This window comes from Micromesistius poutassou (assembly GCF_964030765.1).
Source record: "Micromesistius poutassou genome assembly, chromosome: 3".
Classification (NCBI taxonomy): Eukaryota; Metazoa; Chordata; class Actinopteri; order Gadiformes; family Gadidae; genus Micromesistius; species Micromesistius poutassou.
In genome coordinates, this window is record NC_140273.1 from 598826 (window position 1) to 670914 (window position 72089).

General features: G+C 45.4%; 4 protein-coding genes and 1 non-coding gene across 9 annotated transcripts in view; 4 read left to right on the forward strand and 1 right to left on the reverse strand.

Moving 5' to 3' along the window:
• Positions 1-4654, forward strand: part of LOC311340703 (multidrug and toxin extrusion protein 1-like) — an 11601-nt gene extending 6947 nt beyond the window's left edge. For both annotated transcript variants that reach the window (XM_084465580.1, XM_084465579.1), the window contains 6 exons: positions 351-426; positions 2358-2427; positions 3084-3216; positions 3340-3434; positions 3690-3753; positions 3904-4654. In XM_084465580.1, coding sequence (XP_084321706.1) covers positions 351-426; positions 2358-2427; positions 3084-3216; positions 3340-3434; positions 3690-3753; positions 3904-4124 — 659 coding nt within the window. In that variant the 3' untranslated portion in view covers positions 4125-4654. The remainder of the gene's footprint in view (positions 1-350; positions 427-2357; positions 2428-3083; positions 3217-3339; positions 3435-3689; positions 3754-3903) is intronic.
• An 8403-nt stretch (positions 4655-13057) lies between these two features.
• LOC311340601 (high affinity choline transporter 1-like) lies at positions 13058-46741 on the forward strand. Of its 3 annotated transcripts, none has more exons than XM_084465461.1 (9): positions 13058-13209; positions 32860-33051; positions 33455-33568; positions 34798-34953; positions 38701-38849; positions 41927-42070; positions 42297-42450; positions 44584-44801; positions 46149-46741. In XM_084465461.1, exons 2-9 carry the CDS (start codon positions 32868-32870, stop codon positions 46689-46691), a joined length of 1662 nt encoding a protein of 553 aa, XP_084321587.1. In that variant the 5' UTR covers positions 13058-13209; positions 32860-32867; the 3' UTR covers positions 46692-46741. The 3 variants fall into 3 exon arrangements, with proteins under 3 accessions (XP_084321587.1, XP_084321585.1, XP_084321586.1); XM_084465459.1 differs by lacking the exon at positions 13058-13209 and adding an exon at positions 27725-27997; XM_084465460.1 differs by lacking the exon at positions 13058-13209 and adding an exon at positions 32014-32159.
• Positions 46742-57096: 10355 nt separating this feature from the next.
• On the forward strand, positions 57097-57168 carry AC3HAE_011273 (transfer RNA glutamine (anticodon CUG)). The gene has a single exon. It is a non-coding gene; the product is annotated as a tRNA-Gln (tRNA).
• A 657-nt stretch (positions 57169-57825) lies between these two features.
• exosc9 (exosome component 9) lies at positions 57826-62547 on the reverse strand. Its single transcript, XM_084465153.1, has 11 exons — positions 62364-62547; positions 62109-62203; positions 61733-61852; positions 60988-61090; positions 60620-60757; positions 60355-60437; positions 59879-60011; positions 58972-59060; positions 58523-58672; positions 58141-58337; positions 57826-58033 (listed from the first exon to the last, which is right to left on the reverse strand). The coding sequence occupies exons 1-11, from the start codon at positions 62427-62429 to the stop codon at positions 57966-57968; spliced, it is 1242 nt and encodes a 413-aa protein (XP_084321279.1). The 5' UTR covers positions 62430-62547; the 3' UTR covers positions 57826-57965.
• Positions 62548-62793: 246 nt separating this feature from the next.
• Positions 62794-72089, forward strand: part of clgn (calmegin) — a 14343-nt gene continuing 5047 nt past the window's right edge. The window contains exons 1-11 of one of the 2 annotated variants that reach the window (XM_084465017.1): positions 62794-63086; positions 64171-64452; positions 65071-65144; positions 65324-65382; positions 65757-65898; positions 66050-66131; positions 66456-66648; positions 69648-69837; positions 70596-70709; positions 71030-71186; positions 71692-71907. In XM_084465017.1, the coding sequence (XP_084321143.1) occupies positions 64171-64452; positions 65071-65144; positions 65324-65382; positions 65757-65898; positions 66050-66131; positions 66456-66648; positions 69648-69837; positions 70596-70709; positions 71030-71186; positions 71692-71907 (1509 nt within the window). In that variant the 5' untranslated portion in view covers positions 62794-63086. Of the gene's footprint in view, positions 63087-63148; positions 63470-64170; positions 64453-65070; positions 65145-65323; positions 65383-65756; positions 65899-66049; positions 66132-66455; positions 66649-69647; positions 69838-70595; positions 70710-71029; positions 71187-71691; positions 71908-72089 lie in introns of those variants that run through there. The other variant, XM_084465018.1, reaches the window with a different exon arrangement.

Here is a 72089-nt window from a genome sequence, read left to right on the forward strand (position 1 = left end):
CACAGGGAATTTGTAGTTGACGGGTCCACAGTATACACAAAATGAACCCCAGACCGCAAAAACAAACCCAGGGTTTAATGTTAATATGTCTCGATTTTCATTGGATTACATTTTATGTGTTTATTTTAAATGTCAATGTTAACTTCCAAATTGTAAGATAGTGTTTACACAATATAACTGCTTTAACCAGACTCTTAACCATAACCCTTATAACTTCTCCCTTCGTTCAAAAGGGTCTCATAACATGTTATTTTAACAAATGTAAAACATTTATGAAAGCTACTGTATGTCATATTGATTTGAAATCCAATTCTTTCATAGCTTAGCCAACGTGTGTTTTTTTGCTACAGTCATAGTCTCCGTTTTCGTTGGAGCTACTCTTGGAATCCTTAAAGATTACGTTGCCTACATTTTCACCAAGGAACAGTAAGTACAAGGAACATTGTGTGTACTGTGTGTACTTTGAACTGTGTGTTCAAAGCTTCTAGGTGATGGCTCCTTATGGCTGGTTCAGACTACACGATTCTCAGATATTCCTCCACGATTTAACATGTCACACTATGCGATCACAGCGCCAGGAAATCAGGCTTTGTCTCGTCGGAAGATTCGAGGGTGCGCTGCTCTAGATAATCTTTACTTTGTATCGTTCACGATACACGCAGCAACAAAGTGTCAATGCAATGGATCCTGAGTTCCTATACTACGGTCTAGGCATTATGATGGCGGTCAGGGTTAGGGTTAGGGCGTAGTACAGTGAAGTCTAGAGAGATGCGTGTTGCGCGTCCCGACAAAAGCCTGTCGGCACGCTAAAATGTCCAATCACTATGAAACGTCCCCTGTTGTCAGCGATTACATAGCCAACGTGGTCTTATTATAGCCCGATCATTAACTAAAAGCCACATGGAAAGAATAAAGCATCCAGCATATGATTTCAACAATGTGTGAGGGCATAGGCAACAGCTGGTCGCACAGTGCAATGCTGATGGAAACCAGCGGACGAGTGCAACCGCAACCTGCCCCACAATTCATCCAAGTAGATATTACTTACTTACTTTTTTTCCACCCAATCCAACCAACCCGCGGATTATCCGCGGTGTCGATATGATACGATACGATATCGTATCATATCAAACTTTTCGTTGTGGGGTTTTCGAACGTTGCAGACAAAAGAAAATCGCAGATCGCAAGCATGTCACATTACAAGGCCTCGTCTCGTCGCCGACTATTCAAAATCGTGTACGACTCACAAATTTCTCTGCGACAAACGAATCAAGGCAAAATCGGGCTGAAATCGAGTAGTCTGAACCAGCCATTACACCTGCTTCTACCTTCCAATGTACCATAATTGTAGGGCTGATGCAAACAGGTGTTGGACTCAAAAGCACGACTTGTTTCGACAGGCAGGTAGAATCAGAAAGAGTAATCTTTACTGTAGGCAATGGTTGTTCTGCCGGCAATTTGTATTCACCCTGCAGCAGGGTCTACATTTCTTTCTGCTTCCGATACGCTTCCGATACGGGAGCCAATCACCAAGCTGGCTTTTCCCCCTGGCGCGCTATTGGCTGGTTTAACACAATGACGACAGGTAAGTGACGGCAAGCAGCCAATTGCGCACAGAGTCGTTTGAACCATCACGGCTTGATCACGCCTCTTGTGCTGAAGAAAATGACAGCAGCCTCCCCAGACCAACGTGCAATCTACGACTGAGCTCGGTCTTGCAATAGCCAGGCTAGTAGGCAGTAGTAATCAGGGCAAAGGTACAAAAACGTTGAGGCGACAGAAGAGTCGAGGGGTCGATGCGGTTCATAGGATATTTAATAGATCACTGGTCACTCGACACAGACTGGCACAGAAGGAGGGAAACACGTTAAATTCACTAGGAGGGGAGAGGTAATGAGGGACAGGTGAAAATAATTAACGCGAAGGGGAACACGCACGTGCAAGAAACACAGGGGCACGAAGTGACGTAACTACGGAGCAGGGCGGGACGGGACAACAATGCTACACACTCTTTACTCAATGACAACCATTGACTCAATGACAAACTCCAATACATATGGTTCACTATGATAAGGTCCAAACTCTCCGTTTTGACCTTATCATAGTATTGCATTGATACCAATATCGGTATTGGAAGTTGACTAAATGACAAAATGACCAATACGTATGGTTCACTATGACTTATCATAGTGAACCATGACTTATCATAGTGAACCATATGTATTGGAGTTTGTCATTTAGTCAACCTCCAATACCGATATTGGTATCAATGCACCTTTACTCCATACATTTCTACTGTGTGTCTGCATTGTCCCCACCAGCACAGCTAACATAACGCTCTTTGCTTGTATCCATAGAGACATTGTCCAAAGGGTTTCTGACGTCATGATCATATACAGTTTCTTCCACCTGATCGACTGCATAGCGGTGAGGAACAAACTCGCTGAACACAGGGACTACAAGCCTCAGCCAATCGGTCATGTGTCCTTACACTTACATTCAGGGCGTTTAGCAGACGCTTTTATCCAAAGTGACTCACAATAAGTACATTTGTCAGAAGAAAGAGAGACAATATATCGCTGTCGGTACAGTAAGGATGTTCATAGAAACTTGTTAGTGCCAAGCACTAACAATTGCTAGGTTAACCCATTCCCCGTATACAACAAAGGTAACTAGGATAAGATGCTACACGATGCTAAGTACTATTTTTTGTAGTGGAAGGACGTACACTATACAATAAGTGTGTACATTAAGTGCCAGGACGTACACCATACAATAAGTGTGTACATTAAGTGCCAGGACTTACAACATACAATAAGTGTGTACATTAAGTGCCAGGACTTACACCATACAATAAGTGTGTACATTAAGTGCCAGGGCTTACAACATACAATAAGTGTGTACATTAAGTGCCAGGACGTACACCATACAATAAGTGTGTACATTAAGTGCCAGGGCTTACAACATACAATAAGTGTGTACATTAAGTGCCAGGACGTACACCATACAATGAGTGTGTGGGGGGGTAAGGCGTCCTGTGTACAGTACGATGACGGTGTGCGTTTGTGTTGTGTTCTCCACAGGGTGTGATGGGTGGCGTCATCAGGGGGGCGGGGAAGCAGGGCATAGGGGCCCTCTGTAACTTTGTGGGCTACTACCTGGTGGGCTTCCCCATCGGGGTGTCCCTGATGTTTGCAGCCGGCATGGGCATCATGGGTAAGGGAGAAATAAACCGCAACACACCTGCCGAAGCGATCGTCCAATCAGTGATTCAATACACGATAACACAACATAACATTCTCTTGATGTTTTTGTTTGCCGTTTCCTCCTTCCTTTCAGGGTTGTGGACGGGTCTGTTATTTTGTGTATCGATACAGGCCGCGTTCTTCCTGGTTTTCCTGTCTAAACTGAACTGGCAGAGGGCCAGCGATGAGGTACGGTTGTAGAGCTGGACTCCGAATGCTACCGGCCCCAAGAACACTACTGACGTGTACAGTGAAACAGCTGTTCCTAGCTACATGGTGAACCCGCTGTTGTTACATGATGGGTTAAACCACTGTTCTTACTGCATGGTTAACCCGGGGTTCTTAAATGATTGGTGAAACGGCTGTTCTTACATGCAGACATACCCGGTGAGACCGCCCTTGTGACATTCATGGTGAAACGCTGTTCTTGATGTCTATGAACAGGCACTCGTGAGGGCTGGAGTCCAGAGGGTCCAAATAAAAGACGGGATCGAGATGGACAATGAAGGTAAGTAAAGACGTCTTGTTTGTTTTGTCTCGCTGACTCGTCAGTAGAAGCTGATTATACACGACAACACACAACTCGTTTCCTTCGTTTGTTTTTTTTTCTAACGATGCCGTTCAAATTTGGCGACCGTTCGTGGCGTTCATCGTCCAGCCGGAGTCCCGGACGCCCCCCAGCTCGGTGTGGGCCCGGAGGCGGCGGGGGAGGCGGCGGTCCCGACCCCGGACATCCAGATGGGCGGGGCCACCACGGTGGGCGTGGTGCTGTCCTGCAGACAGCTGACGCTACGCCGCGGTCTCGCCGTGCTGCTCTCGGTCTCCTCCATGGTGGTCGCCGTCCTCCTGAAGAATCTATTTGTTTCCCTGCTCCAATAACATGACAACCACCACAGCAACCACTTTGTGTGTGTGTGTGTGTGTGTGTGTGTGTGTGTGTGTGTGTGTGTGTGTGTGTGTGTGTGTGTGTGTGTGGGGGGGGCGTAAATGCCATACCCAAATAAAACATCACAATTCCAGCTGTCTATCCTATCTCCGGTTGAGGCGATGCCTCTATACTGTATGTGGCTCATTTGTGACGGTATGGAAACGCCCTGGACTGTGTCTCACCAGACAGCCCCTAGATGGTGCTAGAGCACAAGGTAAATGCAATTCGCCGGTGAGTGAAGACCATGACGTGAAACGCAATTCCTCAATTCATATTTAAGGTAAAGTCAGTTAACACAATTTGTTAACACAATATGTTCCAAGTCTGCTGGGCTTCTTGTTGCACATGTTTGAGGTAGCCTAGTCACTTGATCGAAGGTTCAAATTATAATTGTTTCTCTCTTGCACTTTGTTATACATGTCACGATGTTCTACACTTTGTCATACATTTCACGTTTCAATTCAGTTGACAGTTACCTTCAATTTGCATTTACCGTTTCACAGCAGCGGAGGGAAATGTGTGGTTTCTCTCATGAGTTTGTGATCGTGTTGGTGATCTTTTAATCTCTTAATAAAATATATAAATCTACCAACCATGTGTTCTTATTCCTATAGCGAATCTGCCCGCTGTCCAGCTGTCTTTTAGAAATGCAGCACTGCAGCATTGTTGTAGTTGCTCCGATATTGAGTTTTCCCAGACTGACCTGTAACTTAAGTCAGATAAAAGCACCTGCTGAATGATGTAATTGTTAATCAAATTTTTTAAATGTATTATTTAATCAAATGAAGTAGGCAAATTGGCATCTCTCTCATGATGCATATAAATTATATAATTCAGCAAACAATGCTTCCTTCTCAGACAGAGGGGAGGAGAGAGTGAGAGGTCACGCGTTCAAATATATTTAATGTGACCGGCTCTATCGGAAATATACTCAGCATTATTTTTGCATGGTGCTAGCTGTAAGTATTAAATACGTTCACGTGTAGTATACTAAACCTGTGTAGTACTCTCTAGAGCGGGTGCTGAGCCATGTAGATGCCACCCTACAGTATATGCACTGTTCTATATGAGCCAGGTAAACGGATCATTAGCTTGCGATGAAGAGCCACGAACATAACACGAACGACAGATAATGTTATGTTAATGTTATCTAGTGTTATGTTAATGTTATGAAATGATTGTATCAAACACTGTTATGATGGAAGTGTTTGTTACAATCATCCCAGAAATGATCAGGACAGAAGGCTGTGGGATCCATTGATGACGTGGGAAATTATCGGCATAGCTCAGGAGGTAGAGCAGGTTGACTTGTAACCGGGAGGTTGCTAGTTCGATCCCCGGCTCCTCCTAGTGTCAATGTGTCCATGAGCGAGATACTTAACCCTAACTGCTCCCGACGAGCTGGCTGTCGCCTTGTATGGTTGACTCCGCCGTCGGTGTGTGTTAACGGTTGTAAGTCGCTTTGGATAAAGCTTCTGCTAAATGTAAATGTAAAGTATACATTTCTAACAGATAGGGAAAATCGAACTGATAGGAACGTTTATTTTCTGCCGTGGGCGGGTCAAGGGCCTCAGCGGTGGGGCCACTCCCTGACCCAGACTCGGTCAACTGGGCACCCACTGTCACCATAAGCTTGTCTGTGCAGCACCACATTTGTTTGTTGGAATACCAAAGATTGAGTTGTCATGACAGACAGCGGTGATATGGTCTATGTCACAGTCATGCCTTGTGGTTTGTGTGTGGAGAATAATATGTGGTGACACAATCTGGGTCACCGGCGGTCCTTAGGGATCGCAGCAGCGGTGTAAACAGATGCTGTATTCAGCTGACAGTCATTCAAGAGCTACAAGAGGATGCTTGTAGTGTGCATCAGACGCCACTAGAGGTCAGGCTAGTGATGATAAGGATGGGCCAGGCCAGCGAACTGAGAGTAACTACATTTATGTTAAAAGAAAATAAGTCCAAACCACCTTTGAGATCTTTTTTTGGATTGATGAGTGAGAGATATATAGATAATTTAAATTAATATATTATAAATATTGTTCTATTAAGATAGTTAGATAGAAGATAGTTTTATGGCTTGTTATTATTCCAAAAAGTCTCTCTTTGTGCAGTCCATTATGTCGCCATTGTAAGGTTTTCCATTGAAGCCCTTCTTGCAGCAACAATTGTGTACAAAGGGTGCGATGGCATTCCCTGCTCAGCCACCGCCTGTGAAGGACTTTTAATGAATGCATTACCCTTTGCATATGATGTGGTCCGCGTTAAAGGTCTTGAAGACGACAGCGATGATTAAGGGGCACGCCTCAAGCAAGGTCGGGACCCCCTCATGTTCTAGCTCCGTGCCCAGACACCAGTCACGTCCCCAGGGCTACGTCATGCACCGGTTGGGTGCCTCTCTCTGGGCGCCTTGCAAATCAACATCTTAACCTGATACCACTCATGAATGAGAGATCAACAGATTTATTATTATAATACAGTGATTGTTTACTTTACTCTATTACACTACACTACACTATTGTAGATCATTCCTTTATCGTACACATATTTGATGCAATGCAAGAGAACTTGTGGATATACTATTGAAATAAGCCCCCTGGTTATTGTGTGTGTTACAACCGCCCCCCCCCCCCCCCCCCCCCCAAACAGCCTAACCCGTGATATCTATTTTATCTGTCGTCCAATCCTGATCAATCAGTCAGCACGTCCTAAAAACAATTTAGTCAGGGCCACACAACACACAAACCAAATTCCAAATGTTTATCATTGTCAGCTCGCCTGCAACGCTGCAACAAGGACAGGAGCTATGTTTGGTGGTGACACGGCGGCACTCTTACCCCCTGTACCATGGCGTCTTGCCATCGGCAACTCTACACCAAGCACACAGAGGGGAGACGCAAATAGGGTGGCAGCCTGGGTGGTTAACAGATAGCTTGAACAGCTCGAATGTGAGGGAACCGATTTCGAACTGTGGCAGTGTGTGACTCCGTGACCGAAGGCCCACTGTGAACCAGTGAGTTGTAGCAGAAGAACCTGACACCAGCTAAGTAACCCAATGTGTGGTCGTAAACATATAGAAATAGAACCCCTGCTGAGAGAAGTGGGTTACAATGTGGGCCATGTTTAAAGCCATTCAACACAGTTTAATACACTGGATCTCTGGATGACACTGTTAGTAGCTTAACATGGTATTACAAATACTGTAATACCATTAACGTAAAGCATGTTATAGCAAGTAGCTTCACAACGTTATTCTTCAGCACCGGGTGTCTAATGTTGGAGGGTATGTCATGTCATGTATAAAACAAGAAGCTAGATAGAGCTTTCTAGTGTGACCTAGTGGTAAGTTGGTCACTCAATATGAACAAGGAATGAAGGAATAGAATGTACTAGGACACGGTTTTCACAAAGGCAGTGCCAACAAAGTGTGTGTGTGTGTGTGTGTGTGTGTGTGTGTGTGTGTGTGTGTGTGTGCATAAATAATAAACTTGACATTTGAGAATGTGGATTCAAGGAACAGTCAAATGAACAGTCAAACAAAATGAATGGTTAACTCAATAACATTTTAATTATATTTATTTTGGTTTGGTTTATTGTTTTGGACCGGAATAAAGTCAGAGTGAACTATCTGGTAGCAAGATGAATTGATGAATGCTTTTGCCTGACTGACTAAATATTTAAAGCTCATATCCTATAGGAGTGGTACAAACATAGGGTTAGTATAATGGTATTTGGTCCAGACACAATTACTGGAGCTGCTACCTCAGTGGCTCCAGGAGCCTATCTTTGCAGCATAGCCTTCATTTTGCCATGCTATATGATTCCAAACAGTTGTCGGATAAGGATAAGCTATCACTTGATAAGGAAAACAAGATAGGCACATACATATAATCGAATAATACGCATATAAGTAATATATGTCATAAAGATAAAGTATAATAAAGATATGATCATTTTGGATAAGCGGATGAGGATGATCATTTTGTGACATTTTGTACTCAAATTAGTTTACTATAGCCTTTAGTGTATGAAACAGCATGTTTTCTTTTAAATTATTTTATTTATTATTTATTGTTTGATTCATAAAAGACTACCCCGTTCCAGCAATTCTTCATTAATATTTATTAATATATATTGAAATATTAACAATTTGTCCAAAACGTCGTTTTACCAATAAACAAGTGTTTCTCAAATAACACATTCAAGCCCATCGTGTGTTCTCTCGGGTTATGAATCCCATACGATAAGCGTCCTTAAGGTGTGTTCACACCGCACTTCGCCCCGCGACACGTTTCAATGTTAAGTGAACGTAGAGACGCGTATAGGGCGAAACTTTTTGTCGCCGGGACCCGCGACAAGATTTGATTGACGGGGCGACAGTTTTCCCCAAGACGGGCGGGCGCGTTCACGTGGATTTTGTCGCGCAAATGAGCGACAGATGTCGCAGAAGTTGAAATATTTCAACTTTTCCGCGGCATTCGCGTTGAAACAGCCAATCAGCGTTCACTGCCTGTGGGTAACGTGGGTGAAGTAACGTAAAACAGCCAATCAGCGTTCACTCCCTGGGTGACGTCAAGTAACAGCCAATCAGTTCACTCCCTGGGTGAAGTAACGTAAAACAGCCAATCACCGTTCAACCGTTCAGTGAACCGCAGCTTGGAGGAGAAAGTGATTGTTGCCGTTTGTGACTCCCGGAGCGCTATATCTATATATAATATATAAATATCTATATAATATAATATATACGATATATATAATATCATGGCACAAAGCGGTGTGCGCCTCCGGATTATATTATTAACCCATAAACGACGGGCTCTCCCTCTTCCACAACAGGTACAGACACACATCTCGGCCATGGTTGATGAGAATGAATTGGCATGAATGACCGTTGGCAGGCAAAACGCTCCGCGACAAAATTCGCCCCGCGACACGTTAAGTGCACACCAATAAGCACACATTAAGCACAGCGACAGATTTCTCTGTGTCGCGCTACAACATTCGCTGAGTCGCGCTACACGGCGACATTTGTGTCTTTTGGTGTGAACGCACAGTCAGAATAAAATCTATTTAACATTATATTAGAGCCTTTTGATACTTTACCGTTCACCGTGGAGGCTGCGCGCGCACAGCTGCGCGGGCACGTCTTCAGGTGTCCGTGATGGAAGAAGACCAGCGGCAGCCATGTTGGTTGTAGTCCACAATTATTGCGGTGAACCTGTGTGAAATATAACGGTAAGATTGACCCGCCACAATATAGCAATCTCAAAGAAAATATATTTGAATATATATTGATACATATACATGGTCCCTATATTTATATTAGGGACCATATATTGTCCTTCAAAAGCGGTTACGGGTCTAAAGTTAAACCCGTCGCCTGACGTCTAACCGTCTAACCTAGCGTAGGCTACTAGCCGCCATTTAGGCATCTTTTAATTATGAATAAATGACAGCTGTTTATATAGCGTCTAAGTTGAATCACGGCGGGCTGTTAATTAACGGCTTGGCCGAGACGTCATATATTTGAATGACTACAAAATTACCGTCCGTTACGAAGGAAGTGGCGACGGGACTCGGGTGCGGCGGTGCGCCACTGCGCCTGCGCCAGAAGGCACGACGCGATCATCCCGCCATGCGCTTGTACATCTTGACGTCACTGCGCAATGATCGCCGCTGTTTCCGAAGTACGGCAGCGTAGGAATGACATTTGGTTGTTGTTTTTGTTTTGGTCAATGTTCAGTTAAATAATCGTGAAATTTGTAGATATATTTGAACTATATGAATGCAGTGAAACTACCACTGTATTATTTACACGAGCACTTGGCAAAACAAAGTTTTGATTTGCCTACGTTACGGTATATTTAAGCAATATGATATGATATGAAAACTTTATTTCAGACTCAATAGATCACGACAGGCTGTGGTATGTTGTCATTATACCACAGGTGGTATATAATGTGGTATAATGAGAACATTTCACTGACTGAAGTGATCTATTGCTTTTATAGAACGGTTACGTAAGTATGGTGAAATGAAAGTCATAGACACCCTCAATTTTGAAAAAGCGAGAAAGCTGGAAATGCATTTTTTTTTAACGAATACAAAAAAGTAGTCCCTCCTGGCTGCCTGCAAAGTGCGCGGCGGTGGCTATGCTACACACTGTAGCGTCCTTCAGAGAGAAGGCTAGGCTAGAGACGGTAGCCCGGTTCGCCGGCAATTTAGCCTACTATCGAGTTCACTCACCGTGTGCCTATTGCTGTACAACATTTCCACCCTCTCCAGCAATCAACATATTTTTAGGCTTCAGTTTCGCTATTGCTATTGCTTACATAAACAACAGTTCAAGTTAGGCGTGGAGTGATACTGAACTCTGTAAACTGAACGGGCGTCATAGCTGTGTGTACGCCAGGGTTGCCAACTGTTACACATCTGGCGTGACACTCACGCTTTCAGCATCAATCTCACGCACACGCAACAAATGTCACGCAAAAAAAACAAAAAACTGTTAGATTTCTTGTTGCTTCGGACGAGCGCTAAATTGCGTCTGATCGCAATCCAACACTCAATTTCCCCTCCCCCCCCTCCCCTCCCCAAACAATTCCATCCGCGGACCCTGTTATAATGTAAGCATTATAAGATTCTACAGTCTCACTCCGGCCAAAAACCCAAAGTTGTCAACCCTGATACGCTCAATATACAACAGTTGGGAACCAATCAGATCGCTTGATTTAAGCCACCCGTTTTATAATTACGTTTATTTTGGAGTTAACGTTACCTCAAGTCTCTCTGGAGTCATCTGGTGGAATATCGCCAACAAAAAAATCCCACAATGCATTATGTTGTAAAAGCCCTAAGGACGGATTTGACCCACTGCCAGTCTATTCATTAAAGGTCTACGTGCAAATCATATCAATTCAAAATAAGCAATAAATTACAAAGCTCACACCATACGTTTATACCTGTGCTTACCAACCTTGGGATCAGGAGCTACTTTAAGAAGCCTAGCTTGTGTGGTGGTATGCGCACACAATCATTGGGACATTAATGTAACCGGAAGATGCTTGGTGTAAATTGGGGTGGATTTTCAGACCAAGGGACCACTGCCATATGGGGTCATCATATATTCCCTGTGTGGCTAGTCGTAATGTAAATACATTTTACCTACAGGAAAATTATCAAATGAATAGTGTATATCAACAACAACATACGCTTCTTATTAGATGTATTTTTATTTCTAGAAGCAGGTTACTTGCATCGCGTTTCAAAAACATTAAGTCTTTGAACTTCAAAAACTTCAAAAACAGATTGTGAACTTGTGAGTTCCGGATGGTTTCTCCAGGCTATTGGATTGCTGAAGTCATACGAAAACGCATTGTTTTACTTGATTCACTTTGGTCAATATAATGCATGTTGAAATGGCAAAAGTTACTTTTTACGTCATTTTAACCCAATCTGGCTAAAAGTTGATGAGCCTGATGGGCCAGCACCACGTCAATAACATTCTGGTACACTGCTTTAGATTCCTAGTAATATGATGTAACTCATGGAAATAATATTGTCGTTTAACTGTGTGATCGGGTTGGATCGCGGCCAATCACATTCTAGTTGTCTGAACTCTAGTTACCGTCCTTTATGTGGTAGACAATGATTTGCAGCAGTCACAAGAAACTGGTTTGACATCATACAAGTTCTAATTTCACAATCAACATGGTTCATTATCTCCTGAACCAAGATATCCTGAACCATCTATATGTAATGTTGTCACAACACACTTGTTTGAAAAGAGATACAGTAAGCCTTATGAAATGGCTGACATTTTTAAGGCAAGATCTACATGATAATTTGCAGGCATTTCAGTGGTTGGGATAGATGCATGTTACTGTTTAGTATTGTCATTATGTGTTTAGTTAGACCATGTTTTCAAATTAAATTCTTATTTTTTTAATTGCTGTTTACGAACTTCGGGATGATTGCTCAACATATTGCCAACACCTACTTTAATCTAGTGGTTGAACTAGATTAATGTCACACCAACATTTAAACTCTATAAAGAAAAGAGATCAGGAAATTAATGAGAATACAGGAACATATACTGTATGCACACAGGAATTCTCCTCTCCAGCAGAATGAGGAGATATTCATATAATGATCATACTTCCTTTATGTGTATAGTATGTATTAACTATATTTATTTTAACGTAAAGTACATTTCTCCCATAGTGTGTGTGTGTGTGCGCGCATGTGCGCGTGCATGCATGTGTGTGTGTGTGTGTGTGTGTGTGTGTGTGTGTGTGTGTGCAGTAGCTCACACTGATAGAGATGGGGCTGCTGCCCCTCAAGGTGAATTGTTTACCTGTCCATCCAACATTCTAATCCAAATATGGTCATGGTGAAATGCATCTCATATTGCCTCTGTCCTGTCAGAGATTGGCCAGATATTCCTACTCAGATGTATACAATCCATACTTTAGAACGTAACTAGCACACTGCAGGTCTGCTACTCCCTCTTTGCAACACACACGCACGCACGCACGCACGCACGCACGCACGCACGCACGCACGCACGCACGCACGCACGCACGCACGCACGCACGCACGCACGCACGCACGCACACACACACACACACACACACACACACACACACACACACACACACACACACACACACACACACACACACACACACACACACACACACACACACACACACACACACACACACCATCCATATCCACATATGTTTTAAGTAAATAGGTACTTTGGAAATGAGATGTTAAACTACTGTTTGCTGCTGTGAAATGACATTCTTAACTCCTCGTGTGGCCTTCTTTTTTTAGACCATGTAAATAAAAACTGCATCGGCAGTCTGTGGCATCTTGAAGCTGAAGCAGGGAGGCCCCCGAGTCCATCAAAACAATACGGCAATTAATGAACCAATCAGACGCTCCGGAACACCAGCACTCACAACAACATCTCGGCTGACCAAAGACAAAGAGGGCCTTTGAGGAGGGGACGACCAAGCAGAGAAGGAGGTAGGCATTTCACAGAGAGGTCAAGAAAGAGGTTTTTGTCATATTCGAATGCATGGGTGTATTGGTATGGAACACACATTATACGGGATTGGCGTGAAACAGAAGACAGTATGTGCCCGTACATGTCCCTTTCGATCTTGCCGTCCTGAATTCCTGCGTAAGATGAGCATGTGAACTTGGGCTTTCATGCCGTGTTTGGTGTCTTTTTCTTTCCCTTGCTACTGTTAGAAGTAATACATTAGTGGGAATGGAGTCATAGTGATCCTAGAGTTTTCTATGAAAACACTATAAATCTTGCTTAGCTCCTACACTGGTTTCAGTCACTGGTTAACAACCTCCTTATTTAGAGACTGCACCCAGGTGAGCGCTATCTGATATCTTGTTTAGAGATCTCATTCAACCGTAGTAGGTTTAATTCTTCTCTCATGATCAGGGTCCTAATTGCTTTGAGACTCCTTCGTAGTGTTACTATTTCATGCCCAATATTATTAAGTTAGTATTAAGTTTCAGTATTAAGACAAGTTTCATCCCTATGGCAAGGATGAGTTAGTTGTTATTTTACATTTCTAAGTCGGGTTGGGTATGTCTTCTTTCTTGGAAGAAATTAGAAGAGAAACCACTCCCTATAAACACATATTTTCTATAACTCGCACACACTCCCTTTTCCCGACTCCTTTCCATGCCCTTATCGCTCATCACGTGAATGAACATTTAAATGTTCTATCTTACTCCTCAATACATTCCTATTGGTTGTCAGGTCATTTACAGCTAAATTACTGATAGCCAGGGCCGGAGTGGGACCCATTCTCAGCCGGGGAGTTTCAGGCTCATACCAGCCCACTTTTTTCAGGGGTGGAAGAATTTGAATAAATGAAGAGCGCAAAACTCTTACTTTCCCCTTTTATTGTATATTGGATCAACGTTTGGCATATGAAAAATCCACCTCAAGGATCAGTTTATAAGAAAAAACTTACTTTAACTATCAATTATATATAAAACATACAATGTTAACCCATTACATACACAACTTCCACCAGTGTCCTTCTTTTTTTTTAATCTGGCCTTTTCGGCTCCTTTTTCCTGCCCTCCACAATCAACGACACTGGACGCGTCTATTCTAGTGATGGGTCGTTCGCGAACGACCAGTGAATGATGGGAGTCGGCTCCCGAACGCGAGCCGTTGTCTTTGTTGTTCTTCCGCGCTACGGGCTGCTACATTCATTCTACGCGTGCTATGCATGTCACGGCGCATGCATGGCAGCCAGCAACCAATCAAGAGAACAAGCAGCAAGGGGCGGGGGATTTCGATGCGCGATACACGTTGTCTGTGACTGACAGGAGGAAAAGAGGAGAGAGACGAGTGCGAGCGTGTGAGTACAAGACGAATGAGACAAGGAAAAGAAGCAGCATTTGGATGCATTTTGATCAGTGTGAGAACACAAAGGTCAACACGCGTGCACGTGTCAAAATGAGCATTGGAATTACGGCATGGCACCATTATAAAAGGTATACAGTAAGAGCCAGCTCTTGTTGGTGAGCCGTTCCAAGAGATCCGGCTCACTAAAAAGAGCCAAAATTCCCATCACTAGTCTGTTCTCTACTTCTCTTCTGTTACCGCTCAAGAAAAGATGCAACATGGGCCGTACATTGTATAATTAAGCAATAGATCACGACAGGCTGTGGTATACGGTCATTATACCACAGTTAAGGGGCGTTGTCCATCCCGAAAGTGATCTATTGCTTTTATAAAATGGTTACGTAAGTATGGTGAAATGAAAGTCATAGACACCCTCAATTTTGAAAAAGCTAGAAAGTCTGAAAAGCATTTTTTTTAACGAATACAAAAAAGTAGTCCCTCCTGACTGCCTGCAAAGTGTACGGCGGTTGCTATGCAACACACTGTAGCGTCCTTCAGAGAGAAGGCTAGGCTAAAGACGGTAGCTCGGTTTGCCGGCAATTTAGCCTACTATCAAGTTCACTCACCGTGTGCCTATTGCTTTACAACATTTCCACCCTCTCCATCAATCAACATGTTTTTTAGGCTTCAGTGAACTATGCTATTGCTTTTATATATAAATAAACAACAGTTCAAGTTAGGAGCGGAGTGATACTGAACTCTGTAAACTGAACGGGCGTCATAACTGTGTGTATCAGATCGCTTGATTTAAGCCACCCGTTTTATAATCCATATTATATATACTGCGATGCTGGGGCTGAAATGTCAGATGATTGAAGAACGTTAGGAGAAGATAAAATAATGGTCAAAGTATTTTTTTTCCCACCCAAGTGGCCCAAAATACATTTGAAAGTAGACCGGCCCAACGGGAAACCTCCTGAACGTCCCGATGGCCACCCAGGCCTGCCACCTGCTGATAGCTATTTGCATAAAGTTGAGCTGTTTTCAACTCTCATTTACAGCTTTACAGCTTTACGCTTTTTATCGCTCAAGCCTTTTTTTTTTTTTTTATCGCTCAAGCCTTTTATCGCTCCTATCGCTTTATTGCCCACGTCTAGTAGAAAGTGAATGGGCATTTATTGCTCATATCGCTTCACAGCTTTTGGTCTGAACGTACAGTTAGGCTGAAACAAATAATTTCTATAAATAGAATAAGAAGAAAAAGACTACAATGTTTTGGAAAATGAATTAAATATTCCTACAAAGACTAAACACATTCTTTCTTTGTGCTGAAGACACAGACAGATATTATAAGTCACCTTTTGTCTGTTAATTGGAAGGGTGTCCCCATATCGAGTCCCCCTTCATTTGAACTCCCATTCACCTCCAGTACTTTTCCACTACTCACGCGGGGGGTATCAGTGTGTCAGGAAATCAGCCACTAGCCCCGCCCCTTCTAGGGCTGGTTCTACCGCTGGCATGCATGTTCCCTTGGTGGTTACTGCACAAGCTCTCCGTTTGTCATAAGAAATTGTCAACATGTATCAGTTGTCAAGGCTAATAAGGGTATGATAGACGATGTATGATATATGATATATTAAACCTGCACTTTACAACTTTTGTACCTTTTTGATTGCAACACCAGGATTTTTGTTCACACGTGTTACAAAAAAATGATCTCTGGTGCAACAGTTTGACATGGTGAAGGGGATATAATTGTGCGTAATTTCAAATGACAACATATTCAGGATGAACTGGGATTCAATGTAGAACTACTTCCTCACACAACCAAATATTACACAAATGGTTTGCAAGTGAAAGTTCATTTAAATGTTAATTTATTTATACTGTCTCTACATCGTTTTTTAAGCACGCTTTGCATTGCCAATTCCTGAATCTACATATGGGTTGTTTATATAAGTGTTCCAAGATTGCATGCATCAGCATCATGTGTATGTGTCTGTCAGTGTGTCAGATTTGTGCTTTAGGAAATATTATGTATATGCCTGTACATGTCATAAAACATATTTGGTGGTGAAAGGCTAGAGGGACACGATGTGTATCAACTTGTCACAGTGAAGCAGTCTTCCACTGAGCCTTATCCAGTGCAGTGTTCTGGGAGAGGCTGCAGACGCCAACGTTTTTTTACAAACATCTTCGTCATCGCAGCGTCTGCCAATAATCTCAAAGACAGTAGCCAGTATAAGTCCTCTCTGAAAGCTGTTGTTGTAAGGATGGTGACAAACAGTGTGTCATGCTGTCATTGTTCAAGGCTAAAGAGCTTCCTTTTGAAGTTTGGGTTGGTTGTCAAGTTTTTGTTTTATTTTTCTATTGTTTTGTATGAGCTACATTTTGTATTCAGAAATCAAATGAATAGCACTTATGAAGAAGTTTTGCAACAGACTGGTTTAAAGTTTTGTTTTGAATTCATTAACATAACTGGTATGTCGGATGTTGGATCTTGTTTGATTAAAACATGCTTGAGGAGGAACCTTCAAAGTGGGATGTTTGGATAGCTGTACAAAGGAAGGTTATTATTCCTCTTGTCACGATTAAGTCAGTCTATGTTGCAACAGATTCTCGGAAATAGCACTCCCTTTCAGTCCCAACAACATTGGTATCAAAGTTATTTTGAAGTGTTTCTTTGCTGAGATATTAACTTCAATAACCACCAAATTGTTACAACCTAACTATTGTACAACAACAATACAACAACAACTATTGTGCACAAATAACTAACAATATAATACCAGTGTATAGGGCACTTATAGAAAGTGGTGTAACACTAGCTAATTTATTAGGTTGCCATGGCCTCCTTAAATGGCACCAATTGTGTATTTCTAGTGTTTGTAACGTTGCTGCTATGGAGATGGAATGTTGTTAGACTGCTGCAAATGGAAGAGCCTATGTTTCTTTAGAATTATATCAAGAGACCACTTAACTATTCCAAACTATTGTCTAGTGTGGTTAGTACCTTTGTCTTGCGTTGCATTGATGTCATTGATTGTTTGTTAGAAACTAGTCAAATGTCTCCTCAGAGAGGCAAAGCTGTACCCACATACGTTGACATATGACCTACTGCCATGCAACTTTGGAATTTGATCAGCTATTTATCCAGCCAACCCAGTATACTTAAAGAGCCACTTCACACAAATCATTGATCTTAAATATTACCTACAGTACCTTAAACAGCAATAAGCCTAGCTCTCTTCACAGCAATCTTACCTAGGTTTATGATTTCTCAACCTGCTTCGTGAAACAGAAGGGGATTCAATAATGTGGGATGTTGGCTTTTGGTTTGATAGTTTATCTATGAAGATGTATGCAATATTAAGAATAAATTTAAAATGGTATCGTCTATTTTTAGGCTTCTATCATCTAAACACCATTTTTTATTTCAATAATTGGTGAAAATTATGTTACATTAACTGTTAACTGAATCCATGATTCTTGCTGAGGAATAATGGTGCTATCCAGTTGTATGGTACGCCGGTACGTCCTAGTCGTAAGGTGTAAATCTCCCAGCTTTCTTGCGGCATTTCACGGAGCATTTCACGGACCCCTTTTGGTCGGTCCTACTCACTATTCTAAAAGTAGTGCGATTTCAGTGAGGCAGACCGTACAATTTGACAACAAAAATGGCTGCGCCCCAGAATTATTTTCTTTGTATTTGTATCACGTTGGTAATTTTAATGTAGATTTTAAATGCACTTACACACTTGATTACATTGCTACTTTATTCCGGTCGCCAAATTACGTATTGCACGGTTTTGCTGTGCGTGCAATACAATGTAAAGTTGTGTTGTTTGTTTTCGAGCTGGTCTGCTAAAGGGGCTAAAGTAGCTAACAATAACAATGACTAGCCAATGAGAAATGGGAAAGCTGAAGTACTGCAAGCCAGAAACCACTTCACATTCTCGCTAGAGCAGGTCGGACGTACTAACCCTAACCCTAACCATACAAACTGGATAGCACTATAAGGCAGATACCTTGTGATGATCACATGATGCGCCTGATTTCAGGACATGTGATCATTTGGGAAAATTCCACGTTCACTTGCTTCCTCTTGCTGAGACAAGTTTCTGTGTTTGCAGCAATCGTACACCGCCACCGGGAACTAACACCTTCTGACTTCTGAACTCTTCAGCCAGTGACGAGCCCGCCCAAGCTCAGGGCCGGATTATCCATAAGGGCACTTGAGCCCGTGCCCAGGGGCGCCAACCATTTTTCATAAATTGTTATATTATTCACTTGAAATTGTTGAAAATTGATACATTACTCGTTTATGAATATTAATTTCACAAAAATAACAATAATGATAAATAAATCAAAATGACCGCTATCACTCCCCCTCCCCAATCTGTCAGAATTGGGTTGGTCCACAAGTGCGCGCAAATGCACAACTTGATAGTTGCGCAACTCAACTTGATAAATTGGAGACGCGATTATGACAAATATTTGGGATAGCAGACTAACCAGGTTTAAGGCCACTATTGAGACTTTTCAAACGCATGACATAACTTTAGACAATGCAGAACGTCTTTTGGAGTCACTGCATTCTTATGTGGCATCGCAGAAGGATCAGTGTGAGAAGTACAAAAATTTACCCTTCAGATATTGAAAGAGTTACCTGCCTATAGCAGGAGACCAAAAGGGTAAAAAAAACGAAAATTGATTTTGACATTTTGTGCTGTGCTTTTTTCCATTTTGTATGTAGTACATGTACATGTATGTAGTGGGACAAGTTAGTAAATTACATTTGAGAAATCCCATTGCTTACGTCAGATATTTTGGCAGGGGGACAGCAAGTGTTGGGGTTGGATGAGGCTTTGAGGTATAGTGCCCAGGGGTAGCACAGTGTGTTAGTACGGGCCTGCCCAAGCCTGCCTGCTGATCAGTTAACTGGTCATTTCCTTTTGTTATGACCCATCTGGAACCAAACGGTTTTCAAAGAGATAGAAGATGATAATTGACAGAATAAAATAGATAAAACGGAAATAAAATAGGGAATAGTTTGGGGGTGGGGCGCTTATGGAGGTGGATGACACCTGAATAGACCTCTGAAGAATAAGTCCCGCCTCCGAGGCTCCCGGTTCCCTCGGTCAAATGTCTACGGGAAATAACATGGGGTTTATGAATGTAGGTGGCGAAGAAGTAAAAGCTGCATCACATTTTGAACTACACACAATTTCCATCTAGTTTTGATCATTCAAAAACCCCATGTTATTTCCCATAGACATTTGACCAAGGGAACCGGAGACTCGGAGGCGGGACTTATTCTTCAGAGGTCTATGGCAGCAGGGTGTGGCCGCTCAGGGGAAGAAGCTGTCAAACCTCTCAAAAAACCCTGTTGACAACCGCCACAGAGTCACCACACCCCTTGACAAACAGCACATAGTTAATGGTAGAGCAACACTGCACGATTCCAATCTCCGAAGCTCGTGCAAGTGCGAGGAGAGTAGGTCTTTGTGGCTAAAGGTCATGTAAAATATTAGAAAAGTGATCCTAGAATCTTGACCGCAAGTGCCCTTGGACAGCTCTACACTCTCGATTTAACCATGTGTTGTACTGTACCTCACCTAAGCTATATCTCTGGTCATCCGACCCTTTCTCTCTCTGGACAGCTTGGACAGCTCTGTCTTTGCTCCTGGTTTCAATTCCCTATTAAAGTAACAGCTGGTCCTAACTCACCTCCCCCTCTCGCTATAGCATACTCTTGGGCTCAAAGTTAACCCCTTCTGAGGTCTGGCCTGTTTAACACTGTCAAAATCAAAGCCAGCAATAAACATTTGTCCAGCCCTATGAGGGGTCGTATTTCGAAGAATATTATATCCAATCCCATAAAATAGGAAATAATATGATTCACATATTTTAAATGATATGCTGAGCTCTGATGGATTGTTGGGCTAGGACTTGAACTTTTTTGGATTGTTGTGGAAATTCTTGAATAAAAAGTATAAACTTGGGTTTCCTTTGTTACAGTTGCAATGTGCTAACTATAAAGGAATTTGGGTAATACTGTAATTGTAATTGGGTTAACACGTCCTGCGATTGAGATGGGGATATTTGACGATCAGTCCCAATCATGTTTGGTGCGCTCAAGTAAGGGTTTGACATTGTATCTTAAGAGTTAGCAAAATATGTATTTCCAGATATGTATTCCTCAGATCTAAAGGCGATAGCCGCATTATCAGTAAGAAAGGGAGAGGTATGTAGGTTAAAGTAGTCAGATGTTACGCCATTTGTATGTTGCACTGAGGCCTTAGGGGCCTCAGTGCAACTGAGGCCTTAGGGGCCTCAGTGCAAGGCCTTAGGGGCCTCAGCGCAAATAAGTACAGCTAATAAGTACAGCTAATAAGTACCCCCACTCAATCCTGTCAAATGCCTCTCAGGCTCTCTAGTGGGTAGAGAACATCACATTGAGTACACATTAAGTCGAAACATACTGAAGAAAGATTGTTGTCCTGGAATGAAACTGGTTTGGTCGTGATTTATGATTGTATCTGCCAGGCGACGCAAAATAGCTTTAGTGAGAATGATATAGTGACAAGAGGGAAGACTGATTGGCCGATATGACAGGCCAATGGGTTCTTACTTTTTTTCAATAATACAGAGACCGTGGCTTGAGAGGGAGTCTCACAGGCGACAGTTTGTCAGCAAACACTTTATAGAACTCTAAGGGAAACCCATTTGGCCCAGGAGCCCTACCCTTACTCTGCATAGCCTTGATCGTGTGTGGGATCTCAACACTTAGTAACCGGCTATCAAGGGAAGCCTGGACATCAGGACCAAGGGTGGGAATGTCTAGTTTGTCCCAGGATCTCGGATACATCCACAAAAGAATCAGAGCGATATATAGCTAAATTGATACAGTGTATGTCTAAATTGATAATTTATGACCTGTGGATTGTATGAGATAGAATTGGGGCCAGTACTAATCTCAGGTATTCTGTATTGTGGACACGTGCGTTGCAATGGTGTATTGTCTAGGAAGTTCAGATTGATCTGGATTGGACAAGTGATCCGAAAACAACTATGGTGTGTGGGGTGGGATTTTCCAGTCAAGTCAATCATAACTGTCTAAACTGGGTAGAATAAAGATTCAAACTGAACTTATAACAATTATGGTCATATATTTGGTTAATAACAGTACAGTGACATACAACAAACAATACAACAAACTAACAATAATCCATAAAACAAACAATGATCCTATCATAGGTAGGATGATACCATACCTACCAAAGGCCTATCATGGGAAATCAAACCGTGTCTCTCCAATCAAACCGTGTCTCTCCGTGTCCATACAGCCTTTGAAACCATCCCCTGAAAGGTGTCACGAAAACAGGCCCATTCCAACAGATACAGAGACACAGGATGAGTGTGTGTATTGACAGTTGGAGGGGAAGGGCAGTTATCTCTTGTCTGGTCATGTTTTGGATCTAACCCGCTCTCACACGCGCACTCACACTAGGCCATCTGTACCGTGCCCGAGTATGTTTGCCCCCTAAAGTCTAGACCGTTTGGCTAGTGTGAGCACGCCATCCGCACTCAAGTACAGTTCAATTCCGTGGCCTCAGTACACTTCGGAGAGGTGTGCTCAGGCCACAGTACATATGCTAATGAGCCGACACGCGCACACACACGGATACACAAAAGAATTGTTAAAAAGGCAAAATTCTGGTTAAATGCTGCTTATCAACAGGCTTGAACCCTCTCCCAAATAGCATTGGTTATTCAGGGTAGCCTGAATGTGTAATGTCTGTCTGAGCATGTCAACCTGGAACTGGTTTCTTATGCCGCGTTTCCACCAGCGGGTGCGCTTTGGCCCAGCACGCCTTGGCCCAGTAGTGAGGGTGCGCTTTGGCCCAGCACGCCTTGGCCCAGTAGTGAAGGTGCGGTTTGGCCCAGCTCAGTTACGGCTCGCGTCGTGAGCATCGTGAACTCATAGCAGCCTGACACAGTGTAGCCTGCTAATAATCCAAGGAAAAAGAAGAACGCGACACAATGAACAAAAAGCAACAATGTAGGACGTCCAAGAAGGTCGTCAAACCTTTGCGCAACATTTTCTTCAATAAACAAAGATGTCTCAATAGATGTGGGGTATTGAGATGTCTCAATACCCCAACGGAGGAGTACTGAGAGATGAGTACAGCTCATCACGGCTCAGTCCGGACCCCGCCCACTTTTGGTGGTGGAAATGCGAACCGTGCCACAGCTTTGCATACCGAACCGACCCTCACTCGTCAGTGGAAACACGCCATTAGTAATACCTTGAACTGAATGAACATGTTGTTTTACATGCAAATACTGTGTTACACATCAAAGCATGTATTTACATACATGCATTTATTAATTAAGAGTCAAGGGGGTGCAGGCTTTGCAGTGACTTGCTTAATTAGTGGCTTTAGGGGGTGTGTGTCACCTAGCGACAAACTTTTGCGTAACATTTTCTTCAATAAACAAAGCTTTCGCCGCACACACACGGATACACAACCTATATGTACAAGAGGCAACCGCACTTAGGCCCAGTTGAGATGCCTAGTGTGAGCACAGGCCAGCGGCACAGTGGGGGGAGGGGGTTGGGGCAATCGTACTTGAGTACGGTACCAGTAGAGTAGGCAACTTTCCCTAGTGTGAGTGTGCCCTAAGTGACAATTTTTAAATGCATTTTGTTCTAATCGTCGCCATGAATCCCCAGGATGGGGAGCATTTGCTCAGAAGATGCTGTTGTGTGCAGTGGTTGGTAGGGTCCCTTCCCCCGAGAAGTCCACCGTGCTTGTCTTCGTTCTCTGACAACAGTTCTCCTGGCTGGGTGGAATGTAGAGATCATATTTAAAATGGGTAATTGATGATTGTTCAAAAAACAAATATAAAAAAAAAGCAACCAAAAACAACCCAAGGGTGGACAGAACCCTAACAACCTCGTTTGGCCAGGGATCCCCCTGGGTGCCAGGTTGTGAGGATTTAAGTAAGTAAAATAAGATGTCTTAGACTTTTATGAGTCTAGGTCAATATGATTTTTAGATCAATATTACGACACATAATGTTAATATTTCCATTACAACTTCTCTCCCATGACTGGAACCAAGAGGAGGTGAGAGGGGATACCAACGGAGTGAGGTCTCACAGAACAGGACAATGGGAAGTAACCAAATGCACCAGCACGGACTTCTGAGTCCGTGCTGGTGCTCCACGGAGTACCAAGTACCACCATATTGAAGCCAAGACTTGGTTCATTTCTGTTCAGTGAGTGTGTCACGCACGACTGGAGCAACTGCTCGGAAGCTGCATGTGAAAAGCCGCACATTGTCTCTCATGACGTCAAACTATGTCCACATGTACCGAACAACCATCTTTTGGTACACCTTCTCTGTGGTGACGACCAGCGTGTGACGAATGACCAGCATTAGCCAATACCGGACAGGTTACCTAATGTTATTTTTTTTGAAAGTTTTTTTCCAGTCACACTATGTCACATTATCAAACTTGAAAGTATTCCTCTTGCAACTTCCTCTTCGTACTAAATGGTATTCAGGTCTACAACTACTACTTCACAATTCCATGTGTTTATTGAATGTAAGAAATGAAGGTCAATGTCAAGAATTGTTAAAAAGGCAAAATTCTGGTTAAATGCTGCTTATCAACAGGCTTGAACCCTCTCCCAAATAGCATTGGTTATTCAGGGTAGCCTGAATGTGTAATGTCTGTCTGAGCATGTCAACCTGGAACTGGTTTCTTATGCCACGTTTCCACCAGCGGGTGCGCTTTGGCCCAGCACGCCTTGGCCCAGTAGTGAGGGTGCGCTTTGGCCCAGCACGCCTTGGCCCAGTAGTGAGGGTGCGCTTTGGCCCAGCACGCCTTGGCCCAGTAGTGAAGGTGCGGTTTGGCCCAGCTCAGTTACGGCTCGCGTCGTGAGCATCGTGAACTCATAGCAGCCTGACACAGTGTAGCCTGCTAATAATCCAAGGAAAAAGAAGAACGCGACACAATGAACAAAAAGCAACAATGTAGGACGTCCAAGAAGGTCGTCAAACCTTTGCGCAACATTTTCTTCAATAAACAAAGATGTCTCAATAGATGTGGGGTATTGAGATGTCTCAATACCCCAACGGAGGAGTACTGAGAGATGAGTACAGCTCATCACGGCTCAGTCCGGACCCCGCCCACTTTTGGTGGTGGAAATGCGAACCGTGCCACACCTTTGCATACCGAACCGACCCTCACTCGTCAGTGGAAACACGCCATTAGTAATACCTTGAACTGAATGAACATGTTGTTTTACATGCAAATACTGTGTTACACATCAAAGCATGTATTTACATACATGCATTTATTAATTAAGAGTCAAGGGGATGCAGGCTTTGCAGTGACTTGCTTAATTAGTGGCTTTAGGGGGTGTGTGTCACCTAGCGAGAACCCCTTGAGCGGATCCAGGCCAGGTTTCTGCTTTGATCTCATCAGTGGTTCTGGAACACAGCAGAAGAGCTCTGGCTTGTGATGCCATGTGTGCCACAGCAGGAGATGCAGAAAGGTTAAAGGTTGTGTTCTGTGAGCGTACAAAGAAGCCACCTTCATGCAACATCAACCCAGGGCGAAACCAAAGGGAGGAGAAGGAAAGAGTAGAAAGAACAAGAAGAACAAGAAGAGGGGCAAAGAGAGCTCCACTTTGTGTGTCATGCACTCTTCTCCTTACCTTTAACCCAGCATGAAGTGGACAGCAGACCACCACACACACACACACACACACACATAAGCACACACACATAAACATACAGCCCTGGCTTTGTCTCTGGACAGGAAGGGGACTCTTAAAGGGCCAGAGTTGTATTAACACTGCACAGCTGGGCACTGTTGCACCGATGAAAAGCAAGGGAAAATATTGATTTTGATGGCCTTTGGCCTTTGCCTCACTTCTGTGTCTGCTAATACGGGAACATACATTAATCTGCTGCGAATGAGCAGATGTCGGGTTATGATACGACAACAGCTCAGCCCTTGGTACATGCAGTTCACCGACGACTGTAAGGAGAAAGCACTAATGTGTAACCAATGCTCGACATACCTGTAAACCCCAAACATTACTACTTCAGTGAAACACTCTGGTGGCCACATATCCACGAAGATAAGTAGTGATACTATGTGTAGCTGGAGAAACATAGCCCTATGTTTAGATAGAGCCCCCTGATGTAACGAACCAATCCCTCTGATAAAGCTTGTGATTACATTAAGACTTGTCTGTGTTGGCAAAGATAAAAAGGGTGGGCAGCCTAGGCTGGTTGATGGCTTTAATAGATATAGGTTGCTTAAGAACTCACGCATTTATAGCGTTTTATGGGAATCCCTATTGCATCAACTTGTCCATGCCCTTCCTCTATTTCAATCCGGAGAGACTAGTATTTAATGTCAACCACCACATTTATTGACTTCCAATTTGGAGATTGAATATACACAGAAGGGGATTTTCGTCTTTCTGATTTAACTTTTTGCTTTAGTTACATTAATCAACCTGTGTCTCTCCAAGAGAGCATGCAGGCTGAAGTCTGACGCATTGAAGAACGCGACGACTTTAACAAAGCCCTTTGTTAACCACCTATCGATTGAAGGTCCTCTAGGTGTAATATATACCGGCCCATATCAGTTGGAGTCATGGTCTGTCCCTTCTTCCCCAGGTGGTCAAATTCAGCCTTTGAAACCATCCCCTGAAAGGTGTCACGAAAACAGGATGAGAAAAAAAAATTCATAGTGTGTGTGTGAGTATTGACAGTTGGAGGGGAAGAGCAGTTATCTCTTGTCTGGTCATGTTTTGGATCTAACCCGCTCTCACACGCGCACTCACACTAGGCCATCTGTACTGTGCCCGAGTACGTTTGCCCCCTAAAGTCTAGACCGTTTGGCTAGTGTGAGCACGCCATCCGCACTCAAGTACAGTTCAATTCCGTGGCCTCAGTACACTTCGGAGAGGTGTGCTCAGCTCCACGGTACAGATGCTAATGAGCCGACACGCGCACACACACGCATACACAACCTATATGTACAAGAGGCAACCGCACTTAGGCCCAGTTGAGATTGCCTAGTGTGAGCACAGGCCAGCGGCACAGTGGGGGGAGGGGGTTGGGGCAATCGTACTTGAGTACGTTACCGGGCTACTTTCCCTAGTGTGAGTGCGCCCTAAGTGACAATTTTTAAATGCATTTTGTTCTAATCGGAGCCATGAATCCCCAGGACGGGGAGCATTTGCTCAGATGACTTCCAATTTGGAGATTGAATATACACAGAAGGGGATTTTCGTCTTTCTGATTTACCTTTTTGCTTTAGTTACATTAATGTGGGCACAAACAGTAATGCTGTTAACGTGAAGTCAAATTGAATTGTTGTACCACATTGAGAGAGCCTGGAAAAGTGCACCCCAACACACACACACACACACACACACACACACACACACACACACACACACACACATACATATATATTCATCAGCACTGGCCTCTCCCCAGCCGCCTTAACTGCCTCAGGGTCTTAAGTACACTCGATACGCACTGATGTGCTCAAGCAAAACAGACTGTGGCTTTGTTGCAGCACAAGATAAGGAGGCAGATCACAGGCACATGTGAATGCAAACTCTCTCTCTTTCCATATCTGCCTCTGTCTCTCTGTCTCTCTGTCTCTCTCTCTGTCTCTGCCGCTCTCTCTCTTGCTCTCTCTCTCTTTCCGCCTCTCTCTCTCTCTCTCTCTCTCACACTCACACTCTCACACACACACACACCCACCCAAACAAACACAGACCCGCCCCTCTCACAGGAGCTAAAGAAAAATGCGGGCAAGAGGTCTGGCAAATGATGTTATGTTGTGAGTTTAGTGCCTTAAATGATCTGAGCTAATCCCCCGTATATACCATTAGCATGCCACTGGTAGTCGAGTGGTGTTAAAAAAGGATACGAGGAATGTGAAAAAGGAGTTGAGATGGCCATGTGCTGGGCACTAATTGGCTCCCGCAAACACAAACAGGCTATTGGCAGCCTCCAGCCACCCGTGTCATATGACACAGCACCCCACCCCTCCCCTGACTTATATCTAGCGGCAAGGCAGATCACTCATTCTAGAGGCTTCCATCACTCCTGGCACATGGTTCCTGCCTAGCTTCCAGAACCCCCCCGAGCTTTATTTTTTAAGGAGACACGTTTTGTTTTCTCTCGTATTATTCTCCTTGGACCCACGACATTCACAGCTGTTATAACCATTACATTCTTCCATTGCGTTGCAGACGCCACCTCTGTGGTTATTATCTCTCACTCTCACAGTGCATCTACATCCTGAACTTGAATTGAATAATCCGTGGGGAGCCACGCCACTTCCTCATCCTCCTCCACATCTTTGTTGAAACACTAGGTATGTATTTTTTGACGCTATATTTCTTTCTGTGCGTTGTTACATTTTAATTCACGTGATTATGTTTATGTATGGGTTCCTGCCAGTGCTCTGAAGCGATAGTGCCTGCTTGTCCTAGAAATAGCCTTTAGAGGGGACCCTTGTGCCTAGTTTAGCACACAAACCTTACGAAGCTCGCTCTCTCTTGGTGAAGGGGTCACCTATTAGTAAAGTATGTGAGTAAAGTAACTGCGCTGTACCTAGGTCCTATACGTTTTTTAAGCTTTACCTTTCCACAGCTCGCTCTCTCTCTTTCTGAGAAAAAGAGAAACCTTTTTTTTTTTTTACAATTAAACAAATTCAGCAGGTGTTAAGAAAGTGATGTTGAGATAATGCCTTGATGAAATGACGCATGAATATTTCTGATACAAGGTTGCATACTTTTTCTTTTTTACTTTACTTTACTCTCTGCTTCTAAAGTTGTTGTTGTTGTTGTTGTTGCTGATGTGATGCTCTTGTTATGGTTGGTGTAAGGGCAGCCCTGTGAGGACAAATATAGCGTCGCTCCCATGTGCTAGATGAATCCACATGCACTCAGCGTCTTGTTTTTTCTTTGGTAATCATGTCAGGGATTATAACTGTGACCCAGAAAACAAACCATAATTTGGCTGAGTTCATGATCGCTGCAACATGTAAAGCAGACAACAGTGGCTGTGGGGCTTATTGTGGCGATGTTTTAATCACTCACCACTCACCCTTGATGATTTTACTCTTACGTGTTTTTGTTTTACTGGCGAGATGGACGATTTGCATCCCACGAGTGAGTGTTAAAAAGAATCATCATGGGACAACGTTCCTTGGGGGGGGGGGGGTAGAAAAAAAGTCATGGAGAAGAAGCAGTGACATGTTAGTGTCGCTGCCGTCGACCTTTAAGGACAGACAGCAGGCACGGACGGAGGGCTCGCAGTGGGTTGAACTTCAAGTGTGGGGTTTTTCCACTCTATCTCTCTGCTCTTGTCAGCTCTGTCTTTCATACTCTGCCTGGTGCTCTGCGAGAGATAACGCTGTTTCTGTCTGGAACAGAGTGAGGTCACTTTTCACAGGCCCCCTTGGACAGAGCTCCCTGTGTGCGTAGTCTGCGACTGTGTGTGTGTGTGTGTGTGTGTGTGTGTGTGTGTGTGTCTGTCGTTGCGCGTGTGTATGTGGATCTGTGTGCTCTTTGGGAGATCACCCAAGTCACGATAACATTACATCTTTGAACCTGACAAACAATGCAGCCTAGCCTGAAGCCTCCTCTGAAGGAGTGGAGAATGGGAGGGGACGGAACACGCTGTAAGCGAATAACAGACCTAGCGGAAAAGTACTGAGCTCAAAAGTGAGAGAGAGAGAGAGAGAGAGGGAGGGAGGGAGTAGAGTGAGTCATTCCTGGATAGGTTTGAGGTTGAGGACTGCAGAGAGAGATTACCTCACCTGCTATAAGTTAAATGGACCTCGTGTTCCAAGAAACTCCGGCACATACCTTGGGGGCTGGGCCATTTTGTTTGGCTGTGATGCCTCCTCAAACAACCAGTCAGTCAAAACTGCCAAAACACACAGACACACACACCCTCTGTCTCTTTCTCTCTCACTCAGTCACTCACTCGCTCGCTCGCTCACCCAACTCACTCGCAGATCAGGAGATGCATGTGACATTGCAACCCAGCTGTACGACTGTGTTGCAATGACAACTACATGTTCCACGACGTCTCCACACAGACACGTTTGGCCGGGTACGGGTATCTGAAACGCGGGCTGTTTAAACATTGTCATATATTCTGTGTCGGCTCGTACTCGTGCTGAAAAAATGGAGCCACACAGAAGCATCGACTGCAGTACACCGCACCATATTAGCGGAATGTTCCAGACCCCCATTTGGGCTAAACCTGACGTCTGTAAGCCAAGCCAGCCCGCTAACTACCCCCCAAATTCTATTTGCAGTGAGTCCGTAGAGTTTATAGCGCACACCCCACTCTATGATTCTTGTCAAATACCAACAGCCCCTGTCGGCTGTAACCAGCCTGCCAGGGCACCGTTCCCGGGTATGTGACCAAATTGTGGCGTGTGGTCGCTGGTGGGCTCCTGCAGGGTGGGGTCCTGGGGGCCCTGCTGGATTGGCTGGCTGCTGGTGCGTTTGGGGCCGCAGAGCCCAACGCAGAGCGACGCTAGGGCCTTGGGAGGACTGTGGCAGTCTCTCAGCCCCTCTGCGCCTCAGCCCATCGGCCCAGAGAGAGAGAGAGAGAGAGGATTAAAAAGACAGACAGGAATGGGGGGTGGGTGGAGTGTAGAGTGCGCAACACTAGGAGGCAGAGAGTGGAGTGGAGAGAGGAGGACTTAGCTCCTGTTGCGCAGCGTTATTTCTGAGACCATTTAAAGTTGACTTTGCATATCTGTGGAGAGAAATGTGGTTGAAAATTTGTTTTGATGGTTTTGTCATTAAGTTGATATGTGACCGAGATCTGATTGAGTTGAGTGACTCCAGGCCTTGATCACTCTATCTCTCTCTATCTGTCTCTGTCTCTGTCTCTGTCTCTCTCTCTCTTGTCTCTCTCTCTCACTGAGCATGTGTATCTGCATGCTAGTCATTACACAATATCTCACATGGAATCACATAGTTGTCAGTGGTTAGCTCAAAACGGGAGGAAATGAGAGACCGACTCACAGTCGTAAGCGATTAGGCCAGAGACAGATAAGTGAAACAAAAACACATATCATTATCCAATGGCCCTGAAAAGATGTACTTTGTTGCAGATTTAATAACAATTATAATAATAATAGACTATACTTCTGGGAGCTTAGGAACACAGTGTTCCTCATGATTGCCCTCTGAATGTTTTTTTTTCTTTTTTTTTCCAAGTGGACGACGAGTCCACTTGAAACACCACCGTACTACCGCGGAGAATTCCTCTCCTGAGCACAGCGCCCCATAAACTCTTTACGGTGTCTGGAACTCCTCCAGATCTCTAGTCTTGCCTCTGACTGATGGATGAATCCTGACTTGGATTCCGATGTAAACCATGGATGTTGTTTTTGTTTTATTATTATGGTAATAAAAATGAATGACAAGCAAAATAAATATACATGGAATGATGCAGAGTTCAGACTGTACAGTACATACATCAAAAAACTAACTTTGCTCTTAGTGGAGGTCAACGCTAAGCCCTTTAACCCTGTGAAAGGTCATTGAGATGAGGGAAAGGTCACGGCGTTCCGTCATTAACGTCTAAGCTAAGAAATAGGGACTGTTAAAGTAAATGTATCGTTAAATTCAAACAGGCTGGCTCTTTCCGTTTGAAGCTTATCCTGTGGCAGTGAAAAGGTGACACTGGGGTGAGGGTAATGAGATCCCAGGCATTGGTTTTCATTTGGCGCTCTCTCTTGATGATCTGGGCTCAAGAGGGATCCTTTTTCTCTCGCGATTTACAGTCTGAGCCCCGGCCCTTTCCAATTATTTGTGGTTTCCACTTGGTGGAGAATGGAATGTTTTTGTGGCAATAAAACCAAAATGCTATTGTGTGTTGGGAATAATGACTGTTTACCTGTGATATGTGCTGACTTCAGTATCAATAAACAAACGTCGAATTTGAATGAAACTGCCTTTTTGCAACACTTTTTGCAAGAAAATCAATCAACTGGTAAACATGGAGAAACCAGCTTTTCTTGTGCGAAACATGACAAAACTAAACTTGCCTACTTTACGGTATAGTGACATTGATTTAAGATTTCACAATACTATAAATCTCTTGACAGTCGACTACACACACTAAACGACAAGTTTGGCTACTACATCCACACAGACACACGCACGCACACCCACCCACACACGCTCTAGCAAGCACACACATACACACACACACATACACACACGTACACACACACACATACTCGCACACACACACACACACACACATTTACACACACCCACCCACCCTCCCACACACGCACAAACACACACACACACACACACACACACACACACACACACACACACACACACCCACCCACCCACACACGCACACACACACTAACATGGCTCTCTGAGTTGTGCTCGCTCCCCGAGGTGGGGGTCTAGCCCCCGGGCCCACCAGCCGCCGGAGAGGTGGGGACCACTTGGGTTCACCATCTTGTCGGCTCTGCAGAGCGTATGGTGAGACCACCACCCAATACCCCCACCCCCATACCAAGCCCCCCTTCATGCACTCTTCATGGCCTCCTCCCCCTCCTCCACCTCCTCCTCCTCCTCCTCTCCTCCCCCACCTCCTCTTCTTCCAGGCTTCCTTCACTCTAACCCTCTGCCAGCCATTATTACGAAAGGAACAGAGACAAGACTCAGAGAGCGGAGAGAGAATGCTTTTTTCTCTCCCGATGAGTTTTGTTAACCACTCGTAGGAGAAGGCCGACGTCTGAGCCTCCCTCCGCTCCTCGTTCACTAGAGTACCTGCTGTCGATTTCCTGCCAGCGCTGTTCGTTCAGCATTTGTGCTTCCTTCTTGTCACGGACGCATCTCTTCTTTGTGTGTCAAAGCATTTTGTTTGTCCGCTTTGTCGTGCTCACCCTTCTCCTCTGCCCCGAAAGATTACGCAACATTTGTGTAGCCACATCTGTGCTGAACTAAATGTAGTGTGTGTGTGTGTGTGTGTGTGTTTGTGTGTGTATTTCTGTTTGTGTGTGTGTTTGTGTTTGTGTTTGTGTGTGTGTGTGTGTGTGGTGGGGGGTCCTGCAGGGGCTTTGAATCCCATTTCAAATCATTAGAAGGGTCTAGCTTAAGAAAACACAAAAATATATTTTTTTCAATCTAACTGACCAATCCTCCTCCTCCTCCTCCTCCTCCTCCTCCCGGGCAACAGACACCGCCATGGTGCTGAACGTGCCGGGCCTGGTGGTCATGGGGCTCTTCTACGTGCTCATCCTGGGCACAGGCATCTGGGCGTCCATGCGCTCCAAGAAGGAAGAGAAGAAGTGTAATGGAGACGGCATGGAGATCACCCTCCTGGCAGGACGCAACATCAACCTGCTGGTCGGCATCTTCACCCTCACTGGTAGGACAGGCGCCGGGGTGTCAAAGTGTTGTCTGATCCAACCTTCATTTAATCTGGCCACTCATCGAGATCAAACTCTTATTCAAAATGGCCGCCTGGCTTGGCCCCCTACCACAGGAAGGCGGGGGGGGGGGGGGGGGGGGCCAACGAATGCCGAGCATTTTGGTGTGTGTGTGTGTGTGTGTGTGTGTGTGCAGCGTGTGTGAGTGTGTGTATGTGCGCGTGCGTTTGACAGTGTGTGTGTGTGTTTTAGCGTGTATCAGAGTGAGTGTGTGTGTGTGTGTGTGTGTGTGTGTGTGAGTGTGCAATGTGATCATGCGATTATCCAAGCCTGTCCTGATGAGCGTGTTTGATTCACCCCCCCCCCCCCCACGCTGTGTGTTCGCTCTGTATCTCTCTCCAGCTACTTGGGTCGGCGGGGGCTTCATCCTGGGCATCGCCGAGGCCGTCTACAACCCCACGCTGGGCCTGGTCTGGGCGCTCATGCCCGTCCCCTACATCCTGACCTTCTTCCTCGGTGAGCCAAACAACCCTCCCCCCACCACTCTCCCCCTATCTCTCCCTCCCTTGACCCCTTGCGTTGTTCAGGGATTTAAACACAAACACGGCCCCCCCCCCCCTCCCCCAGGCTGCGCTGAAACACCCGAGGCCATCACTCGCGGCTCCGGTGCGAGGCGGCAGCTGTTGCCCCACGTTGCGTAAGACAACGGACGCACAGACGCATAATGAGGCCGCGAGTAGGGGCCCTAGCCTCGCAGTTTTGTCTGCTCTTATATTTCAGCCGTCCGGAAATAGAACAGCGTTCTGCATTCGCTTTGAACGACGTACCTCGATCAAATCACGTCGGCCGAGCCGGAAGCCACGCGCGCGCGCGCACGCACCGCCAGTCCAGGGCCTCGTATCGACTCCCCCACCGACTGAGATGGGAACGCCAACGAGAAGTTCATAAAAATACCCAGCTGTTCCCGGGATCACCGTTTCACTTTGGCCAGTCGGCGGCGGTGAGCACAGTGAGCACAGAGTATCCCATCCCCCGTGTCGCCGCAACATCTTTTTTAAATGCATGCAACAGATGTCGGCGTTCACCCTCAAGGCAAAACAATCCCCACTTTGTCCTGAGCAGTTTCCTCACACTTCCAGGGGGCAGTTAGCCCGCATGCAACAGTCCTTATCGTGTGCCTGCATGGCTCGTCCAAACCCGGGACCCGTCTTATTCGTTTGACCTTACGCAGCAGTAATAAATTCAATTTCAGGAAACAGGTGTTTCACTCTGCGCCTTCCCCCCACCCGCAGAGCCTCGTGCCACAATCGTTGGCCCACGGGCGAATGGAAAGCGACACTCTAGCACACATCCCGTCAGGAACTCAGACCGCGTGAGCTTCCCCCACTTCCCCTTGTTATGTGTCGTGTGAGCGCGAGCGGAACCACAAAACCACAGGGGGGGAGCTCAACCCGGCGGTGTCACGTTATCACCGCACAACACTTGTTTTCCCTCTCCCCGATGTGACGTGACGTCACTAATCCCCCCCCGCCGCCGTATCCTTGCTCCTCGAGGTCGGATCGTCTTCGTCCAGATTATTTTTTTTGCATTTTTATGTTTTATGATAGAGTGGGGATAGACAGGAGGAAGGTATGGGAGATAAGAGGGGAAGGACTGTGCCCCAATGGCACGTGCTCCACCGGGGCGCGTCCATCCTCCAGTTCCACTGACCTCCATGCCCCTCCCCACCCCCACCCCCCTTCCAGGTGGCTTCTTCTTCGCCAAGCCAATGAGGGAGAACAAGTACCTGACCATGATGGACCCCTTCCAGATCAAGTACGGCGACATCCTCAGCAGCGCCCTCATCCTCCCTGCACTGGTGGCCGACGTCCTCTGGGTGGCGCGCACCCTTGTCAGCCTAGGTAAGAACCCCTCACCCTGAGCTCCCACGGGCAGTAGTCACGGCGGCCGTAGCATATGCTAGCCTACCACCGGTAACGCTGGTAGCGGCTGGCCCCGTGGAGGCAGCTGCGCTGTCACAGCAGTGCCTGCACTCACTCCTTAGCCTGGCCTTGGGTCCGGGGTTGGCCTGTTTGTTTTCTTGTTGCCATTGCAACCGAGGTTTCGCCCCCCCCCCGTGAGGGCATACAGATATAAGTCCTTATCTTCTTATCATCTCGCATGCGTGTGTAGTCACAGACACAGAGGCACTCACACACACGCACTTACACTCACACGCACTTATGATGACCCAGAACGGCCCACGGCACAGCGCAGAGGCCCTTTGGCCAATGGCCCAGTGTCTAGGCACAAGAGCAAACACGCATGCTGAATACCCTACCAGCCACAGGAACATCCAATCTCCTATTAGTTCTCAGACCTAATACAGAACCTAGGTGCAGGTTTTAATTACAAACACAAAGGATCGCGTCTGTACAAAATGAAGCCTATTGACTGACACTAACCTGATATTCTAGATGTAATGTGTCCGTGTGCGTGTGCGCGTGCGTGTGCGTGTGAGATAAGCCGACGTGCATGCACTCTGATGTGTGCGTTGGCACCGAGAGTGCTCTTTTATGGCTTGATGTTGGCGTGTGAAAATGGCAGGAGGATGTGAATGCGTGTGAATGCGTGTGCGTGCGTGCAGGTGCGCCGGTGCGCCTGGTGAGTGCGCCTGGTGAGTGCGCCTGTGCCATGTTTCCCCTGTGTGTGTGTTAACACTCTGTTCTTTTCCAGTGTTTTTTCAAAAGAGGGCTTAAACAACGAGCAGCCTGTTGATTGTGAAAGGTGATCAATTATTTAAACCACGGTTCTCTTGTCACTACAGTTCTTTCCTATCACCATGCCAAGGTTCTGACCCCATGAACGCGGGCGGAGGATAAGTCTCTACACTGTTTATTTATGTATGTCTCCAAGTATATCTATATATATATATATATATATATATGTGCACAATGACAAGGACAGAGGAGAGGCCGCAGTACAAAGGTGCCGCGTCTGAGACACCCGGGCCGTGTCGATTCACCAAAGCTAACATGCAAAGCTGTGTTGATGCTCCGCAGAAAGTGCTTGTACGGCACAGAGGAATGCCATGACAGCTTTTTATGTTCAAATCTAATTTAACCTCCAAAAGCCAGTCAAGGCCCATGAGCTCTCTCTGTTTATGGTCTGGAATTGTCTGCCGTGAGTGTCATATTCAAAACCACTCCGAACCCAAGCACACACACACACGCACGCACACATGCTCACACGGACACACACGAGAATTCTGCAACGAGCCTTGGCACGTTAAGTCGAAGTAGGCGTCGCAGAAATGTCCTCCTATACAGGCACTTACACACACACGCACACACACACACACACACACACACACACACGCACACACACACGCGCGCACATACAGGCACAGAGTCAACATTGTGTGAGCTTGCCATCAGAGGGCCATTAAACAAAATCATCTCTGATCGAATATCTGATGAGACGTGCAGAGAAGTGGAAAGGGCTGGTGGACTTAGGGAGGGCTTAGGGGGACTGAGTGTTTACTGGGCCGTTGGGCAGTAGGCGGGATTGCACATTTTATGGACAGGGTGCTTGATTGGTCGGACAACATGCAGGTCTAAAAAAGGACACGGATAGTATTTGAACAGCTCACTCTCTGTTTGCAACACTGGTGTCCACCTCAATAAGCCCCAGAGACCCTTAAATCTAATTCCTCCTCTTACCACCATACTAAACTTAGCACCGCGGGGTCAGCACAGCTCAGCTTGGCCGGGCTCGTTCCCTCACGGCATTAGACCTCTCTCACGACAAACCAGAAGGGAGATAATATTGGCTAATGTCGGCTCGAACTGAGGAAAACAGTGTTGAGTAAGAGCAGACCGGGTGACAACATTCAAGTCGCAATGTAAGATTGAGCAGGAAGTAGCTGTGACTTCATAAAAGTCCTGGTACTTTCAGAAAAAAACTTAATTGTTAAAAACAGTATTGTGTCCACTCTGGACACAACAGAGTGTCCACTCTGGGCACAACAGAGTGTCCACTCTGGGCACAGCTGTGCCACTGTGGGACGTGAACTAGCGTAGCTCGTAGCTCGGCTGGCTGGGTGGGGTGGGAAGGGGGGGGGGGGGGGTTTAGGACCGTCCATAGTAAGCTTCTGTTAAACAAAGAGAGAGGAACGGGCCAGCCAGCATTTCATATCTGAAGAATATAGGATGCCATTTTATTGATAACGTTATTTAAATCATTATTGAACAGCGTTGACTAAGGAACATCCAGGTCATATTAAACTTGGTGATACACATTGCAACTGAAAGCGTAAATCTGGATCATTAACATGTATCATTCCCCCCCACCCACCCCCAAAACCACCACGACGACGGGCGGGTCGCTCAGCCACTCAGAGAGTCGAAAGGCCACACGACCACAGATTAATCCAATCCTATTGCAGGTTGGCCCGAGAGGAGGAGCAGAGGGGAGGTGGGGGGGGGGGGGGTCGGGCGGGGGCGGGCGGGCGGGGCAGGGGTATGGGGTTAGGGGTAAAGGGGTAAAGGGGGGGGCGGGGCAGAGGTCAGAGGTCAGCAGGGGTTGCGACACTGGTAGCGATCGATGGTGCCGATCTGATACTTTTCTGTTTAAGGGCGTTGTTGTGCTGCGGCTGCAGGCTGCGGCTGGGGGGACCCTGGCAATATGGGAGAAGAGCGGTGAAGGTAGTGACGCTTTGCTTGCCTTGTTTGAGTAACCAGATGTCTCTATTATCTACTTATCTTACTTTAGGTTTTTGTTTTTGTTTTTTTACTCCAGAAATATTTTTTTTCGTCAGTTTTTTTTTTTTTTTTTGCACACTGCTTGAATTTATATATATATATATATATATATATATACACTTTTTTTTACTCAATTTATTCAATGATCATTGATGTTGTCGTCGTACAGTTAAAGTATGAAGTAATGACAGAGAAATGGCGATCGCCGCCTCTTTACCACCCCCCCGCCCCCCTCCTGAGAGGGAGAAGAAACGTCTGGTGTCTCACAATCAATAGGCTGCTTCTGTCATGTGACTTTTTTTTATTGTTTCTCTGTCCCGTGAATCGGCCGTCTTGCGTAGCCGAGCTCACATTTGCCTTACCCACAAAACTTTGAACTAAAGGCGACGTATGCTTAGCTGTAGACCACATTCTTACATCTTAACTGCCAAATAGTGAGGATGGTCAATGTGTTGTGGTCCAAGATGTGTACTGTACGTGTCTCTTGTTCTTTGTATTTTGTTAGACCTCACAGTACAGCATATGGACAACGGCGCAATAACAAAGGGAAAGTTATTGCCGAGTGTCACAGTAAACGCAAAAAAAAAAAACATTTTAGGACGCATTTGATGAAGCGCCCTGAAGAAAAAAGAGTGTAACGCATGTTACATGTGTTGTGTTTGAGGAAGAGGAAACGAATGAAACGTTTTTTTTTTTTCTTTCCTTGAAAACGAACACATTTTGAAATGGTAGCTGCATGCCCCGCTAGACAACCACCATCCCCCCCTCCTCCCCATCTCCCCCCCCCCCCCCTCCCCCCTCCCTCGCTGTACGTGAGAAACATTAAGAATAGATCAATCAAAGAAAGACAAGAGATGCTTCACAGCACCGTACGCAGGCCCTGACGTACTTTCGCTTTCGTTCCAGGCGGCACTATGAGTGTGATCTTGGACCTCTCCTATGTGTACTCCATCATCATTTCCTCAGTGGTGGCCATCGTCTACACCCTGATGGGGGGGCTCTACTCCGTGGCCTACACCGACGTCATCCAGCTCATCCTCATCTTCGTCAGTCTGGTATGGAGAAACTCCCCCCCCCCCCGATTCTGCTCATGACTCTCTCTCTCTCTCTCTACATTCTTATATATTTTTTTTTAATTGTTAAAATTAATAGACAAAATCGTACCTTTACGTATTTTGTACGTATTTATAAAATACATTTTATAAATGATTACATTCATTCATTCTTATTAGGGGTTCTAAGAAAAACTTATGAACCCTTTTGTATTCGTTAGTAGTAGTATTATTTTTTTCCGTACAAATTCGGCCATATATCAAAATCTACATGGTCAAAATATGTATAAATTGGCAGGCTTGTAGAACTCATAAAATGAGTTAGGGATGAAAATGATGGGCCAGAATTAAATATAGGTGGCGCTATAATATGCACTTTAGTGCAAAATACTCAACTGGCTGCCATTTCCACCAGGAAGGATATGCATGAAACGTGTTATGCATTCACCATTTGCCATGATGAACAACTTTCAAGGTGCAACCCATATGGTCAGATCATTAAGACTTAATGAAATGGCTACTACTTGACCAAACACCCGCACTCCAACAGATTTGGTGCCGGAGCTGATAAAAGCTGCCAACCCGGCACACATGTACCAGGTGACTGTAGGATTATATGGTGATTCATAGCAATAAGGCAAAAGACAGCAGAGATATACATTTTAAAGTGAAATATATGAATATCTCCAATGTTTAAAGGGACACTTCATCCATTTGCATTAAGCTTTGTATCATTAGTAACCCAGTCATATTTCTGAATGGTCCCGCACCATTCCCTAATTTTCCCCTGAGACGGGACAGCCCTGTATCTACCTCTAACACGTCCTGATTTAAATTACGCAAAATGACGATTTTTGCATCATTTAAAGCAGGAAGTATATATATAAGTTCTATATCTATAGCTCTATATCTAAATAATATAATATAAAACCATCTATAATATAATATATAATATCACCTGGATGAGCCTGGATGATATTATGAATAAACGACTGCGTCGGGTTCCTTCCACATCAATCTGAAGTCGTGGTTCAATCTGGACTTCAGAGAGTCAAAGCCAAAGTTTCTTTCCCCAATTCCTTCTCCACCATGGCCAAGAATCAATACACTGGTCTTATTTTGCAAACCCGCAGCCGCCTGTACCCGCGAATTACATTCCGCACCCGACCAGACCCGCTATAAATTGATATCGACGCCCGACCTGCAACCGAAGGAAAATTAGACACATTAGATGGAACGCCGGGGAATTACACTACCTGGTGTTGGCGTGGTGCTTTAGATTGCTGTGCAAGAAAAGCACATCATCCACTGTGGACGGTTTTAGTTGAATCCGCTCCTGAAAAACATATCCAGCACCGGAGAAGTCTCGCTCGCAATCGCAAAACCCGCGACCGACCCGCGCTGTTCAGGCGTCCGACCCGACCCGCACATCCAAATTGCGCCGGTCACAGCAGGACTCTGACCCAAGATGACTCTGACCCGAGATAACCTCCACTACGAGTCTTTACTTGTGGAAATATCAGAGACGTCCTAGTCTTGAATTCATAATATCATCTGAAGGCGAACACAGCTTTTTAATATATATTTAAGCAATAGATCACGACAGGCTGTGGTATACGATCATTATACCACAGTTAAGGGGCGTTGTCCGTCCCGACGCAGCGGGGGGACGGCGACCCCCTTCACTGTGGTATAATGACCGTATACCACTGACTGAAGTGATCTATTGCTTTTATAAAACGGTTACGTAAGTATGGCGAAATGAAAGTCATAGACACCCTCAATTTTGAAAAAGCTAAAAAGTCGGAAAAGCATTTTTTTTAACGAATACAAAAAAGTAGTCCCTCCGTCCTTCAGAGAGAAGGCTAGAGATGGTAGCTTGGTTCGCCGGCAATTTAGCCTTCTATCGAGTTCACTCGAACTCGATAGTAGGCTAAATTGCCGACCGTGTGCCTATTGCTTTATAACATTTCCACCCTCTCCAGCAATCAACATGTTTTTTAGGCTTCAGTGAACTATGCTATTGCTTTTATATATAAATAAACAACAGTTCAAGTTAGGCGCGGAGTGATACTGAACTCTGTAAACTGAACGGGCGTCATAGCTGTGTGTATACGCTCAATATACAACAGTTGGGAACCAATCAGATCGCTTGATTTAAGCCACCCGTTTTATAAATATATATACATATATAATATTATATATTATTTAGATATAGAGCTCCGTGAGTCCGCAAACGGCAACAATCACTCAATCACAACAATCTGCAGGTCAGTGAGTGAACGCTGATTGACTGTTATGTTACACCCCTCAGGTAGTGAACGCTGATTGGCTGTTTTGTTACGTCCCTCAGGGAGTGAACGCTTGTGGATTGAATCCACAAGCACCAAAAAGTCACTGTCTGCCTTTTCTCGGTCAAGAAGGCACCAAATTAGACATTTATGTTTCTATTCTACTAAATATATGACCGACTTTCAATACAGATTCGTGTCTCCACCGGTGAAATTCTCATTTAAACAGCTCTAACATTGCTTCAATTATTACTAAGAGGAGATTCCATAATATACCCATGCCAAATTTCAAGTCTAGATCTGAAAATTTAAATTGTATGCAATTGTTTGAAGTTGCCTTTCTGGACTGCGGCCTCTCTCCAACGCAGGCTGGGCCTTAAAGCGATACACACGTCATTTCGCAAACGTCCGTTTTGACGATGGGTTTTGACAAAGAATGCTTTAGAAACATGTTTGGTGGTTGTTTTGATATGTTAACATCCGGTAAACCAGTTTTTAAGGCATACCAATGCCATATTATTATTACCACACTGACCAAGCTCACCATACTTGAGTACTATTTCTCAAAATATAGTCTAATCTGCCCTATACAATCTATATGACCATGTTGTGTAGTGGTATTGCAGTAGTAGTGAGAAATAGCATGACATCAAATTATGTTTACCATCATGTATTCATTAGGCCACCACCGTACCCGTCATGTTTGCTTACGACTATATTTTTGTCTTATTTTTGTGTATTCATACTTTGCGCTAATCGTGAAAAAACCCTTTCTGTGGTTCTGTATAGTATGTGTGTGTCCCCTTCATGATGACCAACGAACACTCACTGGACATCTCGGCGACCGCCTTCAACGGAACCTTCCAGGCCCCCTGGGTCGGCAAGCTGGAGACCCAGGACGCTGGCAAGTGGATCGATGACTTCATGGTGCTGGTAAGTGGGGCAGTCGCCCGTGGCGGCTCACCAAACAAGTGTTTGTGCCTATGAGCACACACACACACACACACACACACATCGATACAATCAGAAACAGAGACCTTCACATGATCAGACAGACACTGACACACGTCATTCAGCATCGTTGTGTTTGGGTTCCTGTTGTCTGACTGTGTGTGTGTGTGTGTGTGTGTGTGTGTGTGTGTGTGTGTGTGTTCTTCAGGCGCTGGGCGGGCTGGCCTACCAGGCCTTCTACCAGAGGATCCTGTCCGCCTCCTCCTACACCCAGGCCCAGGTCACCTGCTTCGCCTCCTCGGCCTTCTGCCTGGTGCTCGGCATCCCCTCCATCCTGATCGGAGCGGTGGCAGCCTCCACAGGTATGACTGACCGCCGCACCAGGTCACACCAGGTCACATCAGGTTACATCACATCAGGTTACATTACATTAGGTTAGACTACATTAGGTTAGACTACATCAGGTTACATCAGGTTACATCACATCAGGTTACATTACATTAGGTTAGACTACATTAGGTTAGACTACATCAGGTTACATTACATTAGGTTAGACTACATCAGGTTACATTACATTAGGTTAGACTACATCAGGTTACATCAGGTTACATCACATCAGGTTACATTACATTAGGTTAGACTACATTAGGTTAGACTACATCAGGTTACATTACATTAGGTTAGACCACATCAGGTTACATCACATCAGGTTACATTACATTAGGTTAGACTACATTAGGTTAGACTACATCAGGTTACATTACATTAGGTTAGACTACATCAGGTTACATTACATTAGGTTAGACTACATTAGGTTAGACTACATCAGGTTACATTACATTAGGTTAGACTACATCAGGTTACATTACATTAGGTTAGACTACATCAGGTTACATTACATTAGGTTAGACTACATTAGGTTAGACTACATCAGGTTACATTACATTAGGTTAGACTACATTAGGTTAGACTACATCAGGTTACATTACATTAGGTTAGACTACATCAGGTTACATTACATTAGGTTATACTACATTAGGTTAGACTACATCAGGTTACATTACATTAGGTTATATTACATCAGGTTACATTACATTAGGTTAGACTACATCAGGTTACATTACATTAGGTTATACTACATTAGGTTAGACTACATCAGGTTACATTAGGTTACATTACATAATGTAACATTACATTAAGTTAGATTACATTAGGTTACATTACATTATGTAACATTACATTAAGTTAGATTACATTAGGTTACATTACATTATGTAACATTACATTAAGTTAGATTACATTAGGTTAGACTACATCAGGTTACATTACATTAGGTTATATTACATCAGGTTACATTACATTAGGTTAGACTACATCAGGTTACATTATATTAGGTTAGACTACATTAGGTTACATTACATTAGGTTAGACTACATCAGGTTACATTATATTATGTAACATTACATTAAGTTAGATTACATTAGGTTAGACTACATCAGGTTACATTATATTATGTAACATTACATTAAGTTAGATTACATTAGGTTATATTACATCAGGTTACATTACATTAGGTTAGACTACATCAGGTTACATTATATTATGTAACATTACATTAAGTTAGATTACATTAGGTTAGATTCCATTAAGTTAAATTACATTAGGTTAGATTACATCAGGTTAGATTACATTAGGTTACATAACATTATGTAACATTACATTAAGTTACATTGCATTAGGTTACATTACATTAGGTTACATTAGATGAGGTTACATCACATTAATTTACGTTACATTCGGTTATATTACATTAAGTTACATTACTTTAGGTTACATTAAATTAGGTTATGTTTCTTTGGGTTACATTCCATTAGGTTATATTACATCAGGTTACATTACATTAGGTTACAATTATTGTAACTCAATTTTGACATTTTAATGACATGACATGACAGGAAATGTCATTCATGAATGTCATTCATGAAAGGAACTGATATGTCATGAAATTACATCTTTGAGCCCCAGCGCTACCCCCTCTAAAGAAAGGTTTGACTGATGGGGACGGGGAACCTGATCAACCTGTCCAGCCGCCTTTAAATATATATCAGCAGAAGAAAGAAAAGCCTTATCACCGCTGACACCAACATGGTAAACGGTAAATGGACTGCATTTATACAGAGCTTTTCTAAACAGTGGCCACTCAAAGCGTTTAACAGTATTACTTATCAATCACCCACTCATGCACACATTCACACACACCGACGGCGGTGTCAACCATGCAAGGCGACAGCGCAGCTGGTCAGGACCAGTCAGGGGTGAGGGCGTCTCGCTCAGGGGACACCTCGACACTCACAGCTAAGAGGAGCCGGGGATCAAACTTGCAACCTTTCCGGTTACAAGTCAACCCGGCCCGCTCTACCTGCGGAGCCGCATGCCGCATATCAACATGACTCATTTGACTCAATTGCGAAACACACGCCTTTTCCCCCCTGCAGACTGGAACACCACCAGCTACGGCAGCCCCACCCCCTACGAGCGCGGCCAGGCCGGCTCCATCCTGCCCATCGCCCTGCAGTACCTCACCCCCCCCTACATCTCCATCATCGGCATCGGGGCGGTGGCGGCTGCCGTCATGTCCTCCATGGACTCGGCCCTGCTCTCCTCCGCCTCCATGTTCTCCTCCAACATCTACAAGAACATCTTCAGGAAGCAGGTGAGGAGCAACACACGCACACGCACGCACACACACACACACACACACACACACACACACACACACACACACACACACACACACAGTAGGGGAACCACAAAACAGTCCCACTGTTGAATGAGTGGTGTCTTTGTTTGAAACACGGAACTGGCTTTGGGGACATGATTGTGTGTGGTGAGGCTGGGATGGTTCATGGCGCCACCACATTAAAATGAAGAGCTTTATGGGGCGTGAGCTCACCTGGACCTCACCTGGGGTTGTTTACAGTTTACTCTCCTTTGAAGCCCCAGGTAATTCAGAACCGTCCGTGAAACCATACATTTCACTTCAGGCCATTTAGCGACGGATAACAACGTTATTTTCTTGATTTTCCTGCTGGACCACATTGGTAACCTTGTGCTTTACGTCAGTACACACACACACACACACGCACACACACACACAGCCACGTACAAACACACATATATACACTCAAACACACACACTTAAACATAAACACACACACACACACACACACACACACACACACATGTACAAACACATTCACATACAAACACAAACACACACATAAACACACACACACACACACACACACACACACACACACACACACACACACAAACACGTTAAAACACACACACATTCACATACAAACACACACATACACATACTCACACACACACACACACATACACATGTACACACACACACATCACAAGCATATGGCACATGGAGCAGTGGCGGCGGGCTGGCTCCAGGATGCAGTGGAGAACAATGGAGCCTTTCACTTTTCATGCGTGGCCTGTTTTTACTTTGCATCTTGTTTCGTAACGTCGTGCCGCTCCCTCTTGCCCCTTGCTGATTTATTTAATTGTTTCCATACCAGTCCGGTGCAGATCCTTGTCTGTTTCAGGGTATCGCAACGCAAGGGGCTTATTGCAAAAGTCCAAGAATGTCCTAGTGAATCTGTCTTCTGCATTCTTCTGTACGAACAAGTTTAAACCAGTTATTCTAACGGCAGCTAAATGACGAGCTAAATTTACTCACTCAAAACATTTGTTTTGGCATAACTGACAATTCCATTATGTTGCTAAAAGGCACCACTTATACACAGCTGGCCTTCTTATGATCCACCGTGACTCTAAGTCTAAACTCACTTATACAGATGACTTATGGTCCGAAATGGACTCTAAAATCATCTATACAGAGGTTTTATGATCAACCATAAGTCATGACTTATGATCAACCATGACTCTGAACTCACGTACACAGGTGACCGCCATATGATCCGCCATGACTCTTAACGCCCCCTCCCCGCCTCTCGCTCTCTCTCCCCCCCTCCCCCAGGCCTCCGACCGGGAGATGCAGTGGGTGATCCGCATCTCGGTGGTGGTGGTGGGCCTGGCGGGCACCGCCCTCACCTTCCTGGACAACAGCGTGCTGGTCTTCTGGCTGGTGGGCGTGGACATGTCCTACACCATCATGTTCCCCCAGCTGGTGTGCGTGCTCTTCTTCAAGGTGTCCAACGGCTACGGCGCCACCGCCGGCTACGTCCTGGGCATGATGCTGCGTCTCATGAGCGGCGAGCCCCTCATCGGCCTGCCGCCGCTCATCCACTTCCCCGGCTGCCGCCTGGACAGCGAGGGCAAGCTGACGCAGTACTTCCCCTTCCGCACCACCATCATGCTGACGTCGCTGGTGTCCATCGTGCTGGTGTCGTGGCTGGCCTCCATCATCATCAACAAGGGCCTGCTGCCGGAGCGCTGGGACGTCTTCAAGATCAACCGCAGGCTGGCCAAGGCGGCGGGCAGCCGGGCCCCACCGCAGGACCAGAAGGACCCGTCGGTGGTCAAGCAGCTGCTGGACAGCAGCACCACCACCAGCTGCTAAGGAGGGAGAGGGAGAGAGAGAGAGGGGGGGGGGGGGGGGTGGGGGTGGGGGGGGGGCAGAGACAGGGGCGACACAAGGTGCGGGAGGCTCCCCCCCCCCCCCCCCCCCCCCCTCCATGGAGGGCTGGTCCGCCTGGTGGGGAAGATGATCCAACACGTTGCGAATAAAGAGCGTTTGCAGTTCAAAGAGTTGAAAGCGCTCTTCACCACCAACACCACCACCACCACCACCACCACCACCACCACCACCACCACCACCACCACCCCCACCACCATACTCACATCCATACACAATGACACCACGGCATTTACGCCATCATGTTCAGGCTGTAAAGACAGAACCCCAAAGCGTTTACTGTGTTTTCATTACCGTTTTTCCGGCGGTTCAAGCAATAGTGTTTGCTCAGACGTAGCATCTGTAATGTACGGCTAGCTATCCTCCTCATATTGTATATAATAAGCAATCCTGGATCTTGTGTATAGCTCAGGAGAACAGTGGCCTGGTAATACTGATTTTACTGTGAGAACACAATAGCTACTATTCTTGTAAAGGTGAATCCACCTTAATGTGAATCTGTAAATGATTAGAGAGAGTCAGTGTGCACACGCGGCGTCGACTGCATCTGTATTTTCTTTCAACTGCTTTTTTAAAATATTTTTTTCAAAAAACAAGAACCAGAGCCACCCCCCAAAAAAAAAAAAAAGATTTTAAGCAATAACCGAGCCCGAATATCACAACGACGACCCAACTACCCACTGAACGAAGGCAGACTCCGTTTAGGCTGTCAGGAGAATTTTTGTAAGGTTTTAAACGTTGCCCCATTTTTTTTTTATTGCCAACAGCATCGGCAGCCAAAAGCTGTCAGGAACCTCGGGCCCCTGGCCTTAACCACAGGCGAGCACAGGGGCCCGTTTCAGCCCGCTCCTCGCGGCGGGACGAGTTCCAGCGCTGAAGGCTCCCATGTGATTTATTGATAAATGCATCCACCAATTAGCAAGCAGTGCACAGCAGAGAAAGAGAGGCCAGCTGCCCCGCCCCATGTCCTATTCCCTCGCCAGTCCAAAGAGGCCTTTAGGGAGACACAGCGCCTCCCTCGGTTTGTATATGACTTTGTACAGTAAGGATATTTTCTATGGTTGATGATATATATATATATATATGCAAAACTTTAGTTTACAAGGGGCTTGATTGAACCTTACGGTCTGAGGTTATTTAAGTTTTTCCTGAGCCTATAGTAGTTATATGTACATAAAAGATTTTCTCACTATGAATGTTTGAGAGGCTATCTTTTCAACTTTGCCGGGACTGACGTCCCACAGCGGGGCGTTGGACCGTGGCAGCGCGAGTCGAGTGATGCAAAAGCTAGTTTAATACCTCAGGGCGCGAGCGTGTCTCTTCCCAGGTGGTATGGTGTGGTCATTGGTGTCAGTCGGCTTGTATGATTTTGTCGGTTCTTTTCCGAAGACTACAGAGAGCAAAAGGCTGCTGAGCTGAACGACCCCTGCAGAACTCAGTTTGTGTATCTTTTCATAATGTGACCTATTTGTATCTCTATTTATACGATGTACTGTACGTCCTGTAAAAGCTCAAACAATTATATAACATTTTTGCCAAAGAATTTTAAGTTACTTAAATGTTATTAAACATTGTCATTATCTATATGGTCGATAAAACGTGTTGAATGTATATTGTGGTTAGAAGTCTTGCTTGTTAAAAACTGGCACCAACATGCATAGTTCAATGTCGAAAAATCTCAAATGTAGGCCTTCTACTGTTTTCAAGTTTGCCATTTTGGTGAATCGAGGCAAAGTTAGAATGACTTTGACTTACTACATGTTAAGAATACATACTAATTTCTCCAATAGCAATATAAGTTGTTACTTGTAGCAGCAACATTATAGAAAATCTACTGTGACCGTACTATTAGAAACAGATCAAGTTTATCAGGGTGAAGTTGAAAAGATAAGTCAGGCCAATGTTTGCTATAGCCACAAAACATTCAATACTTGGTGTGGAAGTGTATTTGGTTTTTGTACTATTATGCATGTTGAATTTCATTTGTGTTTATATACAGAGCTTTAAAAGAGGCTGTTTCTCTTGCCACACGGCAAGGCCCTACGTTGTAATCTTTTATGTAAGTCCCAATGGGGTGAATAAAGAATAAAGATTGAAACAAATCCTAAGTGTAAGGACTATCCTTTGTTCATGGAGTATGTTGTTTGTTCATACCTCGACGCTGTCCTCACAGGTTCGGATCTGTTTTATAGGCTTGTTTACAGCAAGCTATTAAATCTTCATTATTAATAAGGTACAATTTGTTCCTCATGAGAACATGAGTCATCTCAGACATTGTTGAGACCACTTGCACACGTCCTGCTCCACCCAAACCACCGCTGCATTCTGCGGATTCACCCGTTTTCCCCACGTAAATGGTAAACGGTAAACGGACTGCATTCATATGGCGCATTTCTATTCAGTGACCACTCGAGGCGCTTTACAATACTGCAGCGTTCACACATTCACGCACACATTCACACACCGACGGCGGTGTCAACAATGCAAGGCGACAGCACAGCTCGTCTGGAGAAGTTAGGGTTAAAGGGGGTCTCGCTCCGGGACACCTCGGCTCTCAGCAACATTCCAGCCAACCTGCTCTACCTCCTGAGTCACATGCCGCCAATGTGCAATTCTTGTGTAGACCACACCAGTAAACATGCCAGCTTGCCTGTTAAAACATGTTTGCTTCAAACATCGCAATTTGAACTGTGGCAAACACTGGTGTTGTTGAGATGATGAATGCGGTTGTTGTGATTCACGCCACTATAATTAAAGAGGGTTACAGATTCACCAGCCAAGTGGGGGATTGATTTGCACAAGCACCATAGCATATCGATATCCAGATGGGGCAACGTGAGAAAATTGTGAAGATGGTGCAACTACTGTGTGTTCATAGTTGGGGCAGTTGGTGTAAACATGAGGATTATAAACATGTTAAAGTCCATGTTGATTAAAAGTTAAAAGTTAAAAGCTGAAGGAGTTGAATAAATGAATAAATGATCAAGCTCTCTCATCAATCCTTTATTGAGCTTGGCCTATGAATCCATTGCCAGTTTGTGTCCAACTTAATTTCAGGGAAGACTTTTACATTGCAATTACACTGATGGAGATAATACTAGTGTTGAGTGATGTGAAAGGGTTAGGATATTTAGTCTCCCCGTTTATTTTATGTTGCATAGTTACACCATTGCATTGTTTATTTGAGTGCTACATAAGTACACATAATTACACAGTAATTACCGCTATATTAAATTGAAATTAGTCAATTAGTTCCCGATTCAAGTTCTGGTTCAAGTTTTGGTTCAGTTATGTGTCAACACAACTACCACTGAAAAGCATCTATGCTCAATCAGTCGATTTACCTGTTCTTCCAACTTACTTCCAACCTTTACCCTGCATTCATGTCGTTTATGCAAATATATATTATATTTGCAATCAGTGGCAGACCTACCCTTAAGGCGGAGTAGGCGATTGCCTTTTTTTTTTTTAAGTACACAAACAGAGACGAAGCAAGACGAGTCTAAACGCTAAAAAATAAAATAAAGGGTTAGGAAAAGGGTTAGGAAATAAAGTTACCCAAGCGGCTCAAATAAAATAAAAAAACGAAAAGACGCCGATAACTATTTGGCAACGCTGCCAAAGATGACTCACTTTTTTTATGGCTATTGTTGGGGATACAGACAGGAATAACAACATCCAAAGCGTTGAACATGCCGCTACAGCAGCAGCAGCTATCTGTGAAGTGGTGCTAGGTGAAGACCTGTGAGAAGACGTCAATAAGAAGGACTCTGTCAGAAGCGTGTGATGTGGAGAACAATCTATCTTTTCTCTCTCTCTCTCTCTCTCTCTCTCTTTCTCTCTTTTTCTTTTATATATATGTATAAGTTTGTTTGAAATGTTCAATCTCAAGTGCAATGCCAATTGCAACCTCACACATACAAAGTAATTATTTCTCTTGGCAATATTTGCTAAGTATATGGCTGTTTGTGATGTTTTGCTAAATAGGATAATATGACTGTTTGTGGGGGTTTACCCTAACTACTTGTCTTGCTGTTATACTGATATTGATATGATCTTAAAAAAAAAGAATAAACAGCGCTGGTATTTTGGCAAAGACAGGTGTTATCTGAAACCTTATTCTCTGTTGGGTTGCATCGTGGCTATTAGTTTGTGTACTGCTACACTTTGTGTGTTTTCTGCTTTCCATCTTCATTTTGGAGTAAAGAAGTGTATGCAGGGTTTAAAGGGGAGGATTTTTTTCCTCATCTCCAACCTTTACTTCCACGTGGATTAGCTTTACCTGCCTATAAACCATTCAGTCTGTACATTTTTTTTCTCTGTTCTCTTTTAAAGATCGGATGAGGTGGGGGCCCATACATATCATCGCCTTGGGCCCCCAATTTGCTAAATCTGCCACTGTTTGCAATCCTAGTGAAGGGAACATCGATGATGGGAAGGTTGACTAGAGGTGCCTTCATGCCTCTTTTTGAACGGGAAGTGAGCTGGCAGGTTGGGCAGGATTTACAAAAAGCTACCACTTGCTGATATACACCAGTCCAGTAAAAACGGGTAGCAATCCTGTCTAGGGTTTCCTGTTGCCCCAAGTGGCCTGACCAGGGGATGTTTTGAGCTAAGTTCAATACTTCGGTACACAGGGGCTTAGGGACTACTAGTTGCTCTCCCTCAGCACTTATATGCACCAGCTTCGCCTCTCTCAACGCAAAGCACTCTTTTCCACATACTTTCGCCCTAGAAACATCCTCTTCGTTCTTCACTCTATTGAAATAGGTACTCAATGTAGCGTCATCTTTCTGAGCCTGTCCAAAGTCTGCAACATCACACCACACTAACATCTAGTGGCGGTGGGGGCAGCTGCTCCAGTACTGGAGTTCCTAAAACTTTCTCCCTCCTTTTCACTGACTTGGGTTTCTTATCTTTCCCCCCTGAGGAACCTACAGGAAAGGGCAACTCCTGCCACAAATCTGCATCAGTGGAGTTAGCCTTAGCTTGAGCTCTAGTTAACACATAACTTCTTGCTTGGGGTAAGTGATGTTGCAATAACTCTGCCGACACAGGCACGTCCTGCCCTAGCACAGCAGGGTAGGGACATTCATTCATTATGCCGACATTCAGCAAGTAGGTCTGTCCTTCAATCTCCACCTGCACGTCCGCTGTCTGGTGCTCACTCTCGTCACGGTGTATACAACGCACTTGGACGCTACCCATTCCCACTAACCAATCTGGACCCAGACATGTTCTCTGGATAAATGTCTGGCTACTGCCTGAATCTATTAGGGCTTTCCACACTTTCCCTCTGATTCTGACGGGCACCAAAGCATCCATAGAGCTAGGGGTTGCCTTAGTTGAACCATTACATGGTGTGTAACATAATCTGGCATCTCTAGTGGGCGCTAAAGGGCACTCAGGTTTGATATGGCCAGGCTGACCACAGTTATGGCAGATTATTTTAGATCTAGGCTTAATGGGCTGATTGGACTGGTGGGGCTTGCTATTGGGGCTGGGTGCCTTGGGGGTGTCGGTTTGTTGCCTCTTGGTTCCCGAGCTGGTAGCCTTTGTTATGTCGACGGGCAGCAATGAAGGCCTCCGCCAGGTTAGCGGCGTGCTTGGAGGATTGTGGGTTGTGTTCTTTGACTCACACCCTCAGCTCCGGGTTCAGTATACGGAGAAACTGCTCCAGAACGATTGTGTCTCTGATCTGCTCTTTAGCCTTCTCCGTGGGACACATCCACTTACGGTAGAGTGTCAGTGAGTCTTGATCGAAGTTCCCGCATCGTTTCATCCTCCAGGAAGTCCATGGAATGGAATCTGTGGCGATAGGCCTCTGGGTCAATTTCTTACTTTGCCAAGATGGCTTGCTTTACCTTGGCATAGTCTCTGGTGTCAAGTATGTCCATAGCCACATATAGGCTGTTTTACAAGAACAACGTCTCACCGCCGTGTCAGCTGCTCTTTCCTGCTGCTTCTAGGAAGCGTGCTCCCGTCCGGGCACAGCTATATGGTTTCGGTGCGCGCACGCGAACGAAGCAGTTGCATCTCTGCAAAGTCAATTATCCTTGTCTTGGCATATTCGTCGTATGTAGTGGCATGTGTCCATACATGAATATTCACTGTCAAGGCCTGATGTAAAGATATTTGTTATAGGTACCTTTTTAACTTTGTGAGATGCACATTTGTTTGATGATGGGTAAACACCCTCGTCTGTATCGAGTGTATTGGTATGTACCAATTCGGGAGGGCGGGGGGGGGGTCTGTCTAACGGATAAAAGCAATGTGTGTTAGTTGGATAGGGAAGGCGAGAGGGACCGAAACTATGATGTACTGTCCTAGTCCCTCAGTTGCGTGAGGTATGGTGTCGGCCATAATTACCAAAGGACTTTGGTTTGGCTGAATTGTAGCCTAGTCTTTGCTTCTTGTATTTTTTTTCTAGTATTTTCCTTTTCCCTTTTTCCTTTTTACCGTTTTCCTTTATTTTTTTTGGACTGAAGACCTCCTTGTGCCCGGTGATGTAAAAATAAAAGTATCACCACGTCATTTTTGCCTCTCTGCTGCTTATTGTGCCGACCCTTAAGACCCTCAACACACTACCCATTAACAGAGCCTGACAAACAGGCAGAGAACAATCACAGAATACAATCCAAACTGTAGCCTATAAAATAGTCCAGAATCAGCTTTCTAAGAAAACAACTGGACAGAGAGCAGCTAATCAGAAACACGTTATCACACCTCAGAGACACAGAGACCGTTTAGATGGAAGTCCTTTCTTCCTGAGCATAGTGGATGGTTTGTTTTACCCCCAACTGAAAGAACACAAGGCATAAGGAAGAAAGTGATAAAACGAATTGAGCACAATTCGTGGAAGTGTGCACAAGCCCTCTATCAGAACAGGGGGGGAAATCCTTTTATGTTTCCATGTCTTTGGGGTGCAGTTACTATAGGTTTCGGTCTCACTCAGCTTTGCATACTAGCTAGCCATGACCCCATGGGTGTTGAAAGGGCTCAACATTCACAAATACTCCTTTTAGGCGCAACAGGAATGTACTGGCGTGTTTTCCTAGAAAAAAAGTCCCCTCTCTTTCCTTTGGCTCTGTGCCAGTGCTAGAGATGTATGTATATAACTGTGCATGAACCTTGAGCCAAACAAACTAAAGCTCTGGTCTAGAAGGGCAAGTCTAGTGCTATAGATCTGTACGTATGGATGACATTAAGCTTTAAGACCCTGCAGTGCCAGTGTTGTTGGGACATCGGTTTATACTTGTACCATGAATCCTTTTTAATATGCATGTTCCTTTAACATGTTGATATAAGGCTGACGCTTTTACGAGGACGACCCACAGGCTGAGAACAATCGAGGCATACAATACATTCCATCTCTCCCAAGTTCTGCAGAATCAACTTTCTGAGAAAGCCAGTGGACAGAGCGCAGGGCAGCTAATCAGAAACACGTTATTGGTGGATAAGAGTCACACTTCAGAGATACAGAGGCAGTGTAGATGGAAGTTCTATCTTCCTGGGCATAGTGGATGGTTTGTTACACTTCTATACTCACTCGTATTTGCTTGCACTTAAGAAAGAGATAAAAACAGATTGAACACAATTCGTGGAAGCGTGCACAAGCCCCTCTATCAGATGTCTTCGGGGTGCAGTTACTATACTACTGTAGGCGTCGGTCTCACTCAGCTTTGCATACTAGCTAGCAACGACCCTATGGACGTTGAAGGTCTCAAAATTCACAAATACTCCTTTTAGCTGCAGCAGGAACCAATCGAGTTGGACACAAGGAGTCAGCTACAGCCACAGCCAAGGCCAGAACACAGAGCTTGTGTGCAGAGCAGACCTGACACATACGTTCGACTTTGCTGCATGGTGGTGCTGGTGGTGGTGGTGCTGGTGGTGGTAGGGGTGGTGGTGGTGGTGGTGGTGGTGGGGTTGAGGGTGGTGGGAAATAGTATTGAGTTACTTTGATCCTGGTCTAGATATCGGTCACGTTGTCACGCATGCTGAGCTGTGTAAGTGCTGTATTGCTACAGAGCAGTTTTGTTTTGCATGGTTGCCGCTAGCCTACCCTGAGAGGGGCAGGGTTTGGCATGGATCTCGTTCTATGCGACTTGGCAGCCCATGTTTGTATCGCTCACTTCTGTTTGAAGACCTGTACAGGCAGGTTATCATACACACACACACACACACACACACACATAACATGCATTTAGCGTGACAGCCTTGTTGGGCAACATACCAATACAAAAGGTCACGTTGAATCTGTAGCCGTGTGTAGTAGCATGTGATGCCTGAGATTCTTCACACACACACACTAGATGTGTGTGTGGGGCCGATATGTTCTTTGGTAAGCTTTTCAAGGTTAGGCTCAAAGCCAGTAAAACACACACATACTACATTTTGAAAAAGCTATGAAATCATGCAATTAAAAGGTGTGACTTGACCACATGGGACTGTATTGTAAAATGCTGTATTTGCCCCACCACACGTGGTTTACTTGTGCTAAACTAGCTGCAATCTCCCTGCTGCAAGTCTGTGTGTGTGTGTGTGTGTGTGTGTGTGTGTGTGCGTGCGTGCGTGTGTGTGTGCTTGTGTGTGTGTGAGTGTGTTTGTTGGTGTGTGTGTGTGTGTGTGCGAGAGTGTGTTTGTTGGTGTGTGTATGTGCGTGTGTGTGTGTGCGAGAGTATGTGTGCTTGCTTGTGTGTGTGTGTGTGTGTGTGTGTGTGTGTATGTGTGTGTGTGTGTGTGTGTGTGTGTGTGTGTGTGTGTGTGTGTGTGTGTGTGTGTGTGTGAGAGAGAGATTGCAGCCTACCATTGTTGGCCATTGTTTATCATAATGGAAAGGTTTGAAGGACTCCCAAAGGCATCACGAGTACTTTAACCAACTTCTGCTAGGGCCAAGGGGATAGCGTCCAGGTGAGGAATCACTGATTCAGAGTACAGTGATTTACGCTTGACTTAAAGGTTGGACCCCCTAAATGGCTGCAGCCTAGTACGTGTTTCTCCCCTCCTGCTGCACGACTTACATAACGACATACGTGAGGAATTGTCATGACTACCCCCCTTTCACGCTCGGCTGCCTGTACAGAACATGTGTTGGCAACATGCTCGGGCCTCTTGGTTGCTGCCCAACTTGATGTCCCAACAATGCATCCTGGCTTTGTAAGCCTTTACAATGTCCTAGGTGCTAGTGTCTCGTACACGCTCTCTCTCTCTCTCCAAAAGTGGGGCAGCCAAGCCTCTATCATCACCTCGTTCTGCACACACATGCACACAAACACAGTGGTTTGACTAGATATTCTAGCGGCCTGCTGAATCCTCCATCAACATAAACACCACATAAATATGTCAGCGGTGTGAAGGGAATCTATAGCTAGCAGCACTATTCACGTCACTGTGTCAACATGTCAAGCATTTTGTGTTTTCATTGATCTCGATGGTTGTAGGCCTAATGTTACTTAATACGTTGGAAACCCTCTTCATTTCCTTAAAGAATTAAAACGTTTTTATATACATATGTATGTGTATGTATGTATGTAGCCTATGTATGTATGTATAAAATCAGTAATGTACAAATATTATGTTTGATTGCTATGAAGAATTGCAACGTTTAAGTAAAAAAACAGTACGAGTATATAAAAAAGTTGGGTTAAGCTAAGGTGACCAGATTTCTGAGACAAAATCCGGGGACATTTTGGGTTCAGCGGTGTAAAAACCTCCAAACATATAGTGTTTTTGTCATAGAAAACTAAAACGGGGACACTGCTCCATCACCCCTGTCGGACGGGATTGTTGCCGGGGGAGGGGGGGGGTTGCGGTCGGACGGGATTGTTGACGGGGGGGGGATCTTTCTTTCAGTCACAGTGAAACATTTCCGGGGACAGCAGTAGCCGCGGACAGACTGTCCCCGGAAACCGGGGACGTCTGGTCACCCTATGTTAAGCTTTAAATTTATCTCAGTTGGTTAGAGCGTGGTGTGGTGCTAAAAATGCCGAGGTCGCGGGTTCGATACCCGTACTGGCCATTAATTTTTTGGATAGAACGCAATATGTGATAGTACGAATAAGGGGATCCATGAAGTTACGAATCCTTTAATTATATTTAACCCTAACCCTAACCCTATTCTGTGTTAAAACATAAGTAAGACTACAGATTGTAAAATATGCCACTTTTGTTACCGCACAAATGCCGTGTCAGTCACTAATATCATATCTATCATATCCCATATCTAATCTTGACGGTTACAAATGGAGAGATTAAACTCGTGCTTCGTGGACAGTTCATTAGTATCTAGTCGGGATTTCTGCATAATCTTTCAACTGATGTTCCCACTGGTTCTATGGTGTAATGGTTAGCACTCTGGACTCTGAATCCAGCGATCCGAGTTCAAATCTCGGTAGAACCTACGTTTTGAGGAGGACAGAAGCACAAGTGTGAAACACTTACCTGCGAAAAGCTAATTGCGTGAGAAACCGTTATTTGATGACAACGTGTACTGCTACTCAATTGACCGAATGTACAATCCCAAAACGTTCAAATCATTCATTTCAGAATCATTTTACACAACAATAACCAAGTTCAGTCATCTTGTTTTGTTGGTTGAACATTCATCAGGTCACATTTGGTCATCAGAAGCAGCTGTAGCACTACAGACCAAAGCTCAGAGGGTCTTTGGCGATTTCGTTGTGCGATTCACATCTGATTTAAAGGACTCTCTCTTTAGTTTCTACTTACACAATGCTGTCCCCTAGAGGTGGGTAGGACAGCAGAGAAAGTGCTACTAGGGTAGAAGAGCTACCCACTGACATCACAACAGCTGAAGCCCCACACATTTGTTGAACACTGAAAACTCAACTGTTCAGTCTCTCGGCCGATGAAGAACAAAAAGCGCTAATTTGATGTACGTGCATTTATTTCTCTCGCTTTTTGGGTTGTATCTTGAATGCACTTATTTCAAGTCACTTTGGACAAACAACTCAGCTAAATGTAATGTAATGTAATGTAATGGTACTACTTGCTCCAGCAGTTCCAGCAGACAATAATTCAGAGACTTTCATTCATTCAGATCTTTTTATTGACAACAAGCAACTTTGTATAGAAAATTCAATCCGTAAAAGATATTTGAACTGGATATTTGACGGTCATTAGTGACTCACACTGTGAGTAGGATTCGTACTGGACGCCTCACTTGGCAGCAGTGACTTAAGACGATTCTGAATTCAGAATGACCACTTCCTCCTCCTCGCTGTCCGATATGATGACCACAGGTCCTTCAACGCAAAGTAAGCGATCACAAAGCCACCGTTAGATACACGTTGCACATTAATAAACAACAACACTACGAACACAGGTGTTACACAGGTCACACTTTACTTACTTTCTCCTTTTTTCTTGTTGCCTCTCTTTTCTGCCACAATGGTCACTTCTGGTTCGTCCCCATCTTCCTCCCCCTCCTCCCCCTCCTCCTCCTCCTCCTCATCTTCGTCATCCTCCTCGTCTTCGAGCCCCCAAGCATTCTGAAGGCCTGCACCGACTTGGCCCACGCCTGGCACGGGCACGACCGGGGAAAGTGCTCTGGGATTGGACGTTAAGGTTCATAAAGACAGCTGATAGAGTGAGGAGAACTGACCGAAATCAGACAAAATCTGATCAAATCAGTGTCGGCTAAATCAATGTTTCCTAACTCTGACGATAACAACACACCGACACACACGACACACACTGACACACACCGACACACACACACAAACGAAGGATACATCTCGGCGGCTGGTGCCTCTACACCCTCGACAATGTCGCTGGCCTGCTTGGAGAGGTCCGTCATTTCCACCGTTGTCTCGTAGGTTTTCAGAGCCGTGATTCGCTCCTGGGGCATAGACTCCGCAAAGCCACATTTACGACCCTCCTTCCTGGAAAAATAGATGGAAAGTGAAATTTATATTATATTTAAAACAAAGCAAATGGGGAGGAGGAAGAGGAGGAGAGGATATAAATGACACTGAGCCACCTACCCTGGTCAATAGGAGAGAGGAACCGAGGAGGAGAGAAGGAGGAGGAGGAGGAGGAGGAGGAGGAGGAGGAGGAGGAGGAGGATGGAAATGACAGTCAGCTATTTGCCCCGGCCCGTAGGGGAGAGGAAAGGACGAGGAGGAAAGAAGGAGGAGGAGGAGGAGGAGGCGGCGGGATAAAATAACGTCAAACTGCCCACCTGGCTTTCTTGTCGTTCTCCAAGGCCTTCGTGATCAGGTCTGTGATCTCTGACACTTTGACGCTGGCGATCTTACTGCATCGCAGAACCTGCGTATTGCGTAATAAACACAGTGAGTGAGTGTGTTTTAAGGTACAGGACTAGAGAGGCATACGGATTGAGGGGCTTCTACTGAGAGTCACGGTGCCTGGAGTGAGTCAAGGGACCTGGAGTGAGTCACTGTGCCTGGAGTGAGTCACTGTGCCTGGAGTGAGTCAAGGGACCTGGAGTGAGTCACTGTGCCTGGAGTGAGTCATGGTGCCTGGAGTGAGTCACGGTGCCTGGAGTGAGTCAAGAGGGCGTGGAGTGAGTCAAGGGACCTGGAGTGAGTCAAGGGACCTGGAGTGAGTCACGGTGCCTGGAGTGAGTCACTGTGCCTAGAGTGAGTCAAGGGACCTGGAGTGAGTCACGGTGCCTGGAGTGAGTCAAAGGGACCTGGAGTGAGTCAAGGGACCTGGAGTGAGTCAAGGGACCTGGAGTGAGTCAAGGGACCTGGAGTGAGTCAAGGGACCTGGAGTGAGTCAAAGGGACCTGGAGTGAGTCAAGGGACCTGGAGTGAGTCAAGGGACCTGGAGTGAGTCAAGGGACCTGGAGTGAGTCACTGTGCCTGGAGTGAATCAAGGGGCCAGGAGTGAGTCAAGGGGCCTGGAGTGAATCAAGGGACCTGGAGTGAGTCACTGTGCCTGGAGTGAATCAAGGGGCCAGGAGTGAGTCAAGGGGCCTGGAGTGAATCAAGGGACCTGGAGTGAGTCAAAGGGACCTGGAGTGAGTCAAAGGGACCTGGAGTGAGTCAAAGGGACCAGGAGTGAGTCCCGGTGCCTGGAGTGAGTCAAAGGGACCAGGAGTGAGTCCCGGTGCTGTGACTCGCCTGTTCCTTGAGCAGCATGATGCCTCCGCTGGACTGGATGGAGCAGATCTCTCGGTGTTTGTTCATGGCGATCATCAGCAGGCCGTCCATGACGCGCTCCTCCCGCTCAGACGGGTCCACCAGCAGGTAGGTCCTGGAGGTCGACGGGGGGTGGTGGGGAGGGGGGGGGGATACATGTTGGATGCGGTCAACGTGATAGTTGATAATCCATCATGTTCCCTCATGCGGCGAAAGACAGTGACTCAACAGACAATTATTGACATGGAAATCAAAAAGTAATAATAAAATATTAGTCAGTGTTAACAATAGGAGCCATGAGGAAAACATTTTACTCACACACACACACACACACACACACACACACACACACACACACACACACACACACACACACACACACACACACACACACACACACACACACACACACACTAACTAACTAAGCCTGCTTGGAGCTGGCTGGATTGTGGACTCACCCCTGCTGGAAGAATGAGAAGCTGACGCAGATGGGCATGTGGTAAATGCTGAGTGCGATCGGATCCCTCTCTTGGGCACTATACTGAAGGAGTGAGTGAAGGAAGCGTTGGCACAAAGTGACTGTCGAAACAACTAGAAACTCAACATGAGGTTCCATTGCCGTCATGCCATTGCACCAAAACTGCACCTTCCCTTTTAGCTTCTCTGTTAGCATACCTCTCCCTTCCAGACGCCGCTACTCTCACTAAAAGCCCACACACTCACCACCGTCACTTCGTCCCCCTGGATGCCCACGTCAGGCCGTTTGAAGTGGGAGAGGGCGGCGATGGCGGCTATACTGGTGGCATCCATCAGGTTACCGTCGTGGTTCAGCATGTGCACGTCCACTCTGATCTGCCATACCTGCGAACAGACGACAGCACAGCATGAATCATGACCGTGCAGCTAGCGAGTGGAACACCCTAGCTGCTACTACACTGTCCTGACACCTCTCCCTCCTGGGATAACTGGATGGTGTTGGTGGTTCTGTTGAGTTTCTGGTGTGTGTGTGTGTGTGTGTGTGTGTGTGTGTGTGTGTGTGTGTGTGTGTGTGTGTGTGTGTGTGTGTGTGTGTGTGTGTTTATGTAGCGTACCTTTTCTCCAGACACCACACACAGGGACTCTGTGTCGATGCATTTGGAGTTCCTCAGGCATCTCTCCAACTGTCTGTTCAGCTTCACTAGGAGCTCAGATGACCTGCACAAGCACAGACATTACCGCCTTACTACAGATATCCAAGCACAGCCATTTTTGTAATCAAATCCTTAAGTTCAGGATTTAACAAACATTCACGTGGACAATACAACACTTAATGCTGTTGTTTCTTTTTAGCAAATGTACAATACATGAGGGAGATAAGTGGTTATTTTCAACCAAATGTTGGTCTTTAAACCAGCATGTGTGTGCAAGTCCATAGCAGTGGATCTATTGTCAAAAGGCAATTAGGTATAATAATCAACTCAACTAACACAAAGTACAGTTAATGGCCGTCTAGGCCATGGCGATATGGCTGAAAGACATATCACAATATAACTCAATCATATTGATTGATATCGATAACTATTGATCATTTTAATGACCTAAAAATACTAGGAATTACCATGCTGGATTTAAACTAAATACTCCAATGTCGAAACAACAATGAAAAACACAACACAAGTATTGTGAATAAGTGTGGAACTGTGTTTGTGTAACAAACCCAACTGCTAGGTGGTCCAGACTCTTATCGATATATATTATAACATGTTTTAAATTGATATTGATCAAAAGTCTATCACAATACGACAATGTATTGTTTTATTGCCCAGGGCTAGCCGACTCCTTTATTAGTTTCCTCACCTGCCCAGTTCAAAGGCTGGCGACGCCATCGGGGACAGTTCTAAGTTAAAGAACATGATGCCCTCGTTGGGTCTGCTCTCCTTCGGGGTCACCAGCTCACAGGACACCTGCGCCATGACTCTGTACAGAACATAGGAAATTAAGCAACACAATGTGACATTCAATAGGGAAATTGTGATAACATGACGATAATAATATAGCGAGACTTAAAACACAGACCCTGACACAGACACACACACACACACACACACACACACACACACACACACACACACACTTTAAAAGTGCCTAGACAAGCGCTAAATGAATGCAAGACATAAAGTATTTTTCTCAAAGCTTAATCTTTGTAAATGGTATGGTCGTGTGAGTCGTTCACCTCGTCTTGCCCAATTCGACAAAGCAGCATCCATAGTCAGTTCCGAATGTTATCTTTATGTTTCTGTAGTCGTACGTCTGCCTTCCATCCAAACGCTGTAGGAATAATAGAGATATAGAAATGGAGCATCCACCATAAACACATGGAAATGGAGCATCCACCGTACACAATACATAGAAATGGATCATCAACCCCGACATTTGAGGAAAACCAACCCTTCATACAATTGATAATAAGATGCTCAGGGTTACCTACCTTTTTCTCCTCAATGGCTTTGAGCAGGAAATCCCGCTCACAGTTAGACAACGGCGTGTCTCTCATTGTGTGAAATGGGTTTCTGAAATGGTATATCTCCAGGGGTTGGAGCCCTGGTAATGGTTTGAAAACGTTTATTGATGTGTTATACTCGTCCTGCCAGCATGTGTCGGCGCCACCGTCAATGTTGTGTCAACGCCACCCGGAAGAACACCACACAGCCTCATGGCTATGACAAACTAAAAGTCGGTGGTTAAAATTTAAAACGCATATATATATATAAGAGCATGTTGCACTAGATGTTATTTTAAACACTTTAAAAAACAGAAATCTCACTGTGTACGCGTGCGTTATTCGTCGGCACCCGGACCTCGCGACGGAACATTAACGACTGTGCGTCACACGAGGAGGTGGGTAGGGGGCGGGGGGGGGAACAAACGAACTCTTATTTTGAAATAGCGTACAGAACCCTGCCTTCTGCGCATGCCCAGTGGCGGACGAATCCCCGAATAACGCGCCGCCGCTGCCGTGCGCGTCGCGACTGTCATCCCGGGTCTTCAGCCGCTTCCTACCGCACAGCCTTCGAACATCTCGCCAGGCCTTCAAACCCCGTCCGTTAAAGCGAGGTTTACTCATAAAAAAAAAAAAACGCCTTTTTTCCTCTAATACGAAAACGGAAGGAAACACTATTGAACAAATCCTGCGTCAAAACCAAGAAGAAAGGTGCGTTTTTGGTCCCGTCATTCATTCTCCATCGTCCACCAGTGAGCCGCATATATCGCCATAGCTTGGTGGTATCGCGATAGCTTGGTTATTTGCTAGGTTTGTGAGCAGGTTTACTCGCTCACATCGTCGGTCGTTTGAGTTCGTTCGTCGGGGTGCCCCGTTTGGTTTAATACCCCCCCCCCCCGAACTGATGTGATTGAGGGTGTTTTTAAAATACCCCCGCTATGGTTAGCTAGCTATGTGTGGGGTGTTTTTAGGGGTAGTAGTACGGTCCGTTAGTTCTCCAGCTGGCTACACGCAGGCGCAGTGCGTCCCTGTGGCGCGCCATCGGTGAGCTGAGCTCCGCACTAGGCTGCATGGAGATGTGGTGATACTACGAGGTGCCGGGAAACCATCACACACACACACACACACACACACACACACACACACACACACACACACACACACACACACACACACACACACAGGGAGTAAGATTGTGCGGCAGTTACAGATTAAAGTGCATGATAGAGAAGGTCAAGCGTGTCCCAGTGTAGTATAAACGTGTCTGTATCCTCGGCCGTGTGTATATAGCACTTTCATATTGCCTGCTTGTTGTTTATATTTTTACTTCTGTGAGCTATTTTTAAGGTCGTTGGTAAAAATATGTTTTTCACTTATAATAGACGCAGGTTCCTGGTGTGTATTTTCGGTCTAAGATACAAGGGGGTACAACGTATCTTAATGCGACAGGAAGGGCCTACAGGAGGAAAACAATCTTGTTTACACGTTGCCTGTAGCTCCAACCTTTTCTCGCTCAGTCCTCTGCTATACTTTTTTTTTTAAATCTATTTTTAATTGACTATTTATACCACATGTGTCTCGATGTGCAATCGCAAACTCAATTTATAGCGGGCCTTCTTCAAACACCTGCCTGCTCTGTCCTTTCTCACCCACCGCCACATCAACACTGACACCTTATCTGACATGGCTCTGACACCCTTCTGGATTCATCTGCCCTTCCCCCACTTCCCATTAACCCCCCTCCCCCCCCCCCCTCCCGTTTTATCCCCTCTGCCGCCCCCGCCCCCCCCTCCAGATGAAGTTGGGAAGGAGCTGGCTGTGGTGTTGTCTGCTCCTCTCCGCCCTGGCTCTAACGGCGTTAGGAGCCCACGATGAGGAGGAGCCTGAGGCAGACTTCCCCGTCTCGGACGCAGAGGACCAGGTCAGCGACGAGGACGAGATAATGGCCATGATGGAGGAAGAGGAGGAGGAGGAGGAGGCCATGGTGGAGGAGGAAGAGGACACCATACTGGCAGACAATGAGGCGGCAGAGGAGACGGAAGAAAAGGAGGCCGTCAAGGCCAAAGTCTCCTTCCAGGTCAAGGATGGTTTATAGGTCAACTGGGGACAAGTAGACAAATCTGACAAATGGGTTACTAGTATCCTCTCTCCCCTCCAGCCTGTTTCAGTCAGCTTTCACCCGGACACTTTCTTCAATAGCACTGAATCATAAGGCCCGTCCCAATACCTCCCCTAACCCTAGACTTTTGCCCTAACCCTAGATTTTGCTCATTCTCGTGTAGGGTGTCCCATTACTGTAGGGAGCAAAGGGGGGAGTGCTATTTTGCCCTCATAATCAACCCTCAAAACGTAGTGAGGTCCGATGCAGGCTTAAAACGAAGTGGAAGATTTACTGTCGAGGGCACTCCAAACCAAGTGGAAGTTTTAAGGGGGGAGAAATGGGACAGGGAGATCTTTTAATAGATCTTTTAGACATCAGACAATGATCTGCAATAAACAAGAAATGTCCATAAATAGTAGACAGATTGTGACAGATTAATGGTTAAGGCTTGCTTCCCTTACTTGCTTAACCTTTTTGTTATCATATAATTTATTAAAATATCTGAATTATGTATGTATTAATATAATTATTGGTGTAATTAATATCATATTATATCATTATTATTGTTATAACGATGGACTTTGACCTCCTCAGGTTACTTACAAGACTCCAATCCCTACCGGAGAGGTCTACTTTGCAGAGACCTTTGACGATGGATCATTGGACAGGTACGGCATTATCTGTATCTTATTTAGGATACAATTAAGGCAATATACAGCAGATTAACACGGGTCAGTGTGGCAAACATTGGTAAACACTTAATAGATTTAGTTTCATTATCATAATGAAGAACTGGTTTTAATATCATTATTATTTATTATTTACACTCCACCAATTGTCCCGGCAGATGGCAGGTTTCAAAGACCATGAAGGACGACGCTGATGAGGACATCGCAAAATACGACGGTTTGGTTTTCTGCTGTACCCCCGTTCCTACTCTCTTGTTTCTCAAGTGGGCGTGTCCACCTAGATGTACGATGGATAGATAAGCGACATTTGCCACAGTCCACTGGGTAGGCTGGTGGACTCATCTATCCAGCATACATCACGCCCACTAGGCAGATTTAAAAAAACGGCTTGTAACGGCTAATCACACTCACACCTGGCGGCATCACCCCTTTAAATAACTTGCCTGTGTGGAAAAGAAAAAAAAAAGGCGGCCAACAAAGCTATCTGACTAACAAATGAGCCCAGCCCGATGTATGTACGATAACCGCGTTCTCACGGTCTGTTTGGCTCCTACTGCTGTCTGACTCGCCGTGTGCGTCCTCCTCCCTCAGGGAAGTGGGCAGTAGAGCAGCTGAAGGAGAACATCGTACCTGGGGACCAGGGCCTGGTGCTCAAGTCCCGCGCCAAACACCACGCCATCGCCGCCCTGCTGGCCAAACCCTTCGTCTTCGAGGAGGAACCTCTGGTCCTGCAGTACGTCTCCCCCTCCCTCCTCCCCCTTTGCCTCGACCCCTCTGCTCGTTAAGCGGCGCTCCTCGTTAAGTCAGGCGAGAGATGCGTCGAGGAAGGTCTCTCGATGTAGGAGCACCGTTGTAGGTAACCCCCTGTTCGATGTCTGCTGCAGGTATGAGGTGAACTTCCAGGACGGGATCGACTGTGGAGGAGCGTACATCAAGCTCCTCTCTGACAGCCCCAGCCTCAACCTGGTCAGTACCTGTATAATATCAATTGATATCATTATCTTCACCCTCAAGACACACAAATATCTTCTCATATATACACTTAAACCGCGAGGAGAAGCATGCCAAAGAAAAAAAGAAGTAGAACAGAAACGTCCACTCCTTCTTCTACTTCTGTCGCGGATTACTCGACACCTTATATCGGTATTCGCGGTATGTCGAACCGTGTTACACCGCGGTTTACGTGTGTGTATGTATGTATGTAGGTATGTTTGTGTGGGTAACAAACATACCTACATACAAATCAAATCGAATCATCATGACTCTCTTCTTCTGGTGTTCGCCCCACAGGAGCAGTTCAACGACCGCACGCCCTACACCATCATGTTCGGGCCGGACAAGTGCGGCGAGGACTACAAACTGCACTTCATCTTCCGCCACATGAACCCCCTGAACAAAGACCTGGAGGAGAAGCACGCCAAGCGGGCCGACGTGGACCTCAAGAAGATCTACATGGACAAGAAGACTCACCTCTACACCCTAGGTGAGTGAGAAGGCTCACCTTTACACCCTAGGTGAGTGAGGAGACTCACCTTTACACTAGAGATGTTCAGATACCATTAATTCCTTTGCCGATACTGATTTAGATTCCTGAACTTGAGTATCAGCCGATACTGCGTATATACCGATACAGCATCTAGCATTGTAACTACTAATAGAATTTGTTCTTATTGAAGGGTTCTCCTACGATGACAGCGACACTTACTGTCAACACTTTTTTCCGAACTAGATAATTTACAATCTATAATTGTAATAATACATTTATATGCTTGTAGTTAAGCATCCATGTTTTTTCAGACACGGTAGCTCGAACGCACATAGGTCGGAGATGAAGCGCTTTCCATTCCGACTTTCCACCTCTGACCGTTAACGAACGCAGCATAACACCTCACGTGTTGTGGTGCTCTTTGCCTGTGTAGTTAATGAGCTAGTCATGTGATGGTATCGGATCTGCGAGTACTTGCGTACTCGCCTATCCCCCGATACTGCATTTTAGGCAGCATCGGGGGAATTTCCGATACTGATATAGGTATCGGAACAACACTACTTTACCCCCTGGGTGAGGCGTTTTGAAGGTATACGTGAACGGCTAAAGAATATTGACTAGGGATGCACCGATATGAAAATTCTTGGCCGAAACTGAAAACCGAAAATGAGGAAACCAAGGCCGAAAACCGAAACACCGAAATAAATTATTATGCCAATTATTAGTAGGCCTACCATTGCATTTATAGCTATGACTGTGTACTAACCTCACTAAAATCAAGGCATTGCAATTCAAAGAATAAATCAATTACAATTATTAAAAGTATAAAAATATTTATTTAGCACTGAAAAAACAACAACACCGTTTTCCGTTTTGCACTTTGCAGACGGTCCCTAAGCTCGCGGATGATAGCCGACAGCTCATAGAAGCTGTCGGCACTTTGCGGACGGTCCCTAAACTCGCGGATGATAGCCGACAGCTCATAGAAGCTGTCTCATAGCGAGCCGTTGCTAAAGACGGCTCGTTTGGATGAAAACAAGGTTGTAGCTGGTTCTCTAGATTACTACATTTAGCTAGAGGTGTCATTTGTTTCACAATGTTTCACTGATGATGGTGAATGTTTCACTGGTTTTTGTTTGCGTCATCACAATTTCCTGTTTCGGCCGTGTTTCGGTGATAAAAGTGTTTCGGCCGAAAGCCGAAAATGCGCTTTTGGGCCATTTTCGGCCGAAAATTTTCGGTGGCCGAAATTTCGGTGCATCCCTAATAATGACACACCCTAAAATAATTAAAGAATAATGACACACCCTAGCCTTCACCACGACATCATCCAGATGTAACGGTGCGTTTTATTATCGATCCGTCTCGGAGGTCCGAGGACGTTGCCTAGCGACACGCACGAACACGCCCCTTTTTACTCGGACGGCGAACTCGGCTGCTCGGTTGAACTCTTCAGGAGACCGAGCAAGGATTCCGAGACGAGACGTGACGTCACATCCGAGGTCCGAGACGGTTCGCAGAGAATACTAAAACGCACCATAAGTCAAGCACGCTTTTGGCCAGCTGGGAGAGGGCGGAGCCTTTCCTCCTTTGCTTTACACAAGCCAGACGTTAGTGAGACGGACTCTTTGTTTCTCTCACCACGGGGCCAGGGTCCAGAGAGGCCCTAAACGGAGATCTAATGGAAATCCATTTCCTCCCACACACAATAAAACCTCAGAAATCTATAACCATCCATTTACAAAACAACCTCAAATACAAAGCACTCATGATTTCACAGAAAAGGCCGGGGGGGGGGGGGGACCCACCTCAGTCCTGCTGTGTATCTCATTACTGCTTATGTAGGAGAGGGGGAGAGGGGGAGAGGGAGGGAGACTGAAACTGCAGCCCGACTGATAGTGGATTTTTGGGGCCGAAAGATTATCAATATCGGCCGATATTCAAAATATTGATATATCACCCATAGCATAATTGCCAGAGTCATATTTTGGCCAAATTGTGATATCTAACCTAACTCTTATCTCCTAACGCTGCTGATTCACTGGGCCTCATTGTCTATATCCTAAGCCAATCAGAGTGCTTTTTACGTCATCTATTTGACTATTTGGAATTTTTGACACTAAATATAAGATGAACCTTAAGATATGATTTAGGAGATTATACTATGAGGCTAACTATATACATATCATGGGATCCTGGGGGTGGAGCTGCTCCTTGGGATAGGCTGGTCACCCTCAAGCAATGCTTCGAGCCACAGCAACATTGTATAAAAACCCAGCACTAAAGGAACCAATGACCTGTAGCATGGGGAGGAGCTACTGACCCTCACACAGAACGGGATCTAAAGCTCTTAGTGTTGGGAGTGTTTACGCAGATGTGCTCTGTTTAGAGGTTCAGCCACTACAGTGGAGGATTTATAGAGGGGTGATTACGTAAACAAATCGACACCATTTCTTAACGGACAATTCCGGTATTTTGAACATTGAGCCTTGCTCAATGTTGAAATAGAGTGGTTGACACCGAAATTTTGACTATTGGTCCTGTCTCGGGTATTTGGCTCATTAAGAATCGCCCCTGCCTGCTTCAGGATGGCTGGCTACGTGCATTCACAAACCTGTCCTTAAAACAACCCTAAACGTTCGTTTTCAGAAATGTGCAGCTCACCGAGTGGTTAGTGGTGTTCGTTGATGTTCCAAATCAAGTATCGTAAATTTTTCAAAAAAATGTTGATGTCAACCACTCTTATTTCATCCTACACAACCCAGAAAGGGTCAATGCTCAATGTTCAAAATCCCAGAATCGTCCTTTAAGTTTTCATATCGGCGAACACATACGCAGATACGATATATATATCTGTGATAGGCAAAAATCGGCCGATAAAACCAGCCAACCGATACATGGGTCTGGCTCTAACATAAACCCCAAATTCCCCCTTCATTCCTTCCTTCATTCAATCATTCCTAAGCCTGATTTACCTGTACCCCCCCCACCACCAGTGCTGAACCCGGACAACAGCTACGAGCTGTTCATCGACCAGTCCAGCGTGAGCCGGGGCAGCCTGCTGCACGACGTGGTCCCGCCCGTCAACCCGCCCAAGGAGATCGACGACCCCAAGGACTCCAAGCCCGAAGACTGGGACGAGAGGGCCAAGATCCCCGACCCCGAGGCCATCAAACCTGAGGACTGGTGAGGACGGGGAGGGGGTCGCATGTAGGGCTGGGGGGGGGGTCACCGGGTACCTCACCATACGATACAGACCTGAGGACTGGTGAGGACGGGGAGGGGGTCACATGTAGGTGCTGGGGGGGGTCACCGGGTACCTCACCATACGATACAGACCTGAGGACTGGTGAGGACGGGGAGGGGGTCGCATGTAGGGCTGGGGGGGGTCACCGGGTACCTCACCATACGATACGATACGTGGCACACGATACCGCTAAAATATCGCCCACAATACCGATAATATCGCGATAGTGATTCTGCGATAATCAATATATTGCTTGACAATCTTATAACGATACATCACGATATATGACGAACTATGAATACAACATGACTGTGAAAAGGTTAAGTGACGATTAATAAATCGCGATACAGGGATTCGGCGATAATCAATATATTGTTAGGCATTCCTATAACGATACATTGCGATATATATGTCTAACTATGAATACAAAATGACCGTGATAAGGTAAAGTGCTGGATTCCTGTCTTTATTCATGGTCCAAACAGAGTTTTTCATCTTTGGCTACTTAACTTCCGTTCAAGTTTCCCTCGTTCTTGTGTTGAGCACCACCTGGAGGAGAAATGGAAGTAGTGACGCTGGGAGCAGGGAAATCTGTTAAGAGCGCCTTATTTTGTCATGTGTTTGCTCAGCACTCCTTCACCTACATGTAGCCCCCCTCTCACCTCTCTCTCTCTCTCTCTGTGCCGGCGCCCCCCAGGGACGAGGAGGCCCCCGCTAAGATCCAGGACCCCGATGCCCTGAAGCCTGAGGGCTGGCTGGACGAGGAGCCAGAGTTTGTGTCGGACCCCAGCGCCGAGAAGCCCGAGGACTGGTAACTACACACTCCTCCTATACGACCCGGCAGTCATTCAACGACGAATGTTATTAGGGAGATGTGTTAAATGCATACACTCTAACTTGGTCACTTGCATTACATGAACAATATGTTATGTACACTAAACCTTTGCTCAATGCGGGGTCACTTTGGGGTCACTAAATGACGTATTATTCCCGAGATCGCGTTATAGCGAGAGTCTTATTGTTTCACAGAGTTTGGCCTAGTTTGACCACCATCATAGCTCGTGTCACCTGCCTCTGGTCCCTCCTCACCCTGGGTCTCTCCTAACCGCTCCCCCCTCCTCTGGTCCTCAGGGACGAGGAGATGGACGGCGAGTGGGAGGCGCCCCAGATCCCCAACCCGGTGTGTGCCACGGCGCCGGGCTGCGGCCACTGGAAGTCCCCCACCGTCAACAACCCCCTGTACAAGGGCAAGTGGAAGGCCCCGCTGGTGGACAACCCCAACTACCAGGTACGGCGGGGGCTGGTGGTCCTCTGCCCGGTCAAACCCTCAGCGAGGGCAGAGGGCACGTCCACATCTGAAAGCACTTTGCGCTTTGGTTCCATCCCACAGTCCAGTTCTGGTCATGTTTTAGGGGTTAAAAATTGTATTTTTATCAAACTTTTTTTTTTTTTTTTTAGTTGATTTGATTTATTTTATTTCGATTTATTTAAATTGTGTCAAACAAATGTCTTACACACACATGAAAAGACATCAAAGACAATTGAGGATAAAAACACAATAAAGTCCAGGACTTGTTTCCATTGTGGTCCTCAACACAAAACATCAGGACAAGGCGAGACACTCAGAGTGTGTGATAATCAATAAAAAAAAAAATTATATGTATATATATAAAAAAAAAAAATTGGTACGCACCAAAATGGAACAGTACCGAAAAGAATTGGTACGAATACGCGTATCGTTACACCTCTAGTTTCCTAGTTTTAGCGTGACCTCTCTCCCCCCCGCCCCTTAGGGAGTGTGGAGCCCCAAGAAGATCCTGAACCCCGAGTTCTTCGAGGACCTGCAGCCCTTCAGGATGAAGGCCTTCAGGGCGGTGGGCCTGGAGCTCTGGTCCATGACGTCAGACATCTACTTCGACAACTTCATCGTCACCTCCCACAAGGAGGTGGCGGACCGCTGGGCGGCCGACAGCTGGGGCCTCAAGAAGCTGGTGGCCAGCGCCAACGAGGTGGAGACACCACCGCACGCGCACACGCACGCACGCACGCACGCACTAGGGATGGGTATAGAATATTAGATTATTCCATTATTCGTTCCCGAGGGTCAAAGCCGATTTTTAACATTTTTTCCCATTCAAATAAACAAGAATTAACGGACGGAACTAACGTTGGTTCTGTAGCACTATTCGTT

Coding starts and splice junctions, on each gene's coding strand:
- LOC311340601 (XM_084465461.1), top strand. CDS start 32,868: ATGGTGCTGAACGTGCCGGGCCTGGTGGTCATGGGGCTCTTCTACGTG. Junction 34,954..38,700: donor GCGCACCCTTGTCAGCCTAG/GTAAGAACCCCT, acceptor CTTTCGTTCCAG/GCGGCACTATGAGTGTGATC. Junction 42,071..42,296: donor TCGATGACTTCATGGTGCTG/GTAAGTGGGGCA, acceptor TGTGTTCTTCAG/GCGCTGGGCGGGCTGGCCTA.
- exosc9 (XM_084465153.1), bottom strand. CDS start 62,429: ATGAGAGACACGCCGTTGTCTAACTGTGAGCGGGATTTCCTGCTCAAA. Junction 62,204..62,363: donor AAGCCATTGAGGAGAAAAAG/GTAGGTAACCCT, acceptor TTATTCCTACAG/CGTTTGGATGGAAGGCAGAC. Junction 58,338..58,522: donor GAGGCACCAGCCGCCGAGAT/GTATCCTTCGTT, acceptor GTCCAATCCCAG/AGCACTTTCCCCGGTCGTGC.